Source organism: Amborella trichopoda, chromosome 11 (assembly GCF_054954075.1).
Source record: "Amborella trichopoda isolate Santa Cruz 75 chromosome 11, AtrichopodaSantaCruz75HAP2 v2.0, whole genome shotgun sequence".
Lineage (NCBI taxonomy): Eukaryota > Viridiplantae > Streptophyta > Magnoliopsida > Amborellales > Amborellaceae > Amborella > Amborella trichopoda.
In genome coordinates, this window is record NC_142346.1 from 40,032,304 (window position 1) to 40,104,392 (window position 72,089).

Consider the following 72,089-nt stretch of genomic DNA (forward strand, 5'->3'; position numbering starts at 1 on the left):
TTTGGGGCGTGACAGGTTCCATGTTGTTTTCATTCTCTATTAAATGCGTGTATGGTCCCACGAATTTTAACAAATGATACATCTGACCGGCCGAAATCTAATGGTGGCTGATTGTGACCTTGTTGCCAATAATATGGGTATAGGATGGTAAAATAAAAGCAAAAAAAAAGAAGCTTATATTACGGGTGGCAATGGACCCTACTAGATCCAGTACCCAATGGGTATGAGGATGGGCCCAACTTTTTGACCGGACGGTTGGGTCTGGGTCCAAAATTAGACTCGAATGCTAGTCGAGTATGGATCCAGATCCAGCCGGACCCAACCCATACCTGGCCTGTTGGCACCAATGGCTTGATCATTGGCGAGGGAATCAACGAACGGTATTGACCTCCCTCCAAATATGCTTCTAAGAGACGAATGTAGGCATGCATTAGTGGTATATTTAAACGAAAACATCTGCTAGCATCCAAGGGTAGGCGGAGACGCAAGAGCCCCAGCGGTTGACGTTCACGGAATCTCCCTCCATTTCTTTCATGGTTTTTAGTTTTTAGTTTTTACCGTTATAAAGGGCATGCATTAAAGGATCGGTACATGACCGAGTTCACTTGAAAACAGATTATTTCCGGTGAAGTTTTTTCCCTTGAAAACATATTATTTGGTAGTAGCCATTATTATGATTTGGATTATTTATTAAATTTTGTTCTTTTACTTTATTGCATATTTATGGGAAAGTGGAAGTAAAAATTGTAATATTTGGAATTATGTACATTTTCTATGTTTTTTTGGGTAATTTACTTTTTCTATGTTAATTATATGAGACTTCGCATTCTTTTTATTGTAGTATGCTTATTGATACTTTTTCCATGCTTTTTGGGGTAGTTTAATTTTTTGTGTGTTAATTATATGAAACTTCATATTCTTTTTATTGTAATGATATTTTTGTGGAGTTAATTTTACTTCACAAAAAATGCTCAATTACTCAAGGAAGAAGTTTCTATAAGTGCGAGGCTCTAAACAATCAAAATAGGGCGTACCTAAAAAAAATCACTAGAAGAGGTTGTTTTTTATGCCCAAATATCCTCAATTTGATCATCTTGATCTCAAGATGCATGGACATTAGAAACTGGATTTCAAGTTTTTGGAAATAGCACATCTTGTAATGTATTTTTGGAATGTCAATACTCAAGATTTTCATGTTTTCATAGATCTGCTCAATCTACACTATTGTTTAAGTTTTAAACTCTATAATTAGATATAAAAATATATTTTAAGGCTATCGAAAAGATTTCCAGTACTCAAACTACATTTCTCGATACTATTTGAAGGTGCGCTTTGCTTTGATTGTTTAGAGGCTCTGGCCTTATACAAACCACACCCATTACACAAAGGAGCGAGCTACGAGCCAAAATGGTATATAGGGTTGTAGTAAACATTTGGTTTTCTCTAGTTTGAGTAAACAAAATTATCTCTCAATATTGGAGGGGCTCTTTATTGGGTTTCACTCAATTGCATCATTATTTGCTAAGTTGGAATGCATCCTTATTGTGATCCCTACATGATCAACTCAATAGCGCTCAAATATCATATTGCTAAGAAGCTTGGGCCCAAGAAATCTGCTTGTTATTTTGGACACCTTAGGCGACTTGTGAAGTCCAATATTGTTTTCCCTATAAGAATTTGAGATATTATTTATAAGTTTTAAAAGAAAAAATATATAGTTTGATAAATTTCCAATGCATTTATGTTAATAGGATATTTGGAATGTAATAAAACTACATATCAAGATGCATCGGAAAGGAAAAAAATAAAAAATAAAGATTTCATCACAATTAAGAAACAATATTGAAGTTTAGAATGAATGTGCGAAGTTAATTAGTATAGCTTAAAATTAAATGTAGAGTAAAAATACAAAAATTGCAACTGAATTTTCAAAGACTCATATCTTCTAGGCAAACCAAACAGTGGCCTGACATATTCCATGTTTCTTATCATGTGTTATCTAAACAACATCACTCCTATCCTAGGGACATGCCAATTCCAGGAGAAGCCAATTCCTGGAGAATCCTATCCACGGTGCATGCTTCTCCAGGTACCCAAAGGAGCCCTAAGGGAACGACCTAAATGAAAGTCAAACCGGAAATTATTGCACATATCATCCACTTAAAAATTTAGGATTTCACATAATGCAACTTCACTCGTGTCCCATGTTTTTCCGAAAAAAATGCCATGTTAATCTTTTGGCCTTTCATGGGCATCAACCATTTCATATTCTTGCCAAACTTCTTTGCTTGAAAAAAAGAACCTCCTTTTGTATACAAAAAGTTCTTCAAAGACTTTGACTTTCCATAAATTCCACATACATAATCTCATTGGTAGCCGACCCAAGCTTCTCAATTCTACTATAGCTAAAACCTTAAAATTGAAGTTCAAGAAAAACTTTTAAAAACGTTTGTAGGTAAAATTGAATAGTGTTTCACCCCGTTATGGATAGTCGTTACGGTTTTACTTTAAAAATCGTCACAGATTTATGGGAGCCGTGGCAGTTTTCCCTGTTTTTTTGCGTGAAAAAATACCGCTGCGGTATTGCAATGTACATAGTAGGTCCATTGCAGTACCGCAATGTACATAGTAGGTCCATTGCGGTCTTTTAATCCATGCCATCCAAAAAAATCGGACACCGTTGATCCTATGAGGGAAAACATTGTTCATTTTCGCTCATAGACGTTGCGTAGTGGCTTCCCAAGTCCAAATTGCTTTAGATATGGTTCTCTCATGTCATTTTAAGTTGTTATTGGGTCAGGTTGGATATGGGTTGACCCCTTCAACTATGTCTTTGTTAGATCGACCAGGACCTGTATCGGGTCTAGGTAAAATATAAATAGATATTATAAGTGTTCAATAACACATAAATAATATAAATAACAATGCATATATACAATATATCATGTATAAATGTTAGGTGTTGCCGGGTTAGGTCGACCATGAACTGGACTCAACCCAGTAAGATCAAATAGTGATCCAAACCAAATCCATCGGCTCCAATTTTTGAGAGTCAGATCCAACTAGATCGGGCAATCACCCGAACCAATTGCCACTCCAATTTGGTAGAGAGATATTAATGGTTTTGAAGAGGGGGGAATGACTTGGGGTTTAAGAAATTTATGTGGTGACTGTTATTGTCAAAATAAAATAAAATATTTTTTGCTTAGCATTATTGCCATGGGCATTACTCGGCATTGATATCTTCCCTTTTCTTAAGAAAAATGATGAGAAACTCAAAAATATTCTACTCCCTCGAGTGTATAATGTCTACTTTCTCCACAGTAAAACTTCATTTAGGATTCATTTTAAGACTACAAATTTTTGGAATATAACCTCTTTAATACATTGATTAATGTCAATAAAAATGATTTTCTAATTACACCCTCTAAGCACTTAAAAAAATTATGTCGTAAGATCGAATATAAACCGTCCAATTTTGAAAGGGTAAGATTGAGTGTTAGATAATTCAAATTTCAATTTTTTTTTTTGAGGTCAATCATTCAGTGATTCTAAGTTAGTTATCAAAATTTCATATTGAAAAAATCCTCCAAAGTAATCAGACCAAAAGAGTAGAAGTAAATTGTACTCCCGAGGGAGCATAGTGTATGTGCTCATAAAACATTTCAAGGAGGGGAGGGTGGGAGAATGGTAGTAAGAGGCTTGGAAATTAAAATGGTGAGTGGTTAAAGAAAAGGAAAATGGTTTGGTGGGTTTCAGCCCTATCTAAATAAGTAAAACCTCACTTTATAGCTCAGCAAATATTGCACCTTAAGTATCAGAAATCCTTTATAGCAATCATCTCGGCTTAAACATTTTGGTTGTCCAAAAAAAAAAAAAAAAGATTTCAAGCTGTAACAATAGTATATGTTGCAATAAATTATCTAGACCCTCTATTTTACCCTTAAAAAAAAGTGTTTAATGATATGCAAGAGCTGTATATTTTTTGAGAGAAAAAGTTTATATAAGGATGTAACCTTATAATGTAGAATTAGGGATGCACTTCAAAAATCCATCGTAAAAGGTAGTTTTAATGTTGAAAAATCCTTTGATTAATCATCTCGACATCGAGATGTATGACCATGAAAAATAAAAAGATTTTAAGTCTCAGAAATAGTGCATTTTACAACATATTATCTACACCGTCCATTTTCAAGATTTTCATATGTTTATATATCTACTTGATTTTAACCATTTTTGAAATTTAAAATATGAAAAAATTACAAAAAAGCCCAAGACTATACTATCGATGCAACTTACCCCTAACCTAATATTTTCTCTTAGTTTTTTCCCTACAACAAACTTTCTATGCAAATAACCTCCCCAACCCAAAAAAACAAAAAAAAAACCACTAAACTACCCTTAACACTATTGCACACGCCTCTCTCTCCCTTCGACAGTAGAACCTGTGAGACACAGCGTTCCGGTAGTAGCAAAGGGTCTCCCTCCGGCAATAGAACCGTGAGACACAACGTTCTGGTAGTAGCAAAGGGCACTCCAGCAGTCGCACTCCAACAGTTGCAAAGGGGCTCCCGCAATAGAACTTGTCAGACGTAACATCTCGCAAAATTGATTTTTTTTGTTTAGGAAGGGCATTTTCGTCAGGACCTTTTTACTTTGGGGGATAGACAGTTTATTGTGAAAAAAAAAAAAGTGAGACAAAAGGTTTGTATGGGGTAAGTTGTATAGATAATGTATTTTGGGTATTTTTTATAATTTTCCCTTCAAATTTTATAATTAAATATAAAAATAGATTTTGAGATAAGAGAAAGATTTCTATGTTCCCCTACAACATAAAAGTTCTATCCTCTCCCTTATCCAATCGTCCATTTTTTAATGGAGGGCTAATATTGTCCCGATCACAATATCATGTCTCTATATTGTTTTATTTTAATTTTTTTCTATAAACTGTTTTGACACCAAATTTTGGACGTCCGTTCTTCTATTAAATTCGTACTAACGAAAAATATGAAAATAATATTTTCAATGAAATAAAATGACCAAAATACCCTTGAAAGATTCAAGGGGTATTTTGGTCATTATTTTTTATCGAAAAATTATTGTTAATATTTTTTATAGGTGCGCCCCAATGAAAAGATGACACATACCAACTTTTATATTCAAAAAATTTATATTAAAAAAACTAAAACTAAAATACTTTGAGACGTTGGATCTAAGATCAAACGGTGAGTGACTTTCTTATAAAAAATGGACGGTTGGATGGTAGGAGAGGATAGAACTTCTACGTTGTAGGAAAAAATAGAAAGCTTTTCCCTTGAGATAATCCTAAGAATATTTTACATCAAAATTATAAAGCAAGATAAAATTTGAAGGTGCACCTTACCTCTATCTGCTAAGGATGCATCCGAATGCCAAGTGGCACTTTTTTTTTTTGTTGAGTTTCAAATTTTATTTGCGGCAACGAAAATCGATTTTAGAGACTACATAGATATTTCTATCGCCGAAAGTGTTTTCCATTGAGGATTTGAAGTGAGATTTACATATATTTTCCCATAAAACCTAAGCCTTACATAAATTTAGTACCAAAAACAAAATACCAGTCTCACTATTAAGATTCCCCACCAACCCATTTGGACCATCAATCTTTCTATTAACTATCATAAACTATTATGTCAACAAGAGCGGCCGGCCTCCCCACCGTCTTCCTCCGCCCGGCCCCCAAATCATTCTCCGCCGCCCGCCCGCCCCAAAATCATGGGGCTTCGACTCCCGTTTCTTGCTCTTACCCTCTTTCTCTCTCTACACGCAGAGGCATCTACTGCCCCCGCTGCCTCCTGCCCCATGGACCTCGGCTATGTCGACTCCTTCCCTTGGGACTCCTCCGCCTGCGAAATCCCCCTCCCAAACCCTAACCCCGATCAACAGCAGCACTGCTGCCAGACCCTCCTCAGCCTCTTCGGCATCGCCCTCGCCCAACACCTTCGCGAGACCTCCCTTTTCAATCTCCCCGACCTTACCTCTGCCACCGCTTGCCTCATCGATTTCCAGTCGAAGCTTACTGCTCTCTCTCTCCCTGCATCTCTGGTGCCCTCTTGCTTCAACAACTCGGAGAGGTTCGTCATCCACCCTTGGGTGTGTGCTGGCATACAAACGAAGCAAGATTGGCTGCATACACTCGGCCCGTCGACGCCCCTTGACAACAGCTGCAGCGGCGACGTCTCAGATTTAACGACGTGCAATTCGTGCCTCAATTCAGGCTTCAACGTTTCTGCTCGACTGGTTACGATCGCCAAGAATGCCTCGCAGAGCACTGATTGCTTCTATTTTGCTGTTCTATATGCTGCTGGATTCGTGAATTCGAAGGGTCCTCAGGACCTAGACACTGCCTTCTGCATACTTGGCCTACCACTGGCGCCACCACGAAAATCTGGGTTTAGAAAACGCACTGCTCTTGTGTTTGCGTCCACTGGGGCTGGGGTTGCTATAATTTTCATGTCAGCAGTCTCCGCTATGTACATTTGGTGGAAGAGGCGCAGGGGCCAGGAGCACCCAGAGAAGGGCTTGATCTTGCAAGATGATGAGGATGCGAGTGGGAGCCGGGCGAGGGTGAGGCGGCCAAACACAGGTGCGGTCTGGTTCGATATTCAGGACCTGAAACGGGCAACCGATTACTTCTCGAAGCAAAACCTTATCGGAGTGGGCGGCTTTGGTGTTGTGTATAAGGGGACTCTTTCGGATGGGACTCTTGTGGCGGTGAAGGGGCTAACTTCGCCGGATTACTTGGAGAACAATGACTTTGCGAATGAGGTTGAGCTCATTGGCACCATCAGGCACCGGAACCTCCTCCCCCTTCGTGGCTGCTGCTTGGCCAAAGATGAGTCTGGTGAAGAGCAGAGGTTTCTTGTCTATGAATATATGTCTAATGGCAGCGTCGAGGACTGGGTGTTCGGCACAAAGAAGAAGGACGGGAAACAGCTGAGCTGGGCACAGAGGAGGGGGATCATAGTGGGTGTAGGCAAGGGCCTAGCGTACCTCCACAATGGGGTGGAGCCGGCTATCTTCCACCGTGATGTGAAGGCCACAAACATCCTGCTCGATGCTGACATGAACGCGAGGGTCGCAGACTTTGGGCTCGCAAAGCAGAACAGAGAGGGGCAGTCTCACCTGACTACCCGCGTGGCCGGAACGCATGGGTATCTGGCACCTGAATACGCCCTCTACGGGCAATTGACAGAGAAGAGCGATGTTTACAGCTTTGGGGTCGTGGTGCTGGAGATCATGAGCGGGAGGAGAGCCTTAGACACAAGCGGAGGCATGGATGTTCGCACTTTCCTGGTGAGCGACTGGGCGTGGGGGCTGATGAAGGCGGGTAAAATAGGGGAGGTGATAGAGGAAGGGATAAGGAAGGAGGGTCCGATGAGTGTGATGGAGAGGTTTGTGATGGTGGGGATACTGTGTTCTCATGTGATGGTGGCGTTCAGGCCCACCATGACTGAGGCTCTGAGGATGCTGGAAGGGAATGTAGAGGTGCCCGAGATACCGGACAGGCCGACACCTCTCAGCAGCCACGACTCCTCTTTTAATTTCGACGACACCTTCTCCGTGTCTTCGAGCATGATGGGTCCTTTGTTGCGGTCCAAAGACATGCTCAGATAGGTAAATGCCATATCTCTGTCTATGAAAGTCAGAAGCACAAGAATTGCAGTGTAAGAAATAAGAATTACAGTGTGTCAGAAAGAAAGAGAGCCTAATGTTAATGGTGTAGAGGACACAGAGTAGTGTTGAAAGATTCAGCCATTGGAATTGTGTAGGCCATTTTAAGGGTCTGAATTTGTGATGGCCATGGGAGGATGAAGTGAATTGTGTAGGCCATTTTAAGGGTCTGAATTTGTGATGTGTTTGGTGTGAAAGCCATCTTCTATAACTCCCACCTCTCACTAATTTGTAATTAGCAGGAGAGCTGCATAAATGGGTTTGAAGAATGAGAGAAAAGCAGCAGAGATACGATTGCAAGCAAAAATATTTGGATCAAGTGAGCCTCTGACCGATTGATCTAGATTTGCTGTATTAGAGTACTTTATTTTAAATTTTTTTTTCAAATCATATAAATATGAAATTATTTAGTATATGCCATATAGAAAAGCAGCAGAGATGAGAGAAAAGCAGCAGAGATACGATTCCAAGCAAAAAAAATATTTAGATCAAGTGAGCTACTGACCGATTGATCTAGATCTGTTCTATTAGAGTATTTTATTTTAATTTTTTTTTTTCGAATAATATAAATATGAAATTTAGTATATGTCATATATTTTTTTGAAAAAATAAAATAACTAAAATGCCCCTGAAACTTTTAAGGATATTTTGATTATTTTATTTTATTCAAAATGTCTGCTTATATTTTTTCTGAGGTGGACTTCAAGTGAAGAATGGACTCCTTTTATTTAGTTTAGTTTTAAAATCCGACTCTATCATATGAAAATTTGATTAAGTTTTATATCTCTTTCAATAATTAAAATTTGAGATTGGCTACAGAGGGATCATTTATCTTTTGTATGTAGAGATCACAATCATTATCTCTCATTAGATGTCAAATTGGATGGCTTGGGCTGAGCGACGAAGTGTTAATTTTTTTTTTTTTTTTTTGTCTATTCAATGACCCTCTTACAACTATCTATTTTGAAATTTAATGGACAATAATAATTGTAACATCTATGTGCAAAAGATAAATAATGTTTTTGTAGACATTCCCTTAAATTTTAGATGATAGATTTACAAGGTATTTTTTTAAGTAATAACGAGTAGTTTTTATAATTTTAAATTGTAAGCTTTAGCACTCTAAAATAATAAAATGATAAAATTTTGTTGCTTTTAGGCAACTATGTTACTAATTAGAATGGGATCTATTATATGAGTTTTGTCCTCTCAAAATTTCAAAATATTGGTAAGTTATTATCGTCTTAAGGTTATTATCGCGATTACGATCGGGTTGGTCCATATTATGGTGATAAATTCATTTTATTTTGATAGGATAAAAAATATTATCAGCCCTTGATTTTCTCGTGACAAAATAAGATAAATACAAATTATTGGCAATAATTATCACGAACTAGTTATTGTTACCAGAATCATGCCCGGTCTAAATTTTTGAAAAATTTACATAAAGGGCCTCTTTTTTTTTTTTTTTTTGTGTATGTTCTATTTATTTTAGCTTTGTCAAATATTTTGAATATCGGACTGGCTTATTTTTATGGGATGGTTTGATATCCGAAAATCAAACCACCTCATATTTGATAAATTTTTGTACTGGTGTGATGTTGGAGGACTACATTAAAAATCATAACAAAGAGAGGTGTGATATCTCTAAAATCGAACCGTGCCAACACATGAATTATATGAGTGCATTGAAATAAAATTCTTTCTTTGAAAAAGAAAATAGGTAACCCATCTACTTGGCTAAAGAATGTATAGACAAGCAAGGAGAAAGCGACCTGCCAATATTTGAGTAATTTATGAGAGATGTAGGGGGTCATATTTGTTGGAGATAAGAGAGAAGATGATTCTAAAGCCAACAAGTCCTTGCCAAGATATACTTAACTTGAGCCCCATCAGAAAGAGGGTAGGGGCGAGCACGAGGGTGTCCAACCTTGGGGTTTCGGGTATAGCCAACTAGCTGGCAAGGAGTCTGAACCCTGGAACGTGCACAATAACCGATTCAATGAATCGTCTCAACAATTCAACAATTGGAGACATCGTGATCAAGAGGAAGAATATCGTATTTCATTTTAGTCTTAGGTTGCATCTTCATAATTCTATACTCCATTTTGAATCATATATTCATATTAACAATGAGTATATGCTCTATTTTATTTTGAAATGAATGTATAATTAACATATATTCAAATAGGTAACAACTTCTCATACTCACGTATTTTCATATCGAACCTTAATTTCTCATATTATTTCATGGTAGGCCCTCATACTGTTTTTCTTTCAAGCGGCTTAAAGAAATCTCTAAAGATTTCACCATACCCCCTCATATCTTATCTCCATGTTTTATTCACTTTGATCATAAAAATTAGGGTCCGGTTTCTATAGAGCATAGGCTCTAAACAATCAAATTAGAACCTACCTTCAAATATTGTCAAGAAATGTGGTTTCAATATTGGAAATCATTGTCATAGCTTTAAAATTTATTTTCATATTTATTTATAAAGTTTAAAGCTTCAAAAATTGTGTAGATCAATCGATCTATGAAAACCTGTAGATCTTGAAAACTGACGATAAAAGAATGCGTTACAAAATACACTATTTTTAAAATTTGAAATCCATTTTTTTCTAATGTCCATGTATATTGATGACGAGATGATCAATTTGAAGATATTTGGCCATCAAAACGACATCTTCTAGTAAAAATTTTGATGTAGACTCAAATTTGATTGTTTAGAACCTCAGCTCTATATAAATTTTTCTTTAAAAATTAACCTCAAAAAATCTTTTTATATCATTTCAACTCAAAAGCATTTTTAATTGGTGGAAAGGGAAAAAGGGGGTTAAAAAGTTTTTGGGTTGAAATGGTGTAAAAGATTTGTTGGAGCCAATTTTTGTGATCAAAAGTCAATTAAAGAGGGAAAAAAGAGATGATGAGTGGGGTGAAATTTTTAGGGTTTTTTTATATCACTTGAAAGAAACAGAAGAAGTGTCTACCATAAAATAATACACAAAAATTAAGATTCTATATGAAATATTTCCAAAAAAATTTCTTGCAAGCACATTTATTGGCGCTATTTGGGAGGTGCGTTTTACTTTGATTGTTTAGAGGCTCGGCTCTATACAGACCGCACCCCTAATTAAATGCTCAAAATTTGGGAGCTTGCGGCGTTGCAAGAGCTACGTGGTTATCAAAGTACCCCTCACATTTCCATTTCTGAGTGATTAAAAGCATTGCAGAGTTCGCTCCCATGTTTTCTTTCCTCCTCCAAGCGGCAGGCTTCTGCATTATTCACAGGCAGTTGAAGGATTTTCGTCTCTCTCCTTTTTGCTAAGCGTAAGCTCTCTCTCTGTGTGATTAATTTGAAAATGTATCTTGACCTTCGTTATTTCTATCTTAACAAAAGGAATGAGGAACAATTGGTAGTAGGCTAATTATGCAATTGATTCAAGTGCTATCTGGTGATACCAATAGGAGGTGCTTTGGGTTAATATTGTAATCAATACTTCAACAGAATTAAAGCACATCATCAGTCCAAATGTCTGGGTGGTAAGTCACTGTTAGGAATTTTTTAGGTTCGTTATTATTATTGATCTTTAGATTCATCCCTCTCAACTGGTTGGATGTATTTCCCTTACCCATAATTATTATAATTCAATGGAAAGAATAGGGAAGTTCTTATAATTTTGCAAGGTGAATGCACATTGGTCTCTCGGGAATCGAATGCTACACAAAGGAGGAAGGGGAGAATGATTGGGACACCTCTTGGCTCTCATGTGGCTATGATGGTGAACTTAGAGTGGAGTTTACAGTTTGCAGTTAACACTTTAGTATATATGGAGTCCTGTAATTTTGTAATTAAGTAAATGAGCCTGAGATGGGAAAATGATAATTTGAAGTCCAATTCCGACTTGAGTTCCTATTTTTGTACTTGAAACAATTCTTGACTGAGAATGTGATGTTGGCATGCAGCTCCTTGGGCTTGGGCTTGATTGGTTAGTTTTTTATGATAGCAGCACTTTCATTAGTTTGATTCCTACTGCTGAACTACCAAAAACAAAAACACCCTTTCTTCTGACCATTTTCTAGATTTATGTTTAGCAATTATTCCTTGACATGCTATTTGGGAAGGACCAGTATTCAGCAAATCAAACCAAAAAATATCTCGACCCATATTTGAATGAGTACTTCCCATTTGATGATATAATTTCCAGGTACTGTAGAAATTCCTGGAGAGCACTTTGATTGTGATGATGCAATTAGAAGAGCCCTTTGCAACTTCAGTCTTGTCATATTCGGGTTTCCTTTGACCTTTGACCAGTTAATGTACTTACATTCCCAAGTTAGCAAAATAACAACTGTCCCGGACAAAAGGCAGGCATATGAAATCCAATGCTATGATATCTGGATATAAAGTACATCAATTTGAGAGAGCGTGAGATGCGCTAGAATTTATTGAAACAGAGAATGTGCTGGTTATTTTTGGAACCTTATAATGGTGTTTTTGTACTTTCCCTGTGTCACACAAGAAGTTAAACTTTTACCACATCTAAACCATTTTTGAACAGCTTATGCTGTCCTGGATAAATATCATCTAATACTCTAGTAAAACAGGATTGGTGACGTGATATGGGAAATTATCTCTCTGAAATGTCTTTGAACCTACTTTTACAAAGATCGTACATTGAGCATATGATGATGTTGATATAAATGAAATCTTCTTACTTATGTGTTAGATCAACCGATCAAGTGTACTCTGGTTGCTTGCAACCCTATCTATGTATAATTGATCTGCCAGAGCAAGGAATACACATTAGTTATCCACAGCAAAGGACCGCTTGATGTTTATCTCAAACATTTGAAAGAGGAGAGTAAATAATTCTCTGATTATGCGATATTTCTTCTCTGTGCAATAACTCTAGTGTCATGGTGGCTAACCTCCAAAAGCAGATTCTTTAGAAATAATTGATTTTTTTTAATTGATCCTCATTGGGTTTGATTTATATGATTGTTGCGTTTTGCATGTTTGATTCTTGAAAGCCACAAGTTCAGATACTCAAGTGACCGGCTTTTTGGCTTTGCATTGCTATTGGGATGATACACCAGCATTTCCTTTCATTGTTCTATGTGGATTGTCCTTGCTGCTCTTGCCATCAACAATAAAAGGAAATTTAAATTAATATATAAAGTCTTCCCACATCAAATCAGAATTGGTTCTTTGTTGTTTTGTCTGTTTCTGAATACAGAGCTTAAACATTTGAAACAATTTTATGCTCTTAAATATGGGAATATTAGCTGCCATCTTATTGGCGAGCTACATCTATTTTATTCTATGCAATTAAAGGCAAGTTATGCATGTAGTTCATAAAGTTCAAGAGCCATGCTTCTAATAGTAATTGGACCTATGGACATTGTCCTCACTCTTGGTTGTGATTTGAATTTTAGGTAGCCATTTTCACATGGCTTCTCTTCAGTTCAGCATGGAATTTCGAGTCTTCGGTGGCCAATTCTTTAGAAGAAACAATATTCTTCACAGTTGTGCTAAGCATTTGCGAATAAGTTGCAATCACTCAACAATGACAAAGAAGCAGAAAGTACCTACTCAATTCTTTAAGGAGAAGAAGATAATCCCTGATTCTGCTCCCCCAAGTGCTAAAGACCTTGATCGTCTGCACAAATTTGTTGATGAAAGGTCTATTACCCGCCGAATTTATCTTAAAATCATTGCTTTTAGGGGCATTTTATGGTGGTTGTAACAAATTTGCGGGCTCCCATTTTGTTATTTACTTTATAGGTATTCCAATTGTCAATTACAATCTTAAAATTGACTAATGAAGTGCATATGTACTAGCATTTATACAATTTTAGTGGTTATAGGGAATATATTATGTTGAGCTTACTCAATGTTCATTATGTATTAGGTTTGCAGTGAAAAGCTCATGGTGTTGACTGGAGCAGGAATAAGCACTGAGAGTGGGATTCCTGATTATAGAAGGTATGTTTAACTTCCTTAACTTGATTGCAGAAGATATTTAGAATTGCTTTTACTTCGAATTTTCATCTGCCAGTGGAAGAATGTGAAAAGAAAAGAGAATAAATAAGAAAGAACAAGAATAATTGTTTTGAGTCTTGTCTTAGTGTTCTTTTTTAAGATGTTTTGATGTTTCATGTGGATTGGAGTTCTTTTATTAACTTCAAAAGGTTTCCTGTTATTGTAACTTGTATATATTGGAACACTTGAAGTGTTAAGAAGCTAGTTTTCCATTCTCTGTTTCCCCTTGAAGAACTGCCCTTTCATGCTCCATCCCCTTATCTTCTTCAAAATTTTCACATAATAAAGGGAATCTGGAAACGGAACCTCAACATACAAATTCTTGAATCTCATCACTCTTGAATGCATTTAGATTTGAGGGGAATCAATGAATGGGACTGGTCAGTGAAAAGAATCTGCCTGCAACGTGAAGTCATTTACTATGCAAGCATTTGTGGAGGTACATATAGCGAATTTGTAACTGTTAGAGGATTCACCCATCAAAGAATTACTCTTAAAAAGGATGAACGCCTCTTAAAGATGAACATGGATCTTTGGTCTAGAGTATCTATTATCTACTGAGCATGACATCCTACATAACTAAAAGCTCCTTGGAATTCTTCATTTTTCTCATAGATTCTTTTGTCAATTTTCAACCTAAATATGATCTTTTTCTTCTTGTTCTTCTTTAAAAGCTCCTTGGAAATCTTCATTTTTTCTCATAGATTATTTTGTCAATTTTCAAACTAAATATGATCTTTTTCTTCTTGTTCTTCTTTTTTTTCTCCAGAAGATGAACTCTGGTTGGTCAAAACTCACTTTCCAATTCTAGCCTCTCTAAAGTGGCTTCCAGAGTCTTTGTAAAGACTGCTATGAGGCTTTTTAGTTACAATTCCGCTAATCGTTTGCACAATATTGTTGTTTGTCTATCCTTTCCTACCAAGTTGCATAAAACTAACCACGTGCATTAACAATAGCAAGCTCTCACAAAGTGAATGCCTCATTTTCCAGAAACACTCAACAGTTAATTTTTATTTGTTGATTTAAGGTGGACTGTGAGGTACTGGTCATCATCTCTATTTTTTCTGATGGTTATCTGCAACTTCAGTAAACTAGTCTAGCTAACACTTTGTTGTATGTCATATTGATATCTATACATATCTATGAATGCTTGTACAATTTTTAGTTGAATTTAATTGTCTTCAGTATTGTATTTTCATATTGATGGAACTAATGAATCTTTTTGTGCTGAAATATGCACTTGTATGGCTGGTGAGAGGTTGTTTTGTGTGTGTTTGTGTGGTAGCTCAGGGTGCTCAAAAGTTGTACAGATTCGTCTTTCTTTCAGCTATTGATGCTACACTTTTGTTTGATGCTATCCTCTAGTTTATGTTCTATTACTTATAAATGGTCTTTATTCCTTCAGAATTATTTGTTCTCCGAAGTGAATGTTTGGCCTTGTTCTGTTTATGGTTTTAGCATGTTATAAGCTTTCTGTTGCACATTGTTCTCAATGTAAAAAATTCCTCTTTTATTGACAGTCCAAATGGAGCTTACAGTTCGGGATTCAAACCTATTACTCATCAGGTAAATATTCTTTTGTTTCACATTTAACTTACTCATTCATAACATCTACTAAGCTCAGTAGAATTTTTTGGTTGTCCTATTTATAAATATTTTCTTGCAAGATTTCCTGTTCAAGTTCTGGAAGCATTGCATGAAAAAGGAAATGAGAAGATATTATGGACTTGATTTTATATTATCAAATACATTGGTGTATATACTCGTAACGTGCGCATTAGGCTTGGATAGTACACTCATACACTGATGTTGCAATCATAATCTAGAACTGAAGCCTATATGTGTTACCTAGAATTTTCTTGTCTTAATAAGAGAGTTTGAGAGGAAAGGATGAAGTATTTCCTCCTTCCACTGGTATCAATACATTTTTGCAATCATTTGTTAATTTGCAAGTTTTGGGTTAAATACAAAAATCTCAACCATTGATCCCTAATTACCTTTGGTGCCATTAAATTAATATAGATGATTCCCAAAGATCACCAAATTTCATAATAATGTTTTTGAATAAGTTTGAACTTTTCTGAGGATGCATTGAGACATGAACTTTTGTTTCTGCTAACAACATTACATAGCAATGTTTCAAAAAGCCCTAGGCGGTGCCTAGGCAGCTAGGGGGGGTCCAGGCCGCCCAGCGCCTCGACGGGCGCTTAGAACTTGGGTGGCCCAGTAGAAAGAAAAATGTCTTTATAGTCTAACAATATAAGTATAACTGTAGAACACATAAGAGTTAAAAGGATTTAGGGCACATCATATGTTTCTTGAACTGGTTTATGCCACCTTTTGTATCCTTTTCACAAAACTTGCATTTTATGGAATTTTTATCCAAAGGATTCGGGTTGTAGCCATATTTTCAACCCGGATCACCACTTCGATAAGATCCCGAAGAAGACATCTCAAAATAATACAAGCAATAAAAAAAAAATCACTAATTTTGATTGCTCGATCTCCAAACTTCCACCTCTAAAATGTCTCTAAGGACTCAAAATCTTCTAAAAAAGCCTCTAATAGATTTATAAAACATCCAAAACTAAATCTAATATCAATGGGCGATGCTTAGATCAATTTCTCGTAACTTTGAGAAATCCTTCGATCCTATGGAAATAACCAAAAACTAGTTTTTTGGGGGTTTTTTCTCTCTAAAATAGGCTTTAATGAGTTTTTAGGTTTCAAATGAACCTAAAACCCACAATTTTACCCCTTTGGTATTAAAAAATGACAAAAAAATACACTGAATGAGGGGATTTCTGCCCATGAGCAGTCGCCTAGGGCTGGGCGCTAGGCGCCTTGGCCGGCGCTAGGGATATCCTACCTAATTTGTCCGCCTAGGCCTGAGCGATGTGCCCAGGCCTTCTGGATCGCCTAGGCGGCAGCGCAAGCGCTGGGCTGTCCGCTGTTTAAATCACCGATACATAATATGTCATGATGGTGGGTGGCATGATGGGCATGTGTAGTGTAGAGAAGCATCTTTTGCCTTTGTTGGTAGAAGATTATTTGTGTTTTTCAGAAACATCAGGAGGTTCTGTCGAATCCAGATTTTCTTGTGAGGAAACTTGTTGTTGACATGTTGATGATCTGAACTTTAGCCAATATTTTTCCTTTTCAATTTTTGGTGGATGCCCCATTATATTTCCTTTTCTTTCTATCCCTCTCTTCTTAAAACTATATTTTCTTTTAGCATCTCAATCTAGAATAAATTGATAAAGCGACTTTTAGTTCCTAGCACAACATAATAGCTTGCACCATAAAAACGAAGAAAAGGTTCATTTGTTCAGATTATTTTATCTGCACCTCTTCTTGGTCAAGTCATTTGCTCCTTTACTGATTTATACTCATTAATTATTATCTGCTTCAATTTATTATTTGACATTTTTATTTTAGGCATCACTAGGGATTTCTCACCACCTACATTCATTTTGCAGGAATTTGTTCGTTCTAGCCGAGCTCGGAGGCGTTATTGGGCTAGGAGTTATGCTGGATGGAGAAGGTTTACTGCAGCGCAACCTGGAGCTACTCATAAGGCACTTGCATCTCTTGAAATGCAAGGCCGAGTAAAGTTTATGGCTACACAAAATGTTGACAGGTGAAGTACGTCATCCATATTTCATCTTATAAGGAATTGCTACGAGTATCGATACGCTAAAGTTTATGTTTTCTAATAGTTTTTGTTTGTCAGGCTTCATCACCGTGCAGGCAGTGAGCCACTTGAATTACATGGCACTGTGTACTCTGTTGTATGTTTAGGATGTGGTTTTACATTCTGCCGCCATATATTTCAAGACCAAGTGAAGGTTCTTAATCCACAGGTGCAGTTCGAGTTTGTTATTGTCTGGTCCGTTCATGAGTGAAAATGATGAGTTTCGGTTTATGAGGTTATATCATTGTTAGGATAACTTGTAAATTCTTTGGCCTTTTGCATAACTCTGAAATCTAAAAGTGTTCAACGGTTCCTTTGTGAATGCTATTTCTGGTAAAACCATTTATTTTTATGTTTTTCAGGATTCCCTTATTTTCCTGGGTAAATAAAAGCTAAGAAATTTATATGGCGTCTACCATAGGATTTCCCTTTCTCCTTAAATGAACACCCATTTGTTTTGCATATCTTATGACCATCCTCCTTTAAGCAAGGGTGATTTTCGTTGGTAAATAAAAGCCAAGAAATTTATATGGCATCTACCATAGGATTTCCCTTTCTCCTTAAATGAACGCCCCTCTGTTTTGCATATCTTATGACCATCCTCCTTTAAGCAAGGGTGACACAAGTTATCATCCCAAATGTTAAGATTGAAAAATAATCTATGGCTCCGGATCATATTTTCTCCTTCTATGTTACCGTTGATTGCACCATGTAGTATAAAGTTACCTGGGCATAAATACAAAACTGCAATCCATGGACCTATCTGCTGGGTACTGCTGAGTAATCCACAGAGGTAGATAACCACCTGAGGACTACTGTTTCTCTTAATGCTTGTCTACACCTTGGAATTTTGTTCTTCTCTGATCTTAAAGGGGTTTTCTTTTCTTTCTTATGCTTCACTTGGTTTTTAATTATCTTTCATGTTCTCTCAGCAATTATTTATTAACGTGCAGAAGTATATTGATATCTATTTATTTATATATAGTTCGATGAAGAGTTTGGTGAGTTAATGAGTATCAATTTTATCATAATTATTCACGATTAGATAGTTATTTACACAGTTTTCCTTGCCGTTGTAGTGGGCTTTAGCAGTTGAAAATCTAGACAATGGGAAGAACCCTGAATCAGACGAGAGCTTTGGCATGCAGCAGCGGCCTGATGGAGATATAGAGATTGATGAGAAATTTTGGGAGGAGAACTTCCATATCCCTAATTGTCTGAAATGTGATGGCTTGTTAAAACCTGATGTAAGATTCTTATATTTTTACAAATTGTACATTGCCATTATAATCCTAGTGAATTTACTACATTAGTACATAATTATACCGCTTGTGTTCAGACTTACATTTTACACTTTTTGACTGCATATCAAAATAACAATATGTATATTTTTTTGGATAATATTGACTTTGTATTATTCTAGTATAAGGATCCAGATTATTGCATTAAAAAGAACTACTGTACAAAAAAGGGCAAGTGCTATACAAAGAACTGCACCAAATGTCTTGTTTAGGACTGAGACCTGACTGCACGAAAACTATTGCTGGCTGCAACATTCATTGCCAATGCATCCGTAGTCATGTTTACCTCTCACCACACGTGCTTAATGGGGACTTGTAGGGTGCTGCAAATCTCAAGAATTTGGTTAAACTGTTGTTTAAAGTGCCAATCACAAGGGGAATCCGTTGAGTTCCACCCTATAACATTCATAGAATCTCTTTCCACTTTGAAGGAGGAACGCTATTGAACAATTTAAGGTCCTCCAACAAAACAGTAGCCTCACCCTTGGTTTAGTTTTTCCATGCCAAGGAATCTTGAGAAGGATGGTCAATGTTCAGACACACATGATCTAAAGATCCCAAATGTCTGCCAGACCACGGTTGTGGACAGGACCACCATTGAGATTAAGCTTGATCACCAAAAGACAGAGGTGACAACCAATTGTTTTTGGAAATCTCCTTAGGTCGAAGTATTTAGCACGAGGCCCCAGGTTTGTTATCTTACTGCTTATTATAATGCTCATAACTTTATCACAAAGAATGATTTGAGTCAAATTGTTGCTATACCTCTTTGATCTGACATTCACACCGACCTTGTGATCCTTAATTCCAAGATGCATAATTCTCTTAAGTTGAAATTCTTATTTTTGGCTACTCCTAATAAATTTCCATTGGCACTTACAGTTTAGATTTATGTGAAACTGGGTCACCTCCAAATAAGGGGATTCTCAAATGTGCAGTAAAGCTGAAGAATCCACCAGCCACCTCTTCATCCACTGCAAAATTGCTAAATCACATATGGTCCTTCATCCGTAATCTGTTCAAGACTTCTTGGATTATCCCTCCTGCGAGTGTTGAAAAACCTCATTTCATCACTGCTTTCCCCACCCTACCCTACCTTGGTCACCATATCGTGGCATCTCTCTATTTTTGCCATGAGCAACTTGAACTGGATCAAAGATTGGCTCGAAGCAGTGATAATCTTTAAGCTCGATTCTATAAGGAACTAAAGGATTTTGTAGACGTTGATATCAATTCTCAATTGCAGTACAAGATTTGATCTTCACCTTTCACTAAACTGTGTTCCTATAAGTGGATCCCACCAGATCTGGTTGCTGTCAAATTGGATTTCCAAGTACGGAAACCCAGGGCCTGCTGGATACAGAGGCACTTCTAGAGACCATTGGGGATGGATGGCTGATGCCACTGCCGAGTGACCGACTTGGGGCTGGCAAGGGTTGTTGATGTTGCACAAATGTAAACCCATGTGCATCTGGCTGGCTACAACTATTTGATGCCTCGTGGGACTTCTTTTTGGTTACTGTGAAGTATTAAGTAAGCATCATCTCATGGGCTTCAAGATCTTCTACTTGCCTCTGGAGGCTGGACCATATGTTCAATCAAAATCGCTTCCTTATGCTAGTCACTACATGTAACCATTAGACATGTTTGGCACTGGTGAAAGGATCCACAGGGGTGAAATTCACATCCTTGGACCTACTCTAAACCTGACCCTCAAGCGCTTGTAGCCCTCACTTTTTTGTACAAAGCCCAAAATTTGCCCCCCACTTATATGCAATTTGTACATCTTTGTACATTCAATACAGATGTTAATTCATTATAAAAATAAAATAAACTATGAAGATGATCTGACATAGTATTTTTCATCGTCCATTGATAGTCCTTGTTCTTGTTGGGGCATGCAACTAAATTACATTTTCAAACCTGCAAGGGAGCAGAATTTCGGTGTTTCCCATCATTTGCAGTGAGGTTATTTGGTCTATGGCTTGATTAGAAATTTGTGACCCCAAATGCCATTTCTGTTGATAAAAACTGCTCCATTGAAATTCCATCGTATCTGGTTTCTCATGAATGCACAAAGTATATAGGGCTGCATTACCAATTTATGCTATGTGAGGACAACTAGTCGAGAGACAAGTGAGTTTCTAGTGACAATGGGCCTACACCATGGGTCAACGTTGAGCCCATATTTATTTTGGTTATGGATGAGTTAACTAGGTATCTACAGGATGAAGTACCGTGGTGTATGTTGTTCGTAGATGACCTAGTTTTGATTGATGAGACTAGAGGAGACATCAACGCAAGGTTAGAACTTTGGAGGAATGCTTTAGAATCTAAAGGTTTTAAAATTAGCCAGACTAAGACAGAATATATGTAATGCAAGTTCAGTAATAACAGGAGTAGATGAGGAAGTAGTTAAGATTGATGGCCAAGAAATACCTCAAGGAGATTATTTTCGATATCTTGGGTCAGTAATACTGGAGAATGGAAAGTTTGAGGAAGTGGTCGCGCATAAAATTAGAGCTGAGTGGGCAAATTCGAGATGTGCATCCAGAGTTTTATGAATCTCCACATACCAATAAAACTAAAAGGTAAGTTTTATAGGACTACTGTAAGACCAGCCATGCATTATGGGATGGAATGTTGGGAGGTCAATAAACAACATATTCATAGGATGGGTATAGTTGAGATGAGGTGTTGAGATGGATGAGTGGCAAGACAAAAAATAATAAAATTTAAAATGAATACATACGAGAGAAGTTAGGGGTATATCCAATAGGTGATAAGATGAGGGAAAGTAGACTTAGGTGGGCTAGCTATGTGCAGCGTAAGCCCAATACAACATCGGTTAGGTGGGGCGATTTGGTTCAAGTGGAAGGCTCTAAAAGGGCAAGAGAAAGGCTCAAAAGGAAATGGATGGAAAAGCAGTGAGAAGAGATATGATGACTTATGGTCTGTTTGAGGGTATGGCTCTTGATAGAGCAGAATGTTGGAACGAGATTCATGTAGTTGACCCAAATAGTTAGGATGATGATGATGATGATGTCTTCTCTTCCAACCCTAAATTGGAAGATTTCTTTGCTGATGCTTCGACCTAATCTCAACATCATCTCTTGGTTGGCAAACCAATGTTATAAAACACGGATAAGTGGGGTGGATCACCCACCCATCAATTCCAATCCAGATTTACTGGTGGATTAGTGATCAGGATTTGGTGAATCGGTGATCTGCCAGAACAAAAAGGGGAAAAAACGATGGAGGAAAAAAAAAATTTATATGATTTAAGATATTTAAATTAAAAAAATAGTTTTAAACATAGATTAAGTCTTTGCATAAGTAGATTACATATGTAGGTGCAACTTGTCTATTCAGTCCAGGAAGTGGACTAGTGACCAATAATTCTTGATCTTGATTAGCGATTCACTATCCGGATCGCCGATTAATGCAAGGGGGAGAGTGTTATTATATCAACATGGTCATTCTTGTCTTTTTCTATATTTGATAAATTGCATCAATAATGTAGGTCCATTTTTCATTCCCAGGGTTACTATGTATATCCAGTTAACAGGATGACATTCTTTCAATTCCATCCAGCACATGGCATTCCTTCCTCCCATAATGTGAATTTCTATGCATTTTCCATTGCATCAAGATATGGAAAAATGTTCTATTGCTTGAATTTTGTCTATCGTTATCTTTGTGAGTTGCTATGAAAAAATTAATGTGGAATGGTTCTACATGAGTAGTATTAATCCTAAAAGTTATGGAGTCATAACTTCTTCACTAGTTCGGCCAATCCTTGAGTGAATGCTGATTCAAAATATCTCTTAGAATTTCAAGCTCAATTAGTGTCAATGTTTACCATTGATAGAAGCCAAAGTTGTATGATTTTGCTCTTCTGTTGTGCAAGAACCAATGTTTAAAAAAATGGATCGGTGACCTGAATCATCCTCAACCATACCCATGCGAGATTGGTGGATCGGGGTGTCCGATCGGAGAATCAGCCAAATGGGCAAGTTTTGTCCCAAATGTTTTTCAAATACTCACTATAAATCTCTAAAAATAGTATTCTTTTAGTTTCTAAAAGAAATTAGGAGTGTTGCATTATGTACTTTCAGTACTTTGTAAAAATAGGTGAATACTGAGATGTTTTTATGTTGGATGTCTGTATAACTATTAATTATAATATAGTGGTAGAATATTGCATCAAAATAATTTGAAAATATTAGAAAAAACTTTCATATTATAAGACTAAAAAAAATAATTTCTCATATAAAGTGAAATTAGTATTGCATCAAAATAAAACACTTATTAATTCGCTTTACTCATCTAAGATTATCACAACCTAACTAACTATAATATTATATACTAAAATTAAGATTGTTGGTTTGTATTTTATGATTATTTTACTATACAAATAGAACAAATCTAAAATGTATTATAATATTATCTAATTTAAAAAATCTTATTTACAACTATATAAAAACAATTGTTGACCCCAAGTCATTCATGTCCTACATGAACATAATTGGTCAATTTCTAAATAAAATATTTATTAAAAATAATTTTTTCCTAGTGTACTAATTGAATATATTTGCTCATAATGTAATATATTTCCTACTAAAATCTGTAATTGCGAAACATTTAATAATGTCAAAATGCTTGCGCACAATAAAGTCAAAAGGACTTAACACGAACGTTGAGACAAAATAGAATTGTCCCACATCGAAGAGATGTGGGAGGAAAACGCCCAATAAAGGACTTAACATGAATGTTCTTGTGGACGCGTGCAAGGGGGAGCCAAGGGCCATGCATTTTCTTGGGGAACTAAACCAATGGGGGAACAGGGCCATGTGACGCTAGAGTTTTTTGAAATTTAAAAATGAAATTGTCAGCGTGTTTTCAACATGTCTTGGAAATAAATCGGTGACGTGGTCGGTTTTTCAGACAAAAACTGTTAGGCCTGTTCAACGGGTGGAACATCCCAGATCCTGATATTTTACAAGATCAGGGACGGGCTGGGTGATTCCCGATCCGGATCAGGTCACCGATTTTTTAAACACTTGCAAGAACTATAGAAAGCAAAAGTTTGCACTATGTTGGAGATCTCGCTTTCCATATTGTGGTTGGAGCTGCCATATGTCTCATGAAGAACAAAATGTATTAAGTTGTTTGTTATTCTAAGTGCGAAGAAATTGAGAGACTGAACTATCTTGTACCCTCATCATGGCTATTGGTTCCCAAAAAAACGACCAAAAAAAAAGACAAAAGAAAAAAAAACCGGGAATTTTATCAAGTCTGCAAGCCTTTTCATTGCATCTTCTTGCTGAGAGCTCCCATGCTGGATAGCTTTCTAGGATGAGGTGGATTTTTACATTTTTTTGCACTGCAGTTTATTTTCAATGTAAACTGTATAAATACTGATGTGAACACCATTCTCATGGGATTAATAATTTTGTATTTTTTCCTTATTTGCTTCTCACCACCTTTGCATTATAACATAATTATTAAAGTTCTCTGAGTAACTTAAATGCGTTGAATGTTACGAGTTTGTGTAGGACCAAATCCAGTTTTTCATCTTCTTTGTTTCTCTCCACCTTTGCACTATAAAGCAATTATCTAAAGTTCTCCCAATAACTTTTCTGTGTCAAATGGGCTGTAATCAATTTATAAGTGACGGTATTTGTATAAGTTCTATTCATCTTGAGTATATTTGATTCGATAGCTTTTTCATTTTTTTCCGCAATTATCTTGCTTTGGGTGTTTGTTGAATATGTGTTTGTGTGCGTGTATACGAATGTCTGTTTGTATGTTCTATGTTTGTACTTGTGTGTGTCTGATTGAATTTGTTACAGACACTTCCAATAGCACTAGGATATATATTTTATTTTCCTTATCTTCTATCAATTTGATTTTTTGAAGGTTGTATTTTTCGGCGATAATGTCCCAAAAGATAGAGCTGGGAAAGCAATGGAGGCTGCAAAAAGTTGTGATGCCTTACTTGTCGTGGGTTCATCTTTAATGACCATGTCTGCTTTTCGACTTGTAAGGTAATCATTTTAAGGCCCTATTTATCTGTGTACATTCATCTGTGCTCTTATTGATCATGTTATTCCTTTATAATGCACTCAGTGATGCATGGGCCCCTATCTGATTAGTTTTTTTCTTTTTTGCATGATTTAAGTCATGGTAATAGTTATGCATGGTTAGAATGTTTAAAAATTATAAATATATTCAACTTTATGAAATTAGAATTTTTTAGAAAGAGGATAGAAAGTACCAATATATCTCAGCTAATATTAGATATTGGAAATATAAATGGAGCTTTTTATTCTAAGATTGATGGTATTCCTTGTGGAAACCTGGGTTTTAATGGTATTGGTAGCTGTGCCACACCCCATTTGATGGCTGAGTGGGGAAAAGGACTGCTTGTGGATCATGTAGGTGTTTACTTAAACAGCCCTCGAGCCTATTATTCTCAATCTTAAATTTTGTACTTCATTGCTTTCGTACACCAACCTTAAGTGGCGTTTGGACATAAGTCTCCATTTACATAAAGAAAACATATTTTATTGCTTTCACATTTGAGAGTTTATGGCTTAAAAAGGTCATTTCCCTTCAAATTAGTTATCATCAATGTATAAGCATCCTCAGTATCCATTGAACTGTTCAGTTGAAATCATATCATTGGCTTAGTTGCCAGGATTCCGACATGGGTTGCTATCCATGCTCCTGACGTAAGATCATGGTCCGGCTGTGATCCTGTATTCTAGTCCAATGGAAATTAGTCAATGAGTCAATGCATCCATATTCCCTATACCTTTGAAGGAAAAGCAACAATATGTGCATGTCAATTAAAAAAAGGAAAGCAATAGATGCATATCCTTCCAAAACAAAAGCAATAAGTGCATGTCAACAAAAAAAGAGTTATGGGGCTACTCTCTAAGGACAAGCCTGTTTTTTTGCCGAGAGGTCCGGCCTGTGGGTCCTCTTGACGAACCACTGTAATCTTTTTCTTGTAATACAACAGTCATAAAAAATAAAAAAAACTCTTAACTTAGGATCTAGTGAGCATGAAACTCTTATATGGCACCTGCTACCCTAGCCTCCCCTTTTCCTAGAGCCCGTACTTGAGAGTAATAATTTTTCAGATCCATGTTCCATAAATTTTTTTAAAGAGAAAGATATTGCTAAACTTGCATCAACCAAAAGAGGAAGTTCTAGAATTATCATAAAATTGCATGTACTATAGGGAACAGTGTGTCCAGCTTTTGTCACAAATGGTTATGGATTTTGACCTGTCGTCTTTTTAAAATTTGTATATATTCAAGGGAGAAAATGAGTTCTCTCTTTTTTATTTGTGTGTGTGCATGTTGCATGTGTGTATTTCATCCCTCTTTATATGTTTCGCTCTATATAGTTACATAGCTCATTTTTTTTGAAAATAATTCAAATGGAAGGGGTATGTGAAGAAATGGGTAGGACTTTAATATGATTTAACTTATATAATATCCTGTATTGTCATTTAAATGTAAGATCAAATAAATGTCTTTATTATATTACTTTGAAGGATATATGTATGAGAAGACTCAAATAAATGAATGAGTTATTTGTCTCAAAACTTATTTGTGAGTACGGAAAATATACTTCTAATATATTAATTTTACATCTAAATTTATATAAAAATTGTGATTAGTCCTTGTTTTGAAAAGCTCTCCATTTTAATATATTTATTCTTCGGGCGCTCCCAAACTAGGGAACTCCTAGCAAGCAATGATCCTCCGCTCCTACTCCTGCCCGCTCTAAAATACAATCATGTTATGCTTGCAGATGAAGTTTGCTAAATGCAACAACCACATTATTTATAAGAAACAAACAATCCACTTCATATGTTATGTTCATATAAGCAATGCTAAATTTTGTGGTTCCTTGCATGGAGTCTTGGTTAGAATACCGTTCTCTTCTTAGAAAGTTGCCCAATCCGTATGTCATGCAAGATCATCTAGCTTACCTGTATTTGAAGATAATAATGCCATTACATGATTCCTAGTTTTGCTTGCAGCAAAGTGAAAGATGTGGCTACATGGACTTCAAGGCCATAAAATCAATATGTTTCCTCTTTTCTTTATTTATAAATCTAAATTCTAACTTAGTGCCACAATACACTACTGTAAATAAAAATTAAAACCCTAAATACAACCTAGGACCTTTCCTTTTACGGCCTAAATAATGTTACTATCCAATATCTTTTATGTAGTTTCTCATTGGAGATTACATAACTGAGTACTGTTATGAAGTCCTTAAAGTGCTACACCTTGATTTACATGGATTTTAGAATTGGCGATCCAACCTCATTTGTACACTGAGGATAGATATAGACAAATATGAAAATTTTAGATGTGGGACTAACCCCACAACTTACTAACATTAAGGCACCTACTACAAGAGTAAAACATGACAGTGTTTGAATAGGTAAGCATGAGAAAAGTCTTTAGAGTGAAGTTGGATTTTTATTTCACTAGTTATGGACAAAAGGAAAAAAGAAGAATTTGATTTCCCGAATTTGATCGGGAGAGATTGTTGAACTTGGATCAGTTGTCTTGATCCCGTGAAAATCATTTACTTCAATATACTATCCATGGGCATCATTTGCACCATAGTGAAGTCGATATTTGTTCTTGGAAGGAGAGATCAATGGCAGATACTCACTCATTTTTTTAAATATCACCTACTGTTTTTAATTCTGCCCCGTTAAACGTAGGTAGCAATATGGACAAATAAATTTGGCCCCACAAAGTGTTGGGTGGATTAGTAAAAAAAGGGAATGGCTGAATCTACCCTCATTCTAAATATAATAATCCCAAAAAAGCTGTTGATTCTATTCAAAGTGAAGGCTTGCTGATGATGTAATTCTTGAGTAGTTTCAATTTTGTCATGGAATAGTTAAACTGCTTTATGCTTGGCCACAAGTATGCCAACCACCTTAGGTTTAAGAGCATGCCTTTTTGAGCTGACTGGATCTTTGAACAAGCTCGTATGCCTCCATACAGATGCCATGAGTATGGCTTTTCAGATCTAATTCACAATTTATGTTTCCTCTTATCTGGTGGAGCCAATGCTTCCTTGGGCAGACAAATTGATAGAACTGCCAATTGCTAGACATAGCATCCCAGTGATCGGCTGGATGTAATTGGGTGAATAAGAATTATCACTGGGTGTTCAAGTGACCTTTAAGTCGATGCACTATTTTTCTCCGAAGTCCATTCTTTTTTCCTTTGGGAAAAATTAAATGGCCAAACTACCGTACAAAATCATTAACGTGGTCAATTCATCCCATTTACATTAGGTGTGTTACTCTGTCTCCTTAAAAAATATAAATAAAACTGGACGAAATTGTCCCCATGCAGATTTGGGTAGCCTGAAGAAACAAGGGAGTTTTGGTGAGCCCCACTTGAGTAAGCCAGGACAAATGATGAAAATACCCCTCGTTTTTTAGGGCTAGCACCATGGAACTTGGTATACAATTTAAAAAGTTTTCTGTGATGCTAACTTTGAAAGGCAGGCGTAGTTTCATCATTTGGTATTACCATGTTGCTAACCCTGAAAAACCAGTGGTATCCTTATCATTTGAGTCGGCCTACATAAGTGGGTTAAATTACCAAAATGTCCCTACTTGTTCAGGATTCTCATTACTATATATTTTAAGGGGGCACTTGAGTGAAATGAAACTTTTAAGAAACATTAGTCCTAATGTTAAATGGAATTAATTTGACCACCTTAATGATTTTGTAAGGTGGTTTGACAATTTAATTGATATTATCTCTCTCTCTCTCTCTATCTATCTCTTTTCCTTGAATGCTAACTTGGAATTTGGTGAGAATGGAACTATAGACGTGGGTCACCCACCACCCTGACCACTTCTGATTAGAGCCTGTTTTCCTATTGAGTCCATTTTGTAATAGTCCATGGATTATATGGCTACTTACATCTGGTTGTCCTTCATCATAATCAGAATTGAACCTCAGAATAGTTGCTGTTTTGAAAGTGCTAAATCAGATCTTTTTTAAGAAGATCAAGCAGTATGCATGTTTTGAAAGTACTAAATGAGATCTTTTTCAAGAAGATCAAGCAGATTAAATGCTGTTTGTTTTGGCATTCCCAAAGACTACTGACGGTCTTTTTACCACCTGAAAAAGGCCCCATCACCACTTTCTGTTTGCACAGACTGATCTTTGGGGTGGCGAATGTCAAGGACTTTGTCTGCTGGTCACCATTGAAACCTTTCTCTTCCGATCTGGTTGAAGAGCTCTACTTCTATTATTGTCAGAAATCTGTCTAATACTACACATGCCAAAATGCATTCATTCGTTGTGCTTTAGAATGCATGAGATAAACAAATGTTGTCATCATGGTAGTAAAGGTTTTGGCATCAAGTTTCATCTTCAATTTCTATACTGACCTTTTCTTATGTCAAATTTTATCATGCAGAGCTGCTTATGAGGTTAATGCAACTGTTGCAATAATTAATATTGGCGAAACCAGGGCTGATGAGCTTGTATCCTTAAAGATTAGTGCAAGAAGCGGTGAGGTAATATATAGCGTTTTGTTTCCTCTTTTATCGGTACAATTTTACTCCTTTGAGCAGCAACTCTGAACTACTACTTAACTGTGGATTTGGAGATGGCCTTAATTGTTCTCCCATATTATTTTGATAGATACTACCGAGGTTGCTTGGAATGGGATGTCTAAGCATACCTGCAAGCAAATGAAGCAGAACTTGGTCCCTTGCATCTCATGGTAGGATCAGAGGAGATTCAACACATTGATATATAAATTGTTGTATAGCACTATAGGCGAAAGAAATTCATACTAGTCCTAAAATGCTTCCCGGGCAAAGCTCTCCACAATTCTATTCGAAAAGTCATTTAGGATGTTGCCCTCTTGCATGCATTCATTGTCTGCTTGAAACAGTTGAGGTGAGAATCACTTGTGCTGTGAATATTTCTATACAAACATTGAACGAAAAGATTGTTTTTGTTATCAATGGTTTAAACAGCAAGTAACACTTACGGCAGGTCAACTCAACGCATTGCTCTTGGTTCTGAATGTAGGACACAAAAATTTCAGGAAAGAACCAAGTAAAAAGAAAAAATCAGAAGGAAAATTATCGAAAAATAAATATCTACGAAATGTTAAAGTTGATGTGTAGTTAAGGTTACTTACCCAAAAAAAAAAAAGTGTAGATAAGGTTGCTTTAATATTTTTATCACGTAAAATTAATGAAATTATTGGTGTAAAATTCAAGTGTTTTATAGTTCTGCTGAAAATTCAAATGACTCCCATCAAATTTCAAGTTCCAACTTAATTTTAAAGAAGTTCAACATCAAACCAAATTTACAAAATGCATAACTAGAGATACATTATTTGTTAGAAACAAGGCCAGAAAAGAGGCACTCCACTTTTGAACTAGGCTTTAGCCAATATGAATGTTGTGTTGGTTCTTTATAATCTTAGATGTCGCCTGCCTTTGCTCTCTAGCGCTGCATTTAGGGTTTCTTTCATATTGTCATACACTGCCTTCAATTTCAACTTTGTTATCCCTTTTGTTGGTTTCTTGCTCTTTTGCCACATTCAATGAGTGGATCACATCTTTAAGCACCCTCTTGCTATTATGATTTGCTAGGAATTCCTCTGTAAGATCTATAAACATATATTTCAGAGTTATGGGGTTGTAATACTGTACTTCCCCTCACGACTGTCTCTTTCTCATATTTAAATGGTAATTTATGGAGCTAGTCCGCAGTCCATTTGTCGTTGGCATGTGGATTCATGAGACCATACTTTCACTTAACACCATGTAATAAATTTACAGCTTTAAGATTAGTTAGGGTATGGATTGAATGGCGTAGTAGGCTACTCCATTTGTCATTGAGATTATCTCCGGAGCTTTGTTGTAGTACTTGCAATTTACCTGGCAGGGTTCGTTGCTCCATTTTGTTGTGAAATGAATTTAGAGTTAACATATATTCAAATAGGTAACAACCTAACATATTCACAAAATTTTAAAAAAACTAGTTGGATAAGAATGAAATACGAAAATACATACAAAAAAAAAATTGATAGTTTAAAAGTCTTTAGTAAAATATAAAAATTAATCATGAATCTTGTAAATTTTAAACTTCACACTATATAATATAGATTTATTAAAAAATTACTGACAGATATAAAGTTGAATTTCTACTTTATGGTAAAGATAAAAATTATTCTCTAACATTCTAAAATTTATAAAAATAGTAAAAATTCATTATGATTAATTATGGATACATAATAATTCATAAAATTATATTTAAATTTTTGAAATGATGATATATAAATCTAAAAAAAACAAAGTTAAAATATTTTTAAACTAAAGTTTATTAATTTAAAATATAAAATTTTAATAATTTTTTTTTAAGATGCGTCCAAACTCCTAAATAAAAATTATGGATTACGTGTGGTGCACCTAAAAATGAAATAAAAAAATACATAAAACAAATCTTTTCATAATGTAGAGGATAATATTATTTTGTTGGACAACATGTGCAATGCCATGGTATGATGATCTTACTATATCCAGGTGACTGTAAGCATTTAAAAATGCCATGATATGTATCGTTCATGCAATAAGATTGCTCAAATCATATTTGCCATAAATATAGAGAATCACGACTTTGTCACTCCAAAAAGTTTCTTCATATTTAAAACAAAAAAAGAAAAAAGAAAGAAAGAAAAGCTCTAACTCGGTAAGAAATTAATTCGTTTTAATACTCTCGATGTTACCTTTCGGAACTCTTATGGTTTTGATAATATTTAATACGGATTTGTAAGAAAAAAATATTTTTCAAAAAATTTACTTGCAATATAGTTTTCATCATTTTTCATAAAATTTACTTGTGTATCTAATAAGATTTTAAATGTGGAGTGAGAGACACCAAATTGAGAGAGAAAAACCAAGTTGAAAGACTAGGGAGAGAGACCACATAGAAGGAGAAAGAAAAGCGAGGGTAACTAACAAAAAGAGAGAAATACTAATTGTAAATGTAGAGAGAGAGAGGCCGTAAAAATAGAACTTGCATCTATATCTATTTAGGGATCATCTCAAAAAAATTTGTATGCATTAGGGTTTTAAATATAGAGAGACACTTGGGTAGGTGGCATGTATATCAAATGTGGTTTTAAATATGGAGAGAGAGTGAGAGCACGTAAAAAGAGGTGTTTACATACATGTCTCATAAATAAATAAAAAAAGATAATAAAATTGAAAAAATGATACTTATCAATAAAATAAGCAAGGTTGGGTGATGGGAGATGCTCTCTCTCTAATGTTTTCATCTCTATTGATAATTTCGTGTCATATATTTATTAAAAAAAGAAAAAAGCATACTAATTTCTCTTGCTAACCTATTTTTGTGGTTCATATATTAGGGCATATATTAGAGTATCAAATATCTAGTGGATTTTTTTCTTAGAGAAAAAGTTTGGAAGTTCCAAAAGAAATTACTCTCTTTCTCAAATTTAGTTTTCTAAAAAACTCTTGCGTTCTTCAAAAATTGAGAAAAGATATGTAAGAGACAAAAGCACAAGTTACGTCATATATAATTTTTTAAAAATAGTAGACATCTAAAGTTCTTAAAAATCTGATCGAAAGCTCTTGGAGTTTGGGATTTCTCTTGCTTTTTATTAGCTTAGATAATGATCAATTTTATGGATTACTATCAACTATGATACCATCTCTCTCTACAATGTCGAGATACAAAATATGGTATTTACTACTTTAAGTGTGTACTCTATTTTTCTCTTTCCTTAAATATGATAATGTGTCTTGCAATCTCTGTAGAATTAGGGCCCTTTCTTATTTTTGTGATATGCGTCCGTCCCTTAACTCCTCTTAATTTACCTAATAGAAAAATTTGTCTTGTGAAGTAATAATAATATTTACTCTCTTCTCTCTCTCAAATTTGATTTTCGAAAAAAATCTCATGTTCCTAAATATTTGAGAAACGATATGTAAGAGACAAAAACACAATTTACATTATACATAATTTTTTTTTAAAATAGAATAATCTAAAGTTCCAAAAAATCTGACTGAATGCTCTTAGAATTTGAAATTTCTTTTGCTTTTTATTAAAATAGATAATGATCAATTTTATAGGTTACTACCAAATGTAATACCATCTCTCTCTCTCTATAATGTCGAGATACAAAATATGGTATGTACTACTTTAAGTAATAAAAATAATAATAAGAAAGGGATTCTTACAAAAAAAATTAAATGTATTTAAGAAAAAATAAATGATAAAGATGAATACTTTTTTCATCTCGTCGTATCAATAGAATATTTTTTATATAGCTAAAAATTTATAATAATAAATAAGAAAATCAGTCATAATCTATTTTTCAAGCATAGACTTTCTAATCTATTTTTCAGGTATAGAGCTTTTGCCAAAATTTCAATTTCACATTCAATTTATTGACAAAAAAAGATGAGTTATGAGAAAAAATTAAAAGCATAAGAAGTTAATGTAAGGGGTGCGGTTTGTATAGAGCCGAGGCTCTAAACAATTAAATTATAGCTCACCTTCAAATAGTGTCAAGAAATATGGTTTTCATACTGAAAATTTTTGTGATAGCTTTAAATATATTTGCGTCTTTAATTATAAAATTTAAAGCTTCAAAAATAGTGTATATCAAGCAGATCTATGAAAACTTGAAACTCTTGAAAATTGACCATCCAAAAATGTTAACAAGATACACTATTTTTAAAACTTGAAATCCATTTCTTTCTCATGTCTATGCATCTTGATGTCCAGATGATCAATTTGATGATCTTTGGGCATCAACTCTAATTTGATTGTTTACGTCCTAGGCTTTATACAAACTTTTCCCTAATGTAAAAAATAAGAACTTCTTTGAGATTCATTCTCAGCAAATTATATTATAATATGAATGATGTTAAAGTTATAAATAAGTAAATAAATATTAAATAAATGAACAAAATTTTTTACATACCTTCAAAGACTTTTAGAGATGTTTATAGTATTTAAGAAAAAATAAATAATAAAAGATGGATACTTTTTTCATCTTGTTGTATCAATAGAATATTTTTTATATATCTAAAAATTCATAATAATAAATGTAAAAATTAGTCATAATCTATTGTTCAAGCATAGAACTTTCTAAAAATTAGTCATAATATATTTTTCAGGCATAGAGCTTCCGCCAAAACTTTCAATTTCATATTCAATTTATTAACAAAGCAAGAAGATGAGTTATGGGAAAAATTAAAAGCATGAGAAGTTAATATAAAAAATAAGAACTTCTTTGAGATTCATTCTCAACCAATTATATTATAATATGTATGATGTTAAAGTTATAAAAAAAATATTAAATAAATAAACCAAAAGAATTGACATATTTTTAAAAGAAAATTACGTAAATATCCATTTTATTTTCTTTTATTACAAAAATACCTAAAAGTTTCCGTTATTATGTCCATGTTTTGAGCTACCCATTTTTTTATTTTTCGAAAACCAAAATTTAAGAAATTTTGGTTTTTGAAAAACCGAATTTCATCTTTTGTAGTCTTGGCCAAGTTAATTGGCCTCGGCCTATGTACTGATTGTTTATCAATATTATGTATGCCCAAATATTTAAATGTGGGGATGAATTATTATTTTTTGTTATCATTTATTCCTCTACACTTCACGTTAAGGAGTCCCGCCATACGCAATCTATTTTTTTTAAGAGACAATATCTCCATGCCCTCCATATGTACGTTTTATATCTTAATAGATCCAAGATTTCAAAACCTATCTTGGGTCATAAAAATTCTAAGTTTTATATTTTTTAATCTCTTAAGCCAACTTTATACCCTTTAAACCTATTTTTTTACCCCAAACAAATATAGAAAAGACATCATTTCTAAACATTATCTTTTCTCTCTCTTCACGTAATTTTCCCCTATATATCTCTTTACTTATTTTCCCACTTTCTCTCCCCTGTGTCTCACTCTCTCTCTCTCGTTAGAGAGAGAAATAGGGTGAATGTTATAGAGAGAGAAATTTGAGGGAATATATCACGTAAAGAGAGGAAGAGTTTAGAATGAGGATTTTTTTCTATATATTTGTTCGGGCTAAAAAAATAGTTAAAAGTGAGTAAAGTTAGTAAGGGGGTTAGGAGATATATTTTGAATATTTGAGTTTATTAGGATATGAAAACCGAAAATAAGGGGTACCCTTTTTTTTAATGGGCAGGATTTGATACCAAAACTATTTACCAAAACCTCTTGAAGAGGCCTGTATGTTTTTACCATTACATTATTTGAATAATAGTAATAGAAGTAGGAATTGTATTATATGTAAGGGGAGAAAAGTTTTGGTTTTTCAAAAATCGAAAATAGGTAGTTTCGGCATTTTTAAAAAAATTTGTTACAGACATATGAGTAATAACGAAAAGATTTAGGTATTTTCATAATAACAAAAAATGAAACGAATATTTATATAATTTTTCCTACCTTTAAAAGCCTTTAGAGATGTTTATAGCATCAATAAGCATAACGAATTCAATATCAATACTACAATAATAAAAAAAATTAAAATATATGAAAATAAATAAATCAAAAAAAATATATATATAAAAGATATCAAACACAAATAAACAAAAATATAATAATAAATAATGTATACTCTCTCTCTCCATGTGATGGGAGAGGTCTTTCACTCTTTCAACCAATTTCTCTCACGCCTCTCAATTATTATATTTCTACCCTCTTTACTACAAGATATTTATTTAGATTTTAATTGATTGTATCTACCTGTAATTTTGGCGTTACTTGTGGCTCTATCTATCCATGTCTCTTTCCTCCCTCTGACTTTCACTTACTAGATAAACATATAAATTTCTTTTAAAAAAAAGTTCTCTCCCTCCTGCCTTAAATATGAGAAATGAAGATGGAAGCCAATCTATCTTTATAATTTTCTCTCTCCCTCCCTCCCATAATTTTTTCTCCAAGTGTTTTTTCTCCATCAAAATTCTCTCCAAGTCTATCGTCCAAATAAAAGTGGGATGTGCTTCCATTGAGAGATGTTATCATATTTGAATGGAGAATCCTCTTGGATATGGAAACCATCTTAGATACATATGTATAGCTTGATATGTATGTATATCTTTCTCATCTCTCTTTTGAATTGAGTTTGGAGTAGGTATCTATTCTATGAGTTTGAACCAAAATATAGAAAAAAAAATGTCCTATTTCTCAAATTAAGAAATTGAAACACTCTTTCTCCCTCTTCTTAAAATCTCTTCTTTTTCTCTCTCTTCTTAAAATTTATACTTTTTTTCTCTTTACCTAAAATATATACTCTTCACGAATAAAAGGGAAATCTTTCTATGTTCACCCTACAGCATAGAAGTTCTATCATCCCCCTTATCCAACCGTCCATTTTTTAATGGAGGGCTAAGATTGCCCCAATCACAATGTCACGTCTCTACACTGTTTTATTTTTAAATTTTTTTTTTACAAACTGTTTTGACACCAAAATTTGGACGTCCATTCATCTATTAAACTTGCACTAATGAAAAATAAAAAAAATTATTTTTCAATAAAATAAAATGACCAAAATACCTTGAAAGCTTCAAGGGGTAGTTTGGTCATTAGTTTTTTTCGAAAAATTATTGTTAATATTTTCTATAGGTGCACCCCAATGAGAAGATGGTACGTACCAAATTTCATAATCAGAAAAATTGTATCAAAAAAAAAAAAAAATTACTTTAAGACGTCGGATCTAAGATCAAACGGTGAGTGGCTCTCTTGATAAAAAATGGACGGCTGGATCATAGGGGAGGAATTTCTATGTTGTAGGGGGAACATAGAAAGCTTTTCTCTCATAAAATATTAAGAAATGGTAGAGATCTTCTTTTCTCTACTTTTCATGCACAAATTTAAAGAATATAAATTTTTTTTTCCTATTACTCAATAAGATACGGAAACAATATCTCTATTATCCTAAAATCTCTACTTGCTCTCTCTTCTTAAAATCTCTACTCTACACACACAAAATTTTAGTCTCTCTCTTCCCTTAAACATGAGAAATATGTCTTACAACCTATATAATATTAAGATCTCTTCTTATTTTCGTGACACGTACCCACCATTTAACTATTGCTTAATAATGTAGTATAGATAATGAAAATTCATAATATAATACTTTTTTTTTTATAAAGCCGAAAAACTATTTATATCGATTTTAATTAGTAGAGATCAATCCTAGGTGACTCATGAATTTGGATCACTGATTTGTCCATCCAAATCCGTTTCTCCAATGATCAACCAGCCCGATAGAACATGGTTTTTAAAGAATCGGTAAAACCATGTGGCTTTACTTTTTGGGAAAAGTTTATATAGAGCCGAGGCTCTAAACAATCACATTCGAGCCTACTTCAAAAATTTTATTAGACGAGATTGTTTTGATGCCTAAAAGTCCTCAAGTTGATCATCTCGACATCAAGATGCATTGACGTGAGAAAAAAATTGATTTCAAGTTTTGGAAATAATATATTTTGTAGTGCATTTTTTTACTGTCAATTTTCAAGACTTTCAAGTTTTTATAGATTTGTCAAATACATCATTTTTAAGCTTTAAACTTTATAAATAAAGATAAAAATATATATTTAGGCTATCACAAAACTTTCTAGTGTTGAAATCACATTTCTCAACATTATTTAAAGGTATGCTCTAATTTGATTGTTTAGAGCCTAGGCTCTATACAAACCGCACCCCTACTTTTTTTAGTGTAAATCTCATGCCTTATTCTAGGTAAATGTGACCCTTGGTGTCGTGCCTCAGAGATTTGAGTAGATAGTTGAGATGACTTGCCTCGTAATGTCACAAGCTAGATTAAAATCTTGATCAATGGTTCATAATTTTTTTATTTTTTATTTTTATTCTGTAAATACTTTTGAATCAAAATTTAGGGCATACATAGATATGTAAGGGGTGCATATGATAAAAATAAAAAAAAAATATTTTTCATAATAAAAAATTACCAAAATACCCTTGAAAATTATAGGGGCATTTGATTATTTATTTGTATAAAAATATTTGTTTCTTATCTTCCCCATGAAGTTCATTTGGTTATTTATTTGTACAAAAATATTTGTTTCTTATCTTCCCCATGAAGTTCACCCTAAGGATGCTCAAAATTTCATTAAAAAATATTTTGTAAAAATAAAAAAATAAATAAAAAGCGGTCACATAGAAACATTTCCCTATTTTAACCTCACATATTAATTACAGGAGAAGTTTTTTACGAGTGAGCTGATGCTTACCCTTGGGTGTGGTAGCACATTAAATAATATTAGTGCACGTGATTTAATATAATTATAAACGAATAAATTTTCATTTTGAAGTAATATTTTTTAGAAGGCATGGCATCATTCAATTATTAAATTATTTTTAATAAAATCATAATGATTAATTTTATTCATGTTAACCATTTTTCACAAATATTATTGGGCAGTGATCCAATGCAACGGTTGTATCATAGTATAACGGAACAACACTTCTAGAAAACTATACTTGTGGTATTTGTATGATCCAAAATTCTGCATACACTCTCTTCATCTCAACAATCAATCTCAAAAAAAAAAAAAAAAAAAAAAAAAAAAGAAGAAAAATCAAACTGAACCCCTAGATATGATCAAAATGAGTATCATCCAACAACGAATCTAGACCACTCAATTGATGAATTTCAAGATCTTAACCTTTACAAACTCAAAAAATCATTTTTATTTTTATTTTTTAACATTGTTCATCTAATGATGATAAAGCCATCTAAAAATATTAGAAAAGAAAAAACAATCAATCTAAACCTAGATCTAAGTATCTTATCGAAATGGATGGCCCACATTAACATGCTTAAAAAATACTTTATAGATTACATTTTCAAATTTTTCTTTTTTGTGATTGTTCATTAGAATTATAAGAGTGTATATTTTAAATTTTGGATCAAACAAATAGTCATAACATGGGTTTTAAAAGTTGTTGCATTATATTATGATACAACAGTTTCAAAATATCACTGCCTAATACTATTGATTGATATAAAATATAAAAGTAAGGGTGGCAACCGGTTGGGTATGGGTCAGGTCTGGCTGGACCTGAACCCAGACCCCAATAAATTTGGGTCTAGGTTTTGGACCCAACCCGACGGGTCTTGGGTCTACCCCATAAATTTTTCCCAAATAGTGATCACCAACGGTGTTCAAAAACATGAGAAGTCAATGATCCAAAACTTTTTGGTTCATAAGAATAAACTCATTATACGTAAAAAAAAAAGAAAAAAGAAAAAAAGATAGACAGCCAATAGTTTCATCCTTTTCACTTGCATTCAGCAAACATAATGGATAATATGAACACGATAACTACTGATTTGTAAGCTAATGATTTCAGTCCATAATAAACAAGGGGAAAAAAAATTCAAAGCTGCAACTGAAGCAGCAGCCTTCAGCGTTCTGGTCCAGCTTGTATACGTGAAACAGTGGGAAGAGTCTCAATTTTTGGTCCATCCTATCAATACAAGAAGTATACCAAGAATGTCAAGGGCTAGAAGGGACTTCAGGAACTGCTGCTTCCTTGGTGTATAGGGTGGATAACGTGCAGAAAGATCTCCACCAAAGGAGCGGCGTAGCACTGCTTTTTTGTGGCTGAAAATATCAAACGAAAATTTACCATGATACGCCCCAATACCACTATCCCCTACGCCTCCAAATGGTAGGGAGGAAATTGTGAGCTGCAAAACCAACATGAAATAGGTCGTCTTTTAAGAATCAAATTGGAAATTACATACATCTACACATAAATAACCATCGAGAAACGAATATTTACATGCAAGCACGTATCGTTGACAAGAAGCCCCCCTGCAGATATGCTTTTGACAAACTTCTCCTCCAGCTTCTTGTCACTCGTAAAGAGATACGCTGCTAGTGGCTTTGCTCTAGAATTTATAAGCTCAAAACTCTCGTCTATTTTATCTACCTGTTAATAAAATACAAGTGATTTTTTCTTAGCCAAGACTGTATTGAGTAAGGTTCAGGGAGACCTACAAAGTATCCAAGGTTTTTTGGCCACATTTATTCAATTACTGTACAATGCAGTACCAGGCTGGTCAATTGGATAAAACAACCATGCACAAATATTCAATTGGTATTCTCCATGTTCCTTATAATAGGGAGAAACACCATCATGATATTCACTCTCTTCATCTCTGCCTCAGAGTTCAATCAATAAGTGATGTGCACATATATTTAAGTAAAAAAAGGACGTAAAAAATTCACTTTTTCTGATAGAGACACTTACTGAGATTATGGGAAGTAATGGGCCAAATATCTCATCACTCATAACCAGGGAATCCATCGGAGCGTCTTGTATGAGTGTAGGTGCAATCATGCTGTAAACGAGTATCCATATTAGCAAGAAACAGGTTCATAAACTTCACTACAGAAGTATGATTTATTTTCCAGTAACAGTGGAAAATGAAAACTTACAGGTGTTTCTCATCACGTTGACCACCATGAACAATCTTATCACACACCTTTTCATCATCTAACATATTTGACAGGCGGGCAAAATGATTGGAATTCACAATGCGAGACAAATCCTTTGATTCAAAGGGATCCTTCCCATAGAATTTCTCCAATGTAGATTTAAAAGACTCAACCTGCCCAAAAAATGGAATAAACACCAATAACACATTATAACCAAATTTTCCCAACTTTGATAGGGCCCACCATAGACAGTTCAAACTTGTACCACTTTTGGAGCATTGGATTTTTCAGTAATTATATAGTCTGGTGCAATACATGCTTGCCCGTTATTGCTTCCCCATTTCCCCACAACAATCCGTCTTGTTGCCACCTACATAAATCCGAAGAAGATTTCTAGTCATATTAGGAGTAATGAAATAAACAGAATTCAGAGGTAAATATTTCATGGAAGTTCTACAAGAACTATTACTTCTAAATTGATGTCCGAATCAATTATAACAGGACATTTCCCACCCAGCTCGAGGATTACAGGTGTAAGGTGCTTTGCAGCTGCACTCATCACAATTCTCCCCACCTTTCCATTTCCTATAGAGCAAACAAGTTCAATCATCAGGTTCCAATGCATATTCATATTCTTAGTTTTCAATCCTAAATTATGCATATTCTTGTAAAACAATTCCTACAGCATAATAATTGATAAAACTCAAATGATATGGTGAAGAACAAATTTTCAAAGTCCATCTCACTGAATTCTCTCGCAGTTAATCCACTTACAAATATAATCAAGCAACAGAGCCTTACCATCATAAGGGCAGAGCTCAAAAACTGAAACAGGAGATTTGAATTTTGAGCTTGGAGTATCTATCAGCCCACATTATATATTACTTTCTATCAAGTTTATTATGGAGTGATCTAAAACTTGTGATCTGGCCATGAGAAGGAATAGTCTAGTACAACGTAACTATGAAATAGAATATCTATGCCCAGAACAGCTTTCAGTAAATATGAAATAGAAATATAGGAAGGTAGCATGAAAGAGATCAAGTCATAACAGTTCATGGTTGAATACACTGAATTAAGTAATCTTTCCAAAATCCATCTATTCAAGTAATATCATCTACAATTAAACTTTCTCAATCTATAGTTCTGTCGATGTTTCTCTGAAAAATTTAACCTTATTCTAGACTCGAAAAAGTATTTCATGTCTACTGCAAGAAAATGCAAAAAGAATGGAAATAGAAACAAGAAAAACACACAAACGATTTACCTGTATACATTATTTTATCCCATTTCTGTTCCAACAAAGCAGTTGTTTCAGCAACAGCCCCTTCAACAACTCTGATAGCAGAATTGTCAAGATATTCATGTATAAGAGTTGCAAGCAAGGAGGATGTAGCTGGTGATATTTCCGATGGTTTCAACACAACAGCATTCCCAGCAACAATAGCTCCAATCAAGGGGTTGAGTGACAGCACTGGAAAAATTGCAAGTATCATGTGAGCACTACCTCTAATGAACTAGCTTATGTGTGGCAAAATGCACTAAATCCACTCCATAGCTATTATTCATCAGCAGAGCAAAGGAAGACTGATATCATCTAGTCTGTCTCTATGGCAGGAAACTGGAAATATAAAGAATTTCATAGTCCACTGGTTAGGAAGAAGGAATATCACATTAATTTCACAAGTTTCATCTTGAACAATTAGATTTTCCTACTTATGTAACAATATCCAAGAACATTCTAAGCCACATGTTTCTATACTCCAAAAAAACAAATGAATTAAGAAAAATGGGACAGATAGCATAAGTTATCATGAGGCATATATGGAGGATCCTTAGCATCATCAAAGCCCTTTCCCAACTAATTGGGGTTGGCTAATTCATGGAAAATTTTTGGAAAAATTTTATATCGGTTGCCTACCTAACATAACTCACCTCCTTTACCCCGGCTTGGGAGGATAAAAGTAGCAATAATAAAAGAAAAAACTTCTTGATCATGTATATATCACACAATATTCAAGTTTCCACAACAGTATATTAATTGTATCTTCCACATTATTCATCTTTACATGGTTGCCATTATTTGTGTAACTGAAAGGGTATTTATGCCTATAATGCAAGTTACTATGTAAATCACCTAAGGCTATATTACAATTAATGAGAATCAATAGTTCTCATTCCTCGCAATTGACATGGTATAATCCTAAACCTCACTAAACCAAGGAATTTTCAAATCCAGACACCCTTAACTCTAATTTTTAAATCCACAATCAGACTCCAAAATTTACTTCACTGATATCCAAAACCATATTCTAACAATAAGACATGCAACATTTTACTGACAAAAATGTTTATAAAATAACAAAATTTGGTACTTTGGAACCATGGGAACTCGTAAAAAGAATCATTGAATCAATTTGAAGTATCTTTGGAAACTAAAATTTTTATTTAATTTTCAAATCCAGACACCCTTAACTCTAACTTTTAAATCCACAATCAGACTCCAAAATTTACTTTACTGATATCCAAAACCCTATTCTAACAATAAGACATGCAACATTTTATGACAAAAAATTTTATAAAATAATAAAAATTGGTACTTTGGAACCATAGGAACTCGTAAGAAGAAACATTAAATCAATTTGAAGTATCTTTGAAAACTATTTTTTTTTTTTAATAATACAATTCTTTTTTAAATACAAAAAATAAGGTCCTAAAGGTGCAATTTGAAAAAATTTATCATGGATGAATTCTTTATGTATTGCGCACATTTAAGAAAGGGAAAAGAATTTTGAGAAGGAGAAATACCAATGGGTTCAATTTTGTTTTTCAAATTGAAAAAGGCTGAACGTTTTAAAGCAAGAGATGGACATACGTCCAATGTGATTTTGTTTGAAAAAAATGAGAGGGAAGATTCTCTTTCACTCCATCCCAAAGGCTTCATCTGTGGGATCTTCCACATTAAAAAGAAAAAAGTGCAGGGACAAATGTAACTCCAAAGATTGGAATATATGAAAGACCTAAGGTTTCTATGAGAGAGAAAAGATCTAAAAGTTTTTTTTAGAGTTGTTTCCTCAAAGGGGGGATAAGGTTTGGGTTTGATGGAAAGAATTAGTAGAAGGATGTCTCTAATTTGTCAAGTTACAAATTTTCTTCCGAAGATGGACAGATCGCAGAGTGCCTAAAGTTGAACAAAGAAATCAGCATGGTCAACATGAGTGAGAAAGTAGTGATTACCTATTATCAGCCAGTCTACTATAATTTTAAGGTATCAATGCAGTCGTGATGTAATTGGAATTCCTATTAATTTATTTTAAGCCTGAGAAAAAAGTACTCACAGATAGGATAATTCCATGCCGAAATGACTAGAACAACTCCTAGTGGTTCTGATACAATTTCTGCTGATGAAGGGAAAGTAGCCAATGACGAAGAGACCTGAATGAATATAAATAAATCAAGAGAATATTAAAAAATATAGAAAAGAATAATTATTTTATACGGATGACAGAGAGAAGACATTTTATTTTGTATAACAGTTTTTATTTTAAGAATAACTGTGTGAAGTAATTTTTCAGTATACCTTTTCTGGCTTCATCCAACTTTTCAACTCCTTAAGCACCAATTTGGCCTCAGATCTTGTCAAAGAAATCTGAAGATAAACCATATAGTATCACAAATACAGAAGACATGAACAAACATATAAGTTTGCTTATCTGAAATTTTATGAGACAAAATCATGTTTTTCAAAGATTAACTATTAGTTACTATTAATGAATATATTAGTTTTCACGTTGATATTGGAAAGATCATGAAACCCTTTTCGTTAAACTTTCCCAAAACATATTTGGTGTTAGTCTCATACAGCTGTACATAAATCTTTATAACAAAGAAAGCATTTCGATTGTCATCGAAGTGATTGTCATCGAAGTGAAAAGAAAGATCACGTTGTAGCCAACAAAGATGGTGAAAGGAAATACTGCCAAAAGGTTACAGTCTCCACTTTCTGGAACTATAAGAAAAGAAAGCAGATAAAGTATGCAAAAACGTAGAGGAAACCAATAATGTCAAGACCCTTTTTTTGCAAAGGAAAAATAATGCTATAATTTTCTCAAGATAAAATCAAAAGAACTACATTTGATGCCTAAATTGAGTCAGTACACCTTGGTAATGTCGTCCTCTTGCAAATACTGCCCATGAAGCGCACTCCATATCTATTTAGTGGCTGAAGAAGATAGCCAGCCTATCACTTATATGTGTTCTATGATTCTATCACATTCAATATAACCAACTAATAATTGGGCAACTATCACGTATTTTTAGGGCCTGAATTCTTCAAGGTGGTGATTCCTCCAATAGCATAACATAATCAATACTTTCCTCTTGAAAATATAGTTGATTGTGGTGACTATGAAAAGAAGTAGACTGCATTCAATTTCATATAGGTGATAAATAAAATAGATTTTTCAAATGAGGTGAACAGCAACCAACAGCTACATGTTTTCCTGAAGGTGAAAACATGCACGAGATGTTCATGCCTATATATCTTTATTCAAGAAGGTGAAAATGAGACAAGATATGCATGGATTATTGATTTGTTTATATGGAGAAATTGAAGAGAAACTTCTCACAACCTGCTAGAACTCTCACAGAATAAACTAAAATTCAGCGAGACATAAACAGATAGGGTAAAAACCTTAAGAAAGAGACCCCAGCATTGCGCCACAGAAGGAAAAAATATGCTTTCTATATAAGCCTCTAAACAAAATGAGCCGATAATGAAAACTCATGTCCATGTATCTCTCTTTCATGGATCACATGAAGTCCCTTTTTTCAACTGATTAGTCGAAACCTATCTTCTTCTTGAAAATTATTCAACTCACAACAAAAGAAGTAGCTCCATCAGACTTCTTTCTCTCGACCTTGATCCAGCTCTTCCTTTCTAGGAAATATCATAGGTCTTTTCTTTCAAGTTCGAGGCGTTCTCTCTTTAGCTGTCCATTTGGAACCTCCAAAGGAACATATCAAATACTAGAAAAACTCTCTCAAAGGTCAACTTCTGACTTTATTACTCCCAAAAAAAATTTTTTCCAGAAAATAACAGTAGTACATGAAACTTCATCATTTTTGACACCATCAACATATACTCATTTGTTTAATATCTTTAAAAGTTCAAAACAGTCACTGCTTCTTTGGTTGTGAATCAGAACACCATCCTAATAGCAAGGCAAAAGGTAAGGAAGAAATACCATGAAGGACATTTCCGAAAAAGGGAAAGAGGCATTTACACCCTATTCCAATCTGCTGAGATTGCAAGGGAGATTTCCTTGTTGGGAGGAAATTTTAGTTTAATCTCGCTTAATTGGGGCCTCTCATCTTCACCCCCTAACCACTTGTACCGCTCTATGTTGTTCCCTTTAACACGTTCGCATAATTCTTTTCCTTTTGTTATTTGTACAAGATAACATCAGTGGCAAAAATCAACTGATAATATAAGCAAAATGGCTCTCCCCGCCCACAGAAAAAGATATAGTGAGAAGGTCATATGATACTATTATATTTTCCCTTCAAAATTCAGAGTCTCGAGATTAAAAAGTCTTAAGGGGACATAAAATTAAAAACTCACTAGTCTTGGGTCAGGCTTATTGATTGTATATGTAGATGGAATGGAGAAAATGAACCATTCCCTTTTCTTTTCTAGAGAAACCTGTTTAATCAAATGCTTACAGTAAGGTAATCCAATCTTTCTATACTACTCTATGGTCCACTTCAGAGAATATCGAGTAAAATGTGCAAGGGGGCATATAAAAATAAATAGTCACTGGTGTGGGGTTAGTCTCATTGATTGTATAAGTAGATGGCATGGAGTAAATGAACAACCACTTTTTTCTTTTCCAAACAAACCTGTTTGATCAGGTGTTTACAGTACAAGTAATCCAATAAGAGACAACTCTTGTTCTGAGCAGCTTTTTAATAAACAGTTTGATGAATTGACAAATTTATTCACAAGGCCCAACCATAATTTACCTTAACAACATCGATCCAAAGGTTCAGAATTCAAATCATATAAAAGGACTTCAATTCTCAAACAAATAATCAATCTCTAGGCCAAAAGGTTTGAAATAAAACAAAACCCTTAAAACTGAAAAATCTTTCTTCCACTTCTGCTATCTACCCATAAACATTAAATGCATACAGGGGGCCACCACCCCAAACAAATAACAATCCAGAACAAAAAGAAATACTGAGATTTCAATGAAACTAAGATGATAGACAGACAAATAGAGACATGGGTATTCAATTAGAGAGAGAGAGAGAGAGAGAGAGAGAGAGAGAGAGAGAGAGAGAGAGAGAGAGAGAGAGGAGAAACCTCATGAAGGTAGGATTCGAATTGGGGCTTGGCGAGATCGGCATAAAGAGCTTCCATGATCTCCTTCTCTTTCTCATCAATCATCTTGATCAACTGCTTCACCTGCTGCACTCTCCACTCATAACTCCTAGTCTTACCACTCCTGAAACTCGCTCTAAGCTCGGATACCAGAGCCACCGCGCTCTCCCCATCAAAGCACTCCTGCTCCTTATCACTCATCTCCCCATCGAAGCACTCCTGCTCCTTATCACTCATCTCCCCATCGAAGCACTCCTGCTCCTTATCACTCATCTCCCCATCGAGGCACTTCTGCTCCCCATCACTCATCGCAAATAAAAGATGAAGAAGACAGCGGAACGGTTATAGAATCAAAGAGAGAAAGAGGAAAGAAGAAGAAGAAGCTTCTGCTGAATTTAGAGATGAAAAGCCTGGAAGCGATGATGGGTGCTTAGAAACAAGAGCTCCACCGAACAGAGCTTAACAGAGCAAGCGATAGAGGTAGAGAGAACAGAAGAGTCTATCAGAAGAGAGAAAACAGGAAGATGGGTTTCCTTCTTTTATGCCCAAACAAGCAAGAGAGAGAGAGAATGGGTTGTTTTACACAAACAAGAGAGAGAACCTTCCAAAAAAAAAAAGCAAGAGAGATAATTCAAGGGAAGATGAAACAAAAGAGTGGTGATGTTTTTCCTTGAGAGAGACAGAGAGAATTCGAGGGAAGATGAAACAAAAAGTGGTGATATTTTTCCTTGTTGACCCTTAACCAGAGGCCCGATTACTTCTTCCTTGTACTGAAAGCAAAGTTTCGATTGTCATGTACATTATTTTTCTCCTTCTAACTTTTATACATGAATTTAACTTTACAGATACCACCTTCTAGCTTATATGATGATATCATTAACTTTACAGATACCACCTTCTAGCTTATATGATGATATCATGCGTAGATGCATTAAAGATATCAAGTTTTCTTTCTCAAATTCAGCTATATTCGAGCAAATCTGAGGCCCCCAATTAGGAGGTGGATCAACTGATAACCAAAACCTTAGGCGTCCCTATTTTCATTCTCTCTCTCTAAAGATGGTGATCGATGTTAAGTCTCTCTCTTATAAACATTGCACGTTTATCCATTTTTTCACAAACTCACTGTCGCTCTCATAAAGCCGCACGGTACGGCGTAAAGCATGGCAAACATCTATCACCCTTTCTCTCTGTAGAATTAAGGGTGGCAACGGGACGGGTCAGGCCGTCCAGGCCCAATTCAATGGACGGACCTCACTGGCCTCGAATTCATTCAGGGAGTGAGACTCGAATTCATTCAACATGGACCAAAAAATATATTGTGAGACTCGGCACCTGACCCGTCCAACTTTTAGACCCCTACCCCGGATTGGGTCTACCCCTTGGGTCCCCAGTCGGGTCTACCTCCCTTGCCACCTCTACCTCCATGTTATACAAAGTTGAAACTTTATGGTGTAGAAGTAAGGTGCACTTAAACAATATATAAAAAAGGAGTACGTGGAACTTGAAAATTGTTTGAATTGACTATGAGATATATGAATACGAATATGAATATAAATATAAGAAAGATTAAGTTTTAAAAAGGTATATATATTGTAACAAGTTATTTGGACTACATGATTTTGATATTTTTTAGTATTTGTAGATCTGTTTGACTCAGGTTTTGAAATTCATAATTAAGGTTTGACATAGATTTCAAATTATCATAAGGTTTTCGACACTAGACTTACATTGGCAAAAGTTAGAGATCCACCTTGCTAGTATAGTATAAGATATGTACCTATAAACCTCACCCAAAAAATAGAAAAAGATTTATATAAAAAAGATTTATATAAGGTGTCAACTTTACAATATCAAAGTAAGGTGCACCTCAAAAGTCCATTAGATAAGGTTGGTTCCTAACTAAAAATCCCTCAATTGATCATCTCAATCTCTAGACATGTGGAGATGAAAAGAAAAAAATATTTTAAGTCGGAAAAATAATATATCTTGTAGGAAAAATTTTATATGAGGGTAAGTCCTTAAATAATCAAATTAAGTTGTAACTCAAAAATTTCACAAGAGGTGGTTATTTCGATGATGAAAAACCCTCAATTCGATCATCTAGACCTTTAGATGTATGGAAATGAGAAAAACTAATTTTTAAAATTTGAAAATAGTATCTTGTAATGTATATCTGGACCCATCAATTCCCATGATGAGTTCCCTGGCACCATTCTCATCAAAGGGTATGGACCAAATCCTCATTGACTTACCACTTTCGAGAATGGGTTGGGGCCTTGGCCATACTACCAATGAGCCTTATGATGAAGTCTCTGATTCTATTCTTACAAAAAAGTTGGGCCCAAATCTCCACTTACTTACATTTTTTTTGTTTTTTTGTTTCTAGACAGTCAATTTTCAAGATTTTTAAGTATTCATATATCTACTCGATCTATACTATTTTTAAATATTTAAATTTTATAATTCAAGATAAAATAAATTTTAAGGTCATCACATAGATTTTTGATACTGAAGCAACATATCCTGGCACTATTTGAAGGCATGTTTTACTTTGATTGTTCAGGGCCTCAGCTTTATACAAACAACACCCTTAAAGTTTTAAATTTTTATAGATCTTCTCCGATGCATATTTTCTAACTTTAAATTTTACTAAAGATCCAAACTATATATTCCAGCATAGCTTTGAGGTGCATATTATTTCAATAGTATAGGGTTAATACCTTAAAAAGGCTTCACCCAAGAAAGCAAAGCCACTTTGCCTCCTATTGTCGCCTTACCCTAAGTGTGGTTGGCAATGAGCTGGGCGACCCAACCTGGCCCAATCAACCTGGCTCTAAAAAAGTAAGTCTTAAGTCAAAAACTATAGCTTGAGGATCGGGCTCGGGTTGGGGACGGGCTAAGGCTAGTGCCGGCCTGGCCCCACCCCGTGCCAGAATGCGGATTTCACCATGTACCAATTAGAAAGCAAGAAGTCCCCCTACTTTAGGAATTCATTGTCCTTTCGCTCTCTGGTATTAAATGGCGTACAAAACAATGTGAATCGGTCCAACGTTCCTCATGTTTGGTACGTCAAACATCTACAAGATGGTAGCTAATCAGGATTTCGCTCTCTGGTATTAAATGGCGTACAAAACAATGTGAATCGGTCCAACGTTCCTCATGTTTGGTACGCCAAACATCTACAAGATGGTAGCTAATCAGGATTCGAGGGAGAAATTGGCCAAATCCACAAATAAAGAAAGGGTACGGTTTGTATAAGGCTGAGGCCCTGAACAATTAAAATAAACCGCACCTTCAAATAAAACTAAAATATATTGTTTTAGCATTAGAAATCTTTGTGATGGCTTGACAATTTATTTTTACATCTAATAACAAAATTTTAAGATTAAATAATAGTGTAGATAGTGCACATCTATAAACACTTGAAAATCTTGAAAATTAACGGTCTAGACTCTAGATAATACATTACAAGATGTATTGTTTACATGACTTGAGATCTATTCTTTCTCATATACATACATCTTGAGGTCGAGATGATTGAATTGAGGGTTCTTCAACAACGGTACAATCCCTTCTAGTGAATTTTTAAAGTGCATTTTAATTTGATTGTTTAGGGCCTCACCCGTATATAAACTTTTTTCATAAAAAAAAGAATGTCTTGTTCATTTATGAAGGGAAACAAGGTAATGGGAGAATATATTTAAAAAGAAATAGTTTATTACTTCTATGTATATAAAGCTGAAAGTAGAGTATAAATCAATGTGGGTGGTGAGAAGTTTTGCCCCACTGTTTCTATGTTAGTTAGGTTGGGTACAAGTAAACATCTAACTTAGATGTTGAAAATAGCATTTACTGACTTGCAATGGCTTGGAGCTAGTCTCTGATGATCTTGATTTGAATTGGTCAAGGGAGTTGGAGTAGGAATTCTAATAAGAAAAATGTTTCAAAATACTAAAAAACTTGCTTTTCAATGTAGAATTGTCAGGGACCTATTCTAGATCATAGTTAGCACGTATATGTTTAAAACACGATTGTTTTAAAAAAAAATATATTTTTTGCAATCTATTAAAAATTCTGAGTTTTTTTAAAAGATCTTCAAAAATTGGTTTTTTTTTTTTTTTAATGAAACATATATAAATTTGTATCTTTTTTTTTCTTCAAAACAACTTTCCACAAAAACTTCTTTCTTATAACTTTATCTATTCATTGAATTAATATCTTTGAATTTTGATTTAGAGCAAAGTAAAAAAGAACGGATCGGTGACCCAGATCGACCACCCAAAAACCGTGCCAGATCTGTGGATCAACTCTCTGGATCAGTAAATCAACCAGATTGGCAAGATTTGGCATTAAAATTTTTTTAAAAAAATTCTAAAATTTCTTAAAAATCAATTTTATTTTTATTTTTAAATAATGGTATTACATTATAGTTTTTATTATTTTATTGAAAATACATAAATACTGAGAACTTGTCTCATGTCTGATTGTTTGTTAGCCAGTATATTCATTTTATAGTCAAAGTGAAATTTAAAATGCAACTCTTCACAATAGAATGGATCTCTTTGGCTCAAATTTATAGTGAAAAAAAAAAAGTCTATAATAGTTTTGAACCTTTTAATTTAATTGATAGAAAACAAGGGTATTTTAATCTTATGTGTAATAATTAATGTGAAGAACATATAAAATTTAGAAATATAAATTTTAATATAAATTTGGAATCATGTTTTAATAAAATTACATCAATAAATTCATACTTGCAATGTGGAATAATTGATACAACAACTTGATAATAGATTCTAAAGTAGTATGATCTAGTATTATTTTTTAAAAAAAAAATATTCGATAATCTAGTACTATTTTTTAAAATTATTCAATAAAATAGTAAAACGGTTGTATAGTAATATGATGCAGCAACATTCAAAAACCATATTATGGCCATTTTTTGATCCAAAATTTGAAATATACACTCTTTTCATTCTAATGAACACTCACAAAAAATAAAAATTTGAAAACACAACTTAAAAAGTATTTTTTTAGCCCAATTAATATCGGCCGTTCATTTTGGTGTGCTTAAATCTAGGCTTTAGAAGGGTTTTTTCATTTCCAAATTTTTTGGATGGCTTTATTATCATTAAATGAATAATATTAAAAAATAAAACAAATATTTTCAATAAAATAAAATGATCAAAATACCCTTGAAAGTTTAAAGGGGTATTTTGGTTATTATATTTTATTGAGAAATTATTTTTAATATTTTTTATAAGTGTGCCCTATTGAGAAGATGACATGTACCAAATTTCATATTCATACAATTTGTATAAAAAAAACTAAAAATTAAATACTTTGAAGCGTCGGATCTAAGATCAGACGGTGAGTTACTTTCTAGATCAAAATTGGACAGTTGGATGGTTGGGGAAGCATAGATATTCTATGTTGTAGGGGAAGTATAGAAACCTTTCCCATTACTTTTTTTCAATTACGATTTAACTTGTATTATACACTAAGAAAATATCTTTCAATTTTTATCTAAATTTTTGTATTTATTGAGAAATGATCCTATAGGACCCTCTCCCACCTATGTGTGTAGGACCTAAAGGATCACCATTAAAGTTGCCATTGATCTCTAGAAAAGTCAAATCTTACACCCATGTGATAACTTTTTTAGAGATTCATATCAACTTTAATGGTGATTTCTTGGGGTCCTACACATATGGGTGGGGGAGGGTCCTATAGGATCATTACTCTTATTTTTTATAGAGGGATTATGTACAAATTTAATAATATCTACAAATGTTTAAGAAAGTTCATACTAATTATCATAAATATAATTCATGTGAATAAGCGATAAGGAATTGCTCTAACCTTTATTAAGAACCACATGATCCCTTTTGAGTTTCTCTTTTTTAATTTTTAGCCATAACAGGCGGCAACGCTTCTTCTCTCTCTCTCTTAAGATTTCTGTTGGTCTCTTCACACCCGACACAGGTTATTCTGTTCTTTCTCTCTTAACAAGCTGCTTATTTCCATTTTCTTTTAATTATTTTACATTCAATTTTGTGTTTTTTATTTTTTATTTTTTATTTTCTTTTGATTGTTCATGCAATTTTCATGAAGACAACGTACGATTTTTTTTTAAAGCATATAATTAGAATATTATTTGACATGAAAAAGCTACTAAAAGGTAGCATATATCAACTATAGTTATGCTATGATGGCCTAGGTTAATTCTATGTATGGTTATCATATATTCTACTGATTTTGTGGTTCTTGAGTACGTATGTTATGGTTCACTACAATCTAGAGTTCATATATTAAGGTGCAGTTTGTATAAAGCTTAGGCTTTAAACAATCAAATTATTAGAGCCTACCTTCAAACAGTATCGAGAAATGTGGTTCAATAATAGAAATCTTTATGATAGCCTTAAAATATATTTTTATATTTATTTACAAAGTTTAAAGCATAAAAAATAGTGTAGATCAACAGATCTATAAAAACTTGAAATTCTTAAAAATTGACGGTCCAAAAATGCGCTACAAAATACACTAGTATCAAATCTTGAAATCAATTTTTTCTCATTTCCATACATCTTGGTGTCAAGATGATCAATTTGAGGATATTTGGGCATCAAAACAAACTCTTCTAATGAAATTTTGAGTTAGGCTCTAATTTGATTGTTTAGAGCCTCGGCTCTATATAAACGCTTTCCCATATATTATGCCACAATAAATATATAATCAGATTATTTATCTTTAGAACAAGGTGATCACATTTAATCTTGACTAATGGATGTGAAATTGAGTGGCTGCATTTATTGACCAAGTTGAAAGTTTAAAAGCAATTTTTTTAGGATTTATGATAGACCCAAGCTATCAAATTTCACATTAAATGGTTATAAATAGTTACGACCTCTTTGTATCAAAGGTAAATGATCTCATTGTATACAGTTTTATAAGTGGCATTCAAATAAGTTACCAAATCTGGTTTGTTGTAAATGTGATTTCAATAAAATCATAACTTTGAGTAAAATAGTAATTTATTGATTTCAATAAATCTAAATGCAATAACGCTAAATATGATTTTGTGATAGAAAAAGCATAGTATATTAATAAAAAACACTATTATAATGGCGTTTAGCCATCTGCTAAAAATCCAAAAAACAAACCTTTGTTTTTCAACTCCAGCAGGAGCAAGCAGATCTATTCCTCCAAGCTTATCGTTATATTTACTTTCCAGTATTCAGGTGTGCGCAATTTACGTCTCTCTCGCTGCACGGCCATCTGGCTTAAACACATCTAGGATTGGGTTTGGATTTGAAGCGCCCAGCCCATATTTTTATGGACCTGATGTCTGTGCGGCCAAGCCCATATATGTAGAATAAATTTATTTTTAAGATGGATTTTTGGATTTAATTTTTAAAAATATATAATATTTAATATGGAGTTCATCAATATGAATAAATAAATAAATTTTAAAAATAAAAAATAATAATTCTAACAACAAAAAAACATTTAGACCATTAGTTTAGAACACCTGCTTGCATCCATCTTTAAGATGGATGCTTTATATTTTTTGGATGGCATTGAAGTCATGCGGTCCCAGACAATTTTCCTATTTTTATTGGGTCTGGACCTATACTTGAGGGGCCATAGCACTGTTCAGCCACATATTAGAGAGAAGCCCGGGCGCAACCCGACCTAGCTAATAGGACCATGCTTTTGGCATGCCGGGCTTGAATCCAACTAGGACAAGTGCAAGAGAGGGTAGTAGTCAAAATTGACTGCAAACTTTTTCTCTCCCCATTCGTATCTTCCCTGGCATGGTTTATGTGGTCAGTGTCACGGCATTTATTACTTCGTCAATGTAGGTTTTAATAATGGGAAAGTAGAGAATAGAGAATGAGATTATTTACTTTTTTATATAAAGCGGTCACATTAATCTTGATCATTGGATGTGATATTGGGTAGTTATAATTATTTCATTGTTCAAGTTCAAATTTTTAATTTTTTTTTTTTTTGAACTTTTCAATACATCCAAGCTATCAAATTTCACATAAAAAAGGCACTAGGAATTGTGACCACATTGTAGCATTATACACAGTCCAGGGTTTTAAAAAATCGGCTCGTCGAAATACACTCGCCCGAGTCAACACGGGAATCGAGCACTCCGTATCGATTCTTCTGCAAAACCGGGAATTGTTCGATCCTAAAGGAGAATCAATAGTGAATCGCCCCCTACGCCTGATCCTAGAACAACGAATCGCCCCTATTACGTCTTAAATCGTGATTCCGTTATTCCCGCCCGATCTTAGAGAGGAATCAATAGTGAATCGCCCCTATTACGTCATAAATCGTGATTCCGCTTAGTGATGTCACAATTCCCACCCTTAGTGACGCCATAGGGAATCAACAGTGAATACCCCGTGTTAATTCTTCTGCAAAACTGGGAATCACCCTTAGTGACGTCATAAATCGGGAATCACCCTTAGTGACATCATAGGGAATACCCCGTATCGATTCTTTTGTAAAACCGGGAATCGCCCCCTATTACGTCATAAGCGATCCTAAAGGGTGTCGATTCTTCTGCAAAATCGGGACACCTTTAGTGACGTCATAGGGAATCAACATTGAGTACCCCCTGTCGATTCTTCTGCAAACCCGGGAATCGCCCCCTATTACTCATAACGGTCCTAGAGGGTATCGATTCTTCTGCAAAACCGGGAATCGCCCGATCCTAGAGGAGATTCAACAGTGAATCACCCCTATTACTTTACAAGCGATCCTGATATGCAAAACCGAAAATCGCCCGATCCTAGAGGAGAATCAACAATGAATCGCCCCTATCACGTCATAAGACGTCATAAGAGAATCAACAGTGAATTATCTGTAAAATGGGGAATCGCCCGATCCTAGATCCTAGAGGAGAATCAACAGTGAATCGCCCCATTACATCATAAGCGATTCTGATCCTAGAGAAGAATCAACAGTTATTACGTCATATGACGTCATAAGAGAATCAACAGTGAATCGCCCCTATTACGTCATTACGTCATAAATCGATTCCAGAAGAGAATCAACAGTGAATCGCCCCTATTACGTCATAAGAGAATCAACAGTTAATTATTTACAAAATCGGGAATCGCCCGATCCTAGATCCTAGAGGAGAATCAATAGTGAATCGCCCCTACTACATTATAAGCGATCCTGATCCTAGAGGAGAATCAACAGTGATTACGTCATAAGATGAGAATCAACAATGATTACATCATAAGATAATCAACAGTGAATCGCCCATATTATGTCATTACGTCATAAATCTCCCCTATTACGTCATTACGTCATAAATCACGATTTGTCATAAGAGAATCAACAGTGAATTCTATTACGTCATTAAGATCAACAGTGAATCGGCCCGTCATAGGGCCGCTTCCTATCTCACTGGCTGATTCCTATCTCCCCTATTATGTCATTACGTCATAGCTTCCTATCTCCCCTATTACCCTATTACGTCATAAATCGCGATTCTTCATAAGAGAATCTCCCCTATTACGTTATTACGTCATAGCTTCCTATCTCCCCTATTACCTCATAAATCGTGATTCGTCATAAGAGAATCAACAGTGAATCGGCCCGTCATAGGGCCGCTTCTGATTACGTCATTACGATCAACAGTGAATCGGCCCGTCATAGGGTCGCTTCTATTACATCTTTAGGTCATAAATCACGATTCTGCTTAAGGTCGCCCTGTGACGTCAGGGGGCGCGATTCCGCTTAGTGATGTCATAGGGCCGCTTAGTGAGGTCGCCCTGTGAGCTCATGGGCTGAGTCCTTACCTGAAGACATTTTGATAATTTTTTTCAAAATATCATTTTAGTTTGCCCTTTCTCTCCATCGCACTGGCAGTAGAGCTTTTGTAAAAGTATTTATATCTTATAGACTTTATCCAATTCTTCGATTTGGGACTTGCGCTAAGCGATATTATATTGAAAAATGATATAATATGAGTAAATATTGTACAAAACTCTTCAGCAGCGTGCGAAGGGCTGTCGTGGTTAGCAGCAGAGGTTTTATGTGTGACGTCGGGATACGCTATTGTACAAAATTAAATTTTTGTCTTCATAAAGTTTCTTTTAAAAAATAATATCATAATTTTTTTTTAAAAAAAAGAATATCATAAAAAAGAAGAAGAAGATAGGTTTTTACTTTTGTCTTAAAAAAAAAAACTAAAATTTGTCTTCATAAAAAAAAGATAGGTTTTTACTTTTCTCTTAAAAAAAAAAAACTAAAATGAAGAAAATATAAAAAAGATAAGAATCAATGGTCTCTAAATGTTTTTCAAATAATTGTTATTGTTAGTTTTTAAAATTTATTGTTTACACATTAATGATCTCCACGTTAGATATTCTTTTTGTTTGGGTAATTCAGTGGGGATGACGAACCCCTGCCCGTTTTTTTAAATTGTTAGTGGTTTTTTAATGTATTAGACGAGAATGGAAGCCTAAACCTGGGCCACAAGTGATGCTACAACTAAAAACCCAACTCCATTTTTAAAATAAAATAAAAATTAGATACCCCTAAAAGGTTAAGTCTAAAATCTATCTAAAAAAGAGGTTATAAAGAGAGGACTCATATCTACATATGAGTCCTAAGACTTAAATAAACCATGTCCTATAAATAAATGTCATCCACGACAAAATCGAAAGTCACCTCACCCCATTACTCCGCGTAGGACTGACAATGGACAAGGCAGGGTTTGGTTCTGGGCCACTAACGTTCCAGTTTTTGGGCCGAAAAGGGCCTCGGGCTGAGCCAGGAAGGGCCTACATAAATATGGTGTAATTTTGGGTAGGGCCGGCCATGGAGTATTGTTCGCAAAATCGCCCGATCTAACCCCTAACCGCTCGGTTAGATTGGAACCGGCCAGTGGCCGGTTCCGGTTTTGTGCAGTTAGGGTGATCAACCGGTATTTAAAAAATAAAAAAAAATAAAAAATGTATATAAATTCTCAAACATAAGGAATTTGATTTGTAATGTATTTTTAAATATTCCTTATATTATGGTAAAGATTAAAAATTTCTTTGGTCATTAATACTCACTTTTATATTTTCCCATCTTTTTTAGAAAATTTTAAAAATAGCCATTGGAAAATATAAAACGGGTTAAAATCCATTTTTTTTAATTAATTTTCAACTTCAGTTGAATGTGTTGTGTTTTAATCATTGTTTATATGTTTTTCATATTTTAGTAAAAAAAAATTTGTATTTTTTTTATTTTTTTCAACATTTTTTTTACTGCTCGAGACTTGTCCGGTTAGAGCGGTTGAATCGACCAGTTTACTGGTTAGACCACTTCCAGACCCATGTCCGGTTAACTGTTCCGGTTCGATTTTGCGAACACTGCCATGGAGAACCCGAAAATGTCCAATTGGCCATGACAGCCAGATAAGCCGGAATGCCACGCCTAGGCCGAATAAGCTATGGCACAAATAAAGCCCGGCTCGTAGAGCATGTTGTTTTATTTTTATTTTTTTGTTTTGTGGTTTTCACTCTTTAAAATTTTAGTATTTGTTGTAAGGCAAAAATAAAATAAAAGATTTTACCTGAAAAGGAAACCTATTTATTTTGGTTATTCCCTTCCTCTATTTTTCAACCTAAGGAGGAAAGTGCCCGCTTTCTTTATGGTTGCATATTGAGATTTTGCCCAAAAAAAAAAAAAAAAGCTTATTTATTTTAGTTATCCCGTTCCTATATATTTTGCAATACTGAGATCCATTTAGCTTGGTGCCATCATCCAAGTATTTGTGGGTCATTTGGGTAATCTTCTTTATCTCTCTCTAAATTTTTTTCTCATTCTTTAGAAATCCAATCACTCTTTCTCTCTCTAGAAATCCAATCTCTCTCTAAAAACTCTCTCATTTTTTACAAACCTAATCTTTTTTTCTCTCTCTAATAACTATTTATTTCTAGAATCTCAATATCTCTTTTTCCTTCTACAAGCTCATTCTCTCTCTAAAAACTTATTATCTGTTTCTCTTTCTAAAAACCCAATTTCTCTCCCTAAAATCTCAATCTTTACTGTCTCTAAAACTCATTCCCTCTCTAAAAATCCATCTCAATATCTCATTCTATTAAAAAACCCAATCTCGCTTTCTCTAATACTCAATAAAGAGGTTTTAAATTTTTGAAAAATATAGTTAAGAAATTTTTTTTCTTACACGAAAAATTTCAAGAGATTACAAAAAAAAAAAAAAAAAGAGAAGCCCAGCAACGGGTACAATAGGCTTAATGGGCATGCCTTTGGCTCCTTATAAAGATTTGTGGGACATTTGACCTCATCTCTCTCTAGAAATCCAATCTCCTTCTAAATACTCTTCTCATTCTTTACAAACCTAATCTTTCTCTCTCTCTCTAATAACTATCTACCGACCCAGTGGGCTACCCGAGCGTTGGTGGGCTACCCAGATGTTGGTGGGCTACCCAAACGTTGGTGGGCTACCCGAGCGTTGGTGGGCTACCCGGATGTTGGTAGGAACAATGATATTTTTTAATAGTAATTTCACTCTGCCTCTCCACTCCTTCCTCCCTCTCTCTCTCCCCTCCATCTCCGTCCCCCTCGCCCCCCTCCCTCTCCCCTCCCCTCCCCTTCGTCCCCCCTATCCTCTCCCCTCCCCTCCCCTCCCCTCCCCTCTCCTTTGTCCCCCTCTCCCCTCTCCCCTCTCCCTTAGCTAATGTAGATGTCGTATCTAATGTAGATGTCGTGGGGATGCTCTGCGTAGGTCTAACTCCCCTTTGGTTCAGATTCAGTGGTATGTCGAGGGTATGAAGGAGAGAGAAATAGCTAATGTAGATATCGTAGGGATTCAGTGGGTATGTCAAGGGTATAAAGGAGAGAGAAATAGCTAATGTAGATGTCGTGGGGATGCTCTAGGTAAGTCTATCTCCCCTTGGTTCGGATTTAGAGAACTGAATGGAAGCCGCTTAATATTAAGTATGAGTTCTTTGTGACAGGTTCTTTTTCTTCGCTTATTTCTTATTTTTTTGGCCTATCTGATTGGGCACAGAGGGTTGGAATCTTCTATCCCATCCTGATGTGAAGGTTATTGGTATGAACAAAGTTGTTTGCAAACTTCGATCTAAGGAAGAGGTCAATAGAGCTCTACGAAATTGGTTTTGTAGAATTAGAGGGAGTCTACTTTCATTAGATTTATAGAAGCTTGCCGACCATGTTTCCTTTATTCAGAAAGAATATATCTGGATTAGTCTCTGTGGTATCCCACTGTACACTTGGAACTTTGCCATCATAAAAAAGATAATGGGTGGATTGGGAGTCTACTTGGATATGGATTGGGATTCTTTCTTGAACCCAGTATGTAAGATGTTGCGGGTTAAAATTTCAAAAGCCAAAGGTGTTCCCCTCCCTAAGAAAATGTGTCTGATTATTGGTGATGATTTTTTCAACATTGTGATTAATGATGTTTGCTCTAGGGTGGCACCTATTGGTGGTAAGCATGTTGTTGCTTTGCAGGACATTCAAGACTGGCATAAAGTATAGATGTCGGAGCTAAGGAAATCACCGAAGATTGGGAAATTGCAGGTTGGTGGGACGCTGAGATCTCGTCGAAGTTTTTCTCAGAAATTTGAATTTCAAAAAACGGTAACCCCCAAAATTTCAAAAAGATGGATTCATGTGGTTAGATTTCCGGATTATAAAGAGGGTTTTTCGATTTCTACGCGTAAGCCCCAATATTTAATTAAAGGAGACAATGGTGGTATGCAGTTTCCCAAGAATATAGATGGTTTGAAAGATGTTATGGAAATGCCCAAGGATTGGATTTTGAACGACTTTTCTCAGATTCAATTTGGTGGCTTCTCGACTTTGGGGGTTGGTGATCGTGTCAAACCGCCTCTTTCTCCAAATATTAATTGCGGGAAAGTTTCCCTCAAGGCGACGGGTTGCTGTCCCAAGATTTCCTTGGGAGGGGAAAGCCTCCCTTGTTAGCTGAATCTGCGTGGGGAAGATATTCCCGTACATGTGGCAGCTGCTTTTATCCTTCATGATTCGCCTGTGTTTGACTTAATGCTTATGTGAAGAGAGTTTATGATCAGGGGTCACATTTGTATGGACATTAACTCAACTTTTTTAACTTGATTCCTAAAAAGTCTATGATCAATGACCTCTCTAATATTAGACCTATCAGTTTGTTGACGAGTATTTATAAAATCATTGCCAAAGTATTAGCCGAGAGTCTTAAAGGTGTCATACCATTTTCATCATTTCAACATCACAGTCGGCCTTTCTCTAGGATCGACAAAGTTATTGATAGTGTCCTGGTGGCACATGAATATATACACTCTCTTGTACTGAGTAAGAAGGAGGGTGTTTTGCAAAATTTGGACATGGAGAAGGAGTGTGAAGGAGTGGAGTGGGGGTGCTGTTAGAAATTACGAAATTGATGGGTTTTGGAGTTAGATGGAGAAGTTGGATTTATGGTTGTGTTTCTTCTGCTCATTTATTTGTACTTTTTAAATGGAGTCATATTGGCTTTTACAATGCCTATAGGGGACTTCATCAAGGTGATCCATTATCTCCCTTATTATTAACTATTTACGCTGAATGTTTTAGCCTAATGTTAAGCAGGGTTGGAAGAGTTTAAACCAAATTGTAAATTCTGATATAATTGTCTCTCATTTACAATATGTTGATGATACTTTTATTTTTTGTAATGCGGATGCAGTACAGTTGGAGAATATTTGAAGGTTTTTGGAAATTTGATAAGTGACTTTGGGGATTAAAGTTAATTTCCATAAATCCTCCTAGGTAGGCATTAAATGTACATGATCGATGGTGGAAAATTTGGTAAGTATTATTGGATATAACATGGGTGCTTTTCCCTTTTTCTATCTGGGATTATCCATCTCTTATTCGAAATTCTCTATTGTGGTGTGGGATAAAGTTACTGAAAATGCGTCAGTTATGCTTGATTTATGGAAACATAAATACTTATATTTGGGGGGTAGGGTTACTTTGTTAAGATCCTCCTTGGCTAATCCTCCAGTCTATTAGATGTCTGTGATCCAAATTCCAGCCTCGGTGGGAAGGAGAATTGATAAAATGATGAGAGATTTTCTCTGGAGTTCGTGTGAGGATCGCATGATATTTCATCTTGTGAGGTGGGATAGAGTTTATACCCCTAAGCGTGATGGTGGTCTAGGTATTCGGAATGTCATAAAATTTAATCAGGCACTGCTGTACAAATGGTGCTGGCATAGTGTTCACTTTAAGAACCATCTTTGGTACCAAGTTCTAGCTTATAAGTATGGGATGGATTGCTATAATTTGTGGCTTGATGGTAGTAGAGGAAATGAGACTTCTTATATGTGTAGAGTTATCTTCAATTCTAAACCTATGATTTCAGGGTACTTTAGATGGAATGTTGGAAGTGGTAGGCATATCCTATTTTGGCACCACAAATGGATCAGGGATTTTCCCCTTAAAGTTGCGTTTCCAGATTTTTTTCGGGTGATCGCTAATACAAATTTGTTGATTTGTGAGGCTATGGAAAGGAGAGGTCTTTTAATATCCTGGAATATCCCTACATATATATGTGTTTAACTAACTTGATGTTGTCCCAATGGTGTACACTGATAGAACTCTTGGATAAAATATATGTCTCACAAGATGTGGAAGATTTGCTAGTATGGGAGATTGAGAGTGATGGTTTGTTCTCTGTTAACGCGTGCTATAATTTGTTCTTTCATGACCGCTGGAGATGGTCTTGCCATGAGCTTGTTCAAATATGGAAATGACTTATTCTCCATAAAATTCAAGTTTTCATCTGGTTGGTGGCGCATGATAAAATTCTAACTATGGACAATCTTATGAAAAGGGGGAAAATTTTGTCAAATATTTGTTTGCTATGCAAACAAGATGGAGAATCAGTTGCGCACCTGTTAATCCATTGTCTTTTTACTTCTAGTATATAGAATTGGTTGTTTAGCATTGGTATATCTTTGTTACTGCCTTAGGGTGTGGTTGGTGTTCTCTCTCAGTTTCCACTTCTATTTTTGCCTAAGGTGGGTAGTGTGATTTGGAAGATCGCAAAATGAATGATTTTGTGGGAAGTATGGAAAGAGAGAAATAGGAAAACTTTTGAGGGTTTGGCTTTGCCTTTTAAGAAGGTCACTCATTTAATCAAACTGTCTATATGGTCAAGCCTCTCTGTGACTAAGGAGGGTTGGGGGATCACAAAAGTAGATGTTATGGTCAATCTTTCTAACTCATTTTTTTTTAGGGTGAGGAAATGTCGGCCTAAAGGGTTATGATATGCTCCACCTATGGGTTGTCTGAAGATCAAGTTTGATGGGAGCTCTATGGGGAATCCTGGTCCAGCTGGCATAGGGGGTGTTATTCGTGTCCGTTATGAAAATATTGTCTTGTCCTATGCAGGACCTATTAGTGTGGCAACATCGAATTTCGTGGAAATGAGCACATTGCTTAGGGGGCTAACATTTTTCATAGAGTGGAACTTGGGTACTACTTGCATGGTTGAAGGAGACTCATTGAATATTATTAGTTGGTGTAGCAAAGAGCAAAAGGTACATTGAGAACTTTGGTCTTTATGGTTACAAATTATGGACGCTTCCGCATCCTTATCTGTTTCTTTCGCCCATGTCTATCACGAGGCTAATGGTGTTACTGATGCATTAGCCAAAGGCGGTGTTTCTCTTGCTTCCTTTTTTATTTATGTTGATGTAATTTCCTTCTAGTCTTTCAATAAAACGCTTGAACTTGGGTCAAAAGAGAGAGAGAGAGAGAGAGGGAGAAAGAGAGAGAGCTAATAATGCAAAACTTATCTGGTTAGCAATTTCTTCCTAGATAAATCATATTAATAATACTGCAGCATTTATTTTATAATACCTACATGAAAAGAATTCATTCCAAATGAAAATAAAAAAAAGAAGAGGAAAAAGACAATTCGGAACTTTGAAGTTGATTTGCATATAAATTTTCTCATTAAATACTTTAGCAAATATCACACCCACTTAAGTACATACCAAAAAAAAGACACAATTTTTTTTATCATCGAATGCTTTAACTGTGATATAACAACTTTATAACTACACTTAAATAGTAGGGTTTGGGTTTGTGATATAACAACTTTATAAAAAAAAAAATGTGGATTTTTCTCTATAAAATCAACAAGTGGTTCAATGGGGGTTTTCTCTGTAATTTGCAGGTTTCAAAGCTTGTGTTCTAGAGAGAGAAACATGGCTCTTTTTTATTTTCTTGGGTTTTTCTCTATAAAATCAGCAAGAAAATGAACACTTTTTGGTCCCATTTTATTCATTTTTCAAAAAATCATGTTTTTTATGGTATATGACAAATACGCTTTTTTTGAAGAAGTTTTCAAAAAAAAATTGTTTTAAATGTCTTTCAAAAAAGTAAGTTTCGTTTTTTTTCAAAAATAGACGAATAATTGCCGATTTGCTAACTATGGTATAGAGCCTGGGCTCTAAACAATCAAATTAGAGCCTACCTTCAAATAGTATCGAGAGATGTGGTTTCACTATGGGAAATGTTCGTGATAGCCTTAAAATATGTTTTCATATTTATTTACAAAGTTTAAAGCTTAAAAAATAGTGCAGATCGACAGATCTATGAAATCTTGAAAATCTTGAAAATTGATGGCCAAAAAATGCGTAACAAAATACACTATTTTCGAAACTTGAAATCCAATTTTTCCTCATGTCCATGCATCTTGATGTCGAGATGATCAATTTGAAGATATTTGGGCATCAAAACAACATCTTCTAATGGAATTTTTGAGGTAGGTTCAAATTTGATTGTTTAGAGTCTCAACTCTATATAAACTTTTCCCTATTTTTATTTGATTTTTTTTGTTTTTTTTGGTGAAAGATAAAAGAGATGGCCTTAAAGGCGTGTTCCTCTTTCTTTTTCTTTTTCTTTTTCTTTTTTTATAGCAAAATGGATTTTTATTTTCTAAAAAAAAATGCCAAATTATGTGATTTAAAACCTGAGAATTAAAAATCGCCTTAGAGAGGCTAGTTGATTAGGTCATTGTTCGCAGAATCGCCCGATCGCACCGCTAACCGCCCGGTTAGATCGGAACCGGCCAATGGCCAGTTCCGATTTGGGCTGTTAGGGCGATCAATCAGTATTTAACAAAAAAATTCCAAAAAATGTATATAAAGACTCAAAAATAAGGAATTTGATTTGTAATGCATTTTTGCATTTTTAAATATTCTTTACATTATGGTAAAGATTAAAAATTGTTTTGGTCATTAATACTCACTTTTATATTTTTCTCATATTTTTTAGAAAATTTTAAAAATAGCCATTGGAAAATATAAAATGGGATAAAATCCATTTTTTTCATTAATTTTCAACTTCATTTGAATGTGTTTTGTTTTAATCATTCTTTCTATGTTTTTCATAATTTAATAGATTTTTATGTTTATTTTTTTTCAACACTTTTTTTGCCACCTGAGACTTGCCCGATTAGAGTGGTTGAATCGGCCGGTTTACTAGTTAGGCTGGTTAAACCGCTGCAAGGCCCATGTCAGGTTAACAATTCCAGTTTGATTTTGTGAACACTGGATTAGGTTGATAACGATAAGATTTACCTCAATGGATAAGGCTAAACCACAACTTATATCCAATATATGAGCTGGGAGTGATTTTAGGACGGCTTACTCATGACCGCAATATCCTTTTCTTTTTCTTTTTTGAATTTTCTGATAGAAACACTAAAACAATAGAAAAGAAAAAAACAATAAGAAAGAAAACTCAAAAAGAAAGAAATAAACAAAAAATGGTGGCTGGAAAAAGTTCCAGAGTGATCCAAGGCAAAAAAACTTTCTAGATGCGTGCTCACAGCCCGAAAGCCTATTTGTTGTTAACAGCTAAAGGTTAAAGAATTAGATGCAAGCTTTCTATGCTTCCCCTACAACATAAAACTTATATACTTCCCCTTATCCAACCGTCCATTCTGATGGAGGGCTAAGATTGTCCCAATCATAATGTCACATCTCTACACTATTTTATTTTTAATTTTTCTTATATAAACTATTTTGACATCAAATTTTCGACTTCCAATCCTTTATTAAACTTTCACTACCGAAAAATATTAAAAACAGTATTTCCAATAAAATAAAAAAATTAAACAGTCATGTTATTAGGGGTATTTTGGTCATTATATTTTATTGAAAAATTATTTTAAATATTTTTTATAGGTGCGTCCTAATGAGAAGATGACACGTACCAAATTTCATATTCATAAAATTTGTATAAAAAAACTAAAAATAAAATTCTTTGAGAAATCGGATATAAAATCAAACGGTGAGTGACTCTCTTGATCAAAATTGGACGGCTGGATGGTAGAAGAAACATAGATCTTCTATGCCGTAGGGGAAGTATAAAAACCTTTACCAAAAAAGCTTTCTTTCTAATTATTGGATTTTTTAATTTTTGTTCAAAGAGCAAGCATTTTAAAACTGTGAAGAATGTAAATGCTTAAACTCGTTTACCCCTCATTAATACTTACACCTTGTTCAATTTTGTTCTGTCTTGTCTTTAAATGGTAGATTAAAGCTTTTACATCACGGGTGCAGTTGGCATACAGATGCATGCCTGTAGAGGTAATTTCAAATTTTATCATGGTATATAATTTTGATGTAAAATATTTTTAGGATTATTTTAAAATCTATTTTAATATTTAATTATAAAATTTTAAATTTTAAAAATGGTTAAAATCAAGTAGATCTATAAACATATGAAAATCTTGAAAATGAATAGTGTAGATAATATATTGTAAAATGCACTATTTTTGAGACTTAAAGTCTTTTTATTTTTCATGGTCACACATCTCGTTGTCGAGATGATCCATCAAAGGGTTTTTCAACATTAAAACTACCTTTTTCAATGAAGTTTTGAGGTGCATCTGTAGTTCTACATTATAAGGTTGTATCCTTATATAAACTTTTTCCTAACATCATAAAGGAAAACTATTGTTCGTCTAAAACCAAACCGTTTAAAGATTTTACTAAAGAGTTGGAAAAATCGGGTGATCTAACGGTTAACCACTCGGTTCTGTTTTGGTGATCGATCGGTATTTAATATATATATATATATATATATATATATATATATATATATATATATGATAAAAGATTATGTCAGCTTACAAGCTGATAGCTACAGTGTCAGCCAATGGTCCCGATTGAATCTGGACCGATCTGACGGTCATGACCTCATTTCGTATTTTTATTTTTATTTTTTTTTACAAATCCAAATTACTTGAAATTTGGAGCGTCTATTATTCAAGAATATAAGAATCTAATAAAAATAAAAATAAAAAATTCTCAAACTATAAATTGACTAAAATACCCCCAAAATATATGTAATATATTTTTTAAATTCTAAAAAATAAAGAATTTGGTTTGTAATATATTTTTTAATATTCTTTACATTATGGTAAAAATTAAAAAAAGAAATTGTCATTAATAATCACTTTTACATATTCCCATATTTTTCATAAAATTTTAAAAATATCCCTAAGCACAAATCGATTCGTTAAAATTCATTTTTTTCATTAATTTTCAACTTCATTTGAATGTATTTTTGTTTTAATTATTCTTTATATGCTTTTCATATTTTGGTGATTTTTTTTTTTTGTATTTTTTCTAACACTTTTTGACCGCCGGAGACTTGCCCGGTTATAACGGTTGAATCGGTGGGTTTACCTGTTAGGTCGATTAAGTAGCTTCCAAGCCCATATCTGATTGACCGTTCCAGTTTGATTTTGCAAACACGACTCTCGCTCTTCTTATTGGTTATTAGCACCACACTTAAATTTTTTTAAATGTATTCATTTCAAATTCTATCATTTCTTATCTTGTCATTCATCCATCCATCTTAACATCCTCATATCCGTTATATTCATTCTATAGGTATATTATTTTCAAGTACATAAAAAATAGAAGTAGACAGTTTTTTAATTTAGGTTAATGTATGGGCTGAAGAGGTTAAGTTCCTATAATTTGGGTTCCTAAAAGTAATAGTAGGAGCGTAGTATCTTTGGGCTTTTACACCGACCCAAAATTTGACGCACTGAAGAGGAGGTTTAAAAGGCCAAAGACATCAATTTTATGTATCCTTTAAATAAAGAAAAACTGTTTTATGCATCGTGGGACGCATGACTACCACATTAACACCCGAGGCATCATACATACATCCATTATAAAGAAGAGGGGTGATCCTTCCTTTCTAAAATGATAAGAAGCAATGGTTTCTAAATATTTTTTTATTGTTAGTTTTTAAATTTTAGTTTTTTACACATTTATGATCTTCACGTTAGAGATTTTTTTTTTTTGGGTAATTCAGTGGGGATGATGAGCCCGTACCCATTTTTTGAAATCGCTAGTGATTTTTGTTAGGCAAGAATGGAAACCGGACCTTGGGTGAGTGATGCTACCACTAAAAACCCAACTCCATTCTCAAAATACAATAAAAATTAGGTACACCTAAAAAAGTTACGTCTAAAATCTATGTAAAAAAGATGCCATAAAAGAGGGGACTCATATCCACATGAGTACTAGGACTCGTAAAAACCATGTCCTCTAAAATAAATGTCATCCACGGCGAAATGGTTAGTCACCTTGCCCTTTACTCCGTGTAGGACTGGCAATGGACAGGGCCGGGCTTGGTAGATTACGAGAGAAAAAATGAATTTTTTTTATTTGTTTCTTTTCCTAATGAAAGTGTGATATTTTTATTTGATTTATTTATTTTATTTTTTTTGTTTTGTTGTTTTCACTCTTCAAAATTTTAGTTTTTGTAGTAAGGTAAAAATAAAATAAAAAATATTACCCAAAAAAGGAAGCCTATTTATTTTGGTTATTCAATTCCTATATTTTGCAACCTAGAGAGATAAAGAAACGTAGCTTGAGTATCAGCCTTTCTTTTCTTTATCAATTCCTATATTTTGCAACCTAGAGAGATAAAGAAACGTAGCTTAAGGAAAGTATCAGCCTTTCTTTTCTTTAACAGCAGATATTGAGATTTTGCCAAAAAAAAAAAAAGAAATCCATTCATTTTGGTTATTCCCTTCCTCTATTTTGCGACCTAAAGAGGGAAGTGCCTACCTTTTATATGGGTGCATATTGAAATTTTGTAAAAAAAAAAAAAAAACTATTTATTTTGGTTATCCTCTTCCTATATATTTTGCAATGCAAAGAAACGTAGCCTGGGGAAATGGTAGCCTTTTCTTTGAGGGTTATTGACCCATTTCAAATGGATAGAGAGAGAGAGACGCGTTTCAGATGGAGAGAGAGACCATTCAGCTCGGTGCCATCAGCAAAGTATTTGTGGGTCATTTCGGTAATTTTCATCTCTCTCCAAAAAAATTTATCATTTTTTAGAAATCCAATCTCTCTTAAAACTCTCTGGTTCTTTATAAACCGAAGCTTCCTCTCTCATAACTCTCTCTCTATAATTTCAGTCTCTGTTTTCCCCTCTAGATCTCATTCTCTCTCTAAAACTTTATCTGTTTCCCTCTTTAAAAACCCAATTTCTCTTTCCAAAATCTCAATATTTACTGTCTTTAAAACCCACCCAATCTCGCTTTCTCTAAAACTCAATAAGGGGTCTTAAATTTTTAAGCAAAGTTTTGTTCTTACAAGATTTGTGACCCACTGGGCTACACGGACCCACTGGGCTAGAGAGAGAGAGCGCAGAGCTTTGGGTTTAGGTTTTTGTTCTTCTGTGTTAAAAGGGCTGAAGAATGGCTACCTCAAGGAGATGAGGAGGGGAAGGTAGTAAGTGGGGAGGAGGGGGGTTTTGGAGAGGAGGCTGTGATGGAGGTGATGAAGGGGCTCGAGGCCGAGATAACCGGAAGTGGCTCTTCTTCCTCTTCCTGTGACGCTTACACCAGTGGAAATCATGAGACGTTCTGCCCGTCCTTCTCTGACTCAAAGACCACAGTCATGGCCAGCATCGACATGGCCGGGGTGGTTTTTAAGATGCCGAGTTCCAGCGAAACCGAGCACTCAGGCAGCCAGATCCCCGCAGCAACCGAGCCGAGCTGCTCCTCAATTGAAGATGCAGAAGATTCATCGTGGTGGTTGGGGATGAAGAGGGTAGGGAATTTCTCTTTGATGACTCTATTTGCCTCAAAGGAACTCAGGAACTTCTTTTCTGTATCTCTTTTTCTCTTCCTGTTTCTTCTAAGCCCATTGTCCTTTCATTACCTGCACCTGTTTTTCACACTTTCTGTTGGAGATGGCTTTGTCCAATTCCACTCTATATCTTTTGCCAAGGTTTCTCTCTCTAAAGCTGCAAATGGGTTTTTTCCCTCTAAAAGCTCAAATTGTGTTTCTTCCCTCTAAAGCTGAAAATTGTGTTTCCTCTAATGTAGTTTCTAATGTACGGATTTTTATTGAAAAGGCATACCGATTTTTAGGGTAATTTACTGAAATTTAGTAACTTCAGTACAACAAAATCTAAGTTTTAGTACTTTTATTTGGAAAATCAGAATTTAAAAAAACCCCAATAGCATTTTTTACCTTCAATTTAACGGTTTTTTTTTTTTTTTTTTCCAAAACAAACTTTTTATGCAAATACCTTCAAAAAATAAAAATTTATTTTGTTAAACAGAAATGCCCTTCCCATACACAACAATCATTTTGCTGACTTTTGGACCAATAACACATTGTTGGAGTGCACCATCACATTGTTAGAGAGCATAAGTGCCGAATTACCCTAAGACAACTATCGAATTGAAATTGAGTACTACGGGATCATGCTTTGCATAATACCGGAGCTTTGAAATCCAATAACATATACTGTCAGACCACCCTATGCAACTGTTAGACTACAGTACATAGTGTCGGAGCCTTGAAATCGAGTAACAGTTATGGTCGGAGTGTAATTTGCAAGCCAACGTTAGGTTGCTTTACACATTGTTGAAGCACTACTACCGGATTGTCTGACTTATATTGTATCGGAGCCTTTATTTTAGTGGGATAGAGGAATGAACAAGGTAAGGTAAAAGTAAGGAATGGTAGTTTAAGTATTTTTTTATTACGATAAGGTAAAGGAAGGAAGGGTAATTTAAGTATTTTTTTATTTTTTATTTGGTTGGGGTATTTTGCTTACAAAAATATATTTTGGAAAAAAAAGTGAGAGAGAAAATTAGGCCGGGATAAGGTAAAGGAAGGAAGGGTAATTTAAGTATTTTTTTATTTTTTATTTGGTTGGGGTATGTTGCTTACAAAAATGTATTTTGGAAAAAAAAGTGAGAGAAAAAATTAAGCCGGGTAAATTGTATGGAAAGTGTACTCTTTGTTATTTATATTTTTTTTATTTTTGGAATTTTTCCTTAATTTAAACTTTAATTTTACTGAAAACTCGGTATATTGATTCTTAGGAATGTTTAACGTCAGATTCAGCGTCTCGCTCGGCCCCTGGCAAAGTGGCCTTCTTAAAATCAAAACAAACTAAATCAAGGTTTTATCTCAGTAGGTTGTTCTACTGTCTTCCCTCTCGAGACTCTGGACTTCTTACACTTTGTCTCTCTACTGGCATTTCTTCTCTCTTTACTGATTTCTCTATCCACTATTCTGTCGTTCTCTCTTCCCTTCTCTCTCTATTCTCGTCTCTACCGCACCTTTTCTTTCCCTCTCTACACTTTTTCACTCACTCAACTAATCTCTCCCTACCGCTCTTTCACACTCTCTCTATTGTTTTCTCACTCTGCCCACTGTGTTCTCTCACTACCAATTGTTTTCTCTCTCTAACTGCTGTTCTCTCACTCTAGTAGCTGTTTTCTCTCACTAGCCACTGTTTTATCTCATTAACTGCTGTTTTCTCTCTCTAGCTATTGTTTTCGCACTATACCCTCTTCACTTGTATGCTCTTTTTTTTTTCTCTCCTTCCTTATCTTATTGTAATAGCAGCCTGGTTAGGGGCATGTGCTTATATTCATTAAAATTTTGTTTAACTATTGAAAAGGAAAATTCTATGCTGATGAACTTTTATTGTTTGTCGAAGAAATGTGAGAATACCATGCATTATTATTGTTTGTTGATGAAATGTGAGAATACCATGCATTAAAACCTTTTTGTTTCGAGTGTTGACTTCTTACTTTAAAGCATCAGTATCATATTTTATTGCAGTAAGATACGAGGACTTTTAAACTCGGTGAAGGTATGATTATTGATAGAGTAAAATGGTGAATCAACAAATTGTTTTAACTGGCACACTACTCTCCAACGTATGGACATATTTTATAAGCACTGGTATTTACAAAGACAAGCTCTTTGACCATCAAAATTGGTTTGGAGGCTGCC

General features: G+C 34.6%; 3 protein-coding genes and 1 long non-coding RNA gene across 9 annotated transcripts; 3 read left to right on the forward strand and 1 right to left on the reverse strand.

Annotated features, from left to right (window-relative positions):
- The first annotated feature begins 5,295 nt into the window (after positions 1-5,295).
- On the forward strand, positions 5,296-8,126 carry LOC18436919 (putative receptor-like protein kinase At1g11050). The gene has a single exon (XM_006847140.4). It carries the CDS (start codon positions 5,755-5,757, stop codon positions 7,654-7,656), a length of 1,902 nt encoding a protein of 633 aa, XP_006847203.1. The 5' UTR covers positions 5,296-5,754; the 3' UTR covers positions 7,657-8,126.
- Positions 8,127-10,732: 2,606 nt separating this feature from the next.
- On the forward strand, positions 10,733-29,835 carry SRT2 (sirtuin 2). 6 transcript variants are annotated; one of them, XM_088850740.1, is made up of 10 exons: positions 10,733-11,044; positions 13,154-13,400; positions 13,630-13,703; positions 15,281-15,326; positions 17,240-17,400; positions 17,494-17,623; positions 18,534-18,701; positions 24,678-24,805; positions 29,244-29,343; positions 29,471-29,835. In XM_088850740.1, exons 3-10 carry the CDS (start codon positions 13,648-13,650, stop codon positions 29,522-29,524), a joined length of 843 nt encoding a protein of 280 aa, XP_088706866.1. In that variant the 5' UTR covers positions 10,733-11,044; positions 13,154-13,400; positions 13,630-13,647; the 3' UTR covers positions 29,525-29,835. The 6 variants fall into 6 exon arrangements, 4 of the variants coding, with proteins under 4 accessions (XP_088706866.1, XP_006847204.2, XP_020524431.1 ...); XR_016043589.1 differs by having other exon boundaries at positions 10,765-11,044; positions 13,638-13,703; positions 18,547-18,701; XM_006847141.4 differs by having other exon boundaries at positions 10,765-11,044; positions 13,638-13,703.
- Positions 29,836-39,148: 9,313 nt separating this feature from the next.
- On the reverse strand, positions 39,149-47,515 carry ALDH3H1 (aldehyde dehydrogenase 3H1). Its single transcript, XM_011626076.3, has 10 exons — positions 46,705-47,515; positions 43,918-43,986; positions 43,676-43,772; positions 41,605-41,811; positions 40,807-40,922; positions 40,603-40,707; positions 40,338-40,510; positions 40,150-40,240; positions 39,679-39,828; positions 39,149-39,583 (listed from the first exon to the last, which is right to left on the reverse strand). Exons 1-10 carry the CDS (start codon positions 47,029-47,031, stop codon positions 39,344-39,346), a joined length of 1,575 nt encoding a protein of 524 aa, XP_011624378.1. The 5' UTR covers positions 47,032-47,515; the 3' UTR covers positions 39,149-39,343.
- A 20,822-nt stretch (positions 47,516-68,337) lies between these two features.
- Positions 68,338-71,793, forward strand: LOC110007514 (uncharacterized). Its single transcript, XR_002281401.2, has 2 exons — positions 68,338-69,120; positions 69,515-71,793. It is a non-coding gene; the product is annotated as an uncharacterized LOC110007514 (long non-coding RNA).
- Positions 71,794-72,089: the final 296 nt, after the last annotated feature.

What these genes read in the sequence shown, in the direction of transcription:
- LOC18436919 (XM_006847140.4), top strand. Translation starts at nt 5,755, where the DNA reads ATGGGGCTTCGACTCCCGTTTCTTGCTCTTACCCTCTTTCTCTCTCTA.
- SRT2 (XM_006847141.4), top strand. Translation starts at nt 13,168, where the DNA reads ATGGCTTCTCTTCAGTTCAGCATGGAATTTCGAGTCTTCGGTGGCCAA. An exon ending in GCTACACAAAATGTTGACAG is followed by an intron (nt 17,401 to 17,493) that starts GTGAAGTACGTC and finishes TTTGTTTGTCAG; the next exon opens with GCTTCATCACCGTGCAGGCA. An exon ending in TTAGTGCAAGAAGCGGTGAG is followed by an intron (nt 29,344 to 29,470) that starts GTAATATATAGC and finishes TTATTTTGATAG; the next exon opens with ATACTACCGAGGTTGCTTGG.
- ALDH3H1 (XM_011626076.3), bottom strand. Translation starts at nt 47,031, where the DNA reads ATGAGTGATGGGGAGCAGAAGTGCCTCGATGGGGAGATGAGTGATAAG. An exon ending in GGATAAAATAATGTATACAG is followed by an intron (nt 40,923 to 41,604) that starts GTAAATCGTTTG and finishes TTTGCTCTATAG; the next exon opens with GAAATGGAAAGGTGGGGAGA. An exon ending in AATCCAATGCTCCAAAAGTG is followed by an intron (nt 40,511 to 40,602) that starts GTACAAGTTTGA and finishes TTTTTTGGGCAG; the next exon opens with GTTGAGTCTTTTAAATCTAC.